The sequence below is a fragment of the Globicephala melas genome, chromosome 13, assembly GCF_963455315.2.
Source record: "Globicephala melas chromosome 13, mGloMel1.2, whole genome shotgun sequence".
Lineage (NCBI taxonomy): Eukaryota > Metazoa > Chordata > Mammalia > Artiodactyla > Delphinidae > Globicephala > Globicephala melas.
In genome coordinates this window covers 42,570,797-42,642,885 of record NC_083326.1, presented here as the reverse complement: position 1 = coordinate 42,642,885, position 72,089 = coordinate 42,570,797, and the positions used below count along the sequence as shown (strand labels likewise).

The 72,089-nt window shown below is 40.8% G+C and overlaps 1 protein-coding gene across 1 annotated transcript; it reads left to right on the top strand.

Annotated features, from left to right (window-relative positions):
* The first annotated feature begins 30,563 nt into the window (after positions 1 to 30,563).
* RNF125 (ring finger protein 125) lies at positions 30,564 to 71,413 on the top strand. Its single transcript, XM_030876490.2, has 6 exons — positions 30,564 to 30,877; positions 50,181 to 50,334; positions 54,250 to 54,344; positions 56,714 to 56,804; positions 64,154 to 64,261; positions 66,998 to 71,413. The coding sequence occupies exons 1-6, from the start codon at positions 30,714 to 30,716 to the stop codon at positions 67,082 to 67,084; spliced, it is 699 nt and encodes a 232-aa protein (XP_030732350.1). The 5' UTR covers positions 30,564 to 30,713; the 3' UTR covers positions 67,085 to 71,413.
* Positions 71,414 to 72,089: the final 676 nt, after the last annotated feature.

Below are 72,089 nucleotides of genomic sequence, written 5' to 3'. Positions count from 1 at the left end.
TTCAATGAATTAAGCAAGGTGTACAATGTTGTATACAATACGCTTTTATTTGTGTAAAAAAGGGGGGTTATATATTTATATGGTTGGTATGTATAGAGTATCTCTGGAGGATAAACTGACCACAGTGGTGTGTCATTTGCTGGGGTTACTGTAGGAAGGACTTTTTTTTTTCACTGCATTTCCTTTTATATTGTTTTAATATGTATTACTTTTGCAAAAATATAATATATTATTAGGTGGATAAATAAGCATATTTCATGAGAGCTGGGAAAATCTGAAAAATGAAAGGACTTCCAGTATTTGCTTTTGTAAGTCACTGCTAGCAATGATATCTCTGAGAAATAAAAGGAAAGCTCTAGGTCCAAGTCTTGAAGACGTATGTATGTACTATAGTGACTGTTAGACATTCTGCTTCATTCACTGTACTCTTGACCTTATTAATAAGAACAATCTCTGTTTAGGGTGTGTGTTCTTTATTCCAGCTTTTCCCCAATATACAGAGATTTTTAAATACAGGAAAAGGGGTCCAAATATGTTTTCTCAGGATGGTGCAGGTTCTTCTGCTTTACTTGAAGAGGGGTAGAAGCACCAGAGGCAGAGGAAAAAAAAGAAGAAACTGAACAAGAGGAATATCCTGGGAGGGGCAGGTCTCCAAGAGGAGAAAGCTAAAGGGAGCTACCAGTACTTTGGGTAATTCAAGAGGGATAGCAGCAGTGGTTTTCAAACTTTAACATCCACAAAAATCACTAAGGATGCTCATTAAAAATTTAGTCTCCTGGAACTTCCCTGGTGGTCCAGTGGTTAAGAATCCGCCTTCCAATGCAAGGGACGTGGGTTAGATCCCTGGTCGGGGAACTAAGATCCCACATGCCTTGGGGCAGCTAAGCCCGCACCGCAACTACTGAGCCCACGCACCGCAACGAAAGATCCTGCATGCCACAACTAAGACCCAACGCAGCCAAAAAAAAAAATTTATCCTCCTGAGTCCCGCTCCCAGAGATTCTGGTACAGGGGTGGTCTTAGGAGTCTGGGAATGGATAAATTCCCTTTTCTGAAGCTTCTGTGATAAGACTTACATAAAGTGAAATGTGAAAATCCTGTGAGAAAGAAACACAGGCACGTAAAACAAGACAAAACAAAAATCAGAGATCATTTATGCTATGTATATCACCGACACAAGGACTGCTTATATAAGAAAAATATCTGTTTTTAACCTCTAAAGCAGATTTTCTTAAGATAGGCATATGTACATGTAAAGAACAATGCCTGACACTGGATATGAGTTTAAGGTATAAGCTATTATTATGATCTTTTTTAAGGATATGTAAAAGATCATATGTACAGTTATGTAGATGAACCAACTCTATAGGTGATGCAGGGATGGGTTGAGAGATCTCATATTATGAGAAATATTTCTCTATAACTTAGAGTTCTGGGTCTGAGAATGTTAGTTTTCCAGACAATGAGTCACGTAAATGCTTGAGGGTCTATACAGTATCCAAACAGTGTTTGAAAGTAATGATGGAGTCTGTCCAATTGGTTTAAAATTTGTATATAAATTGTCATCAATGGCACATTGCAAGCAACAACATTATTAAAAGTACAACGTCACAAACATGTAAATATACCTTTGAGTCTTTTCCTTACTTCATCTCACCAGATTGTTTTCAATTTTATTTTGTTTTCCTTTGCAAAGTTGGTGAATACCCAAGCACTGGTCCCAGTGTGGGTTTAAACTTTGTTCTAAATGCTTGAATAATGTCCCAGATTCTGTCTCCTTTTTTAAAGCAACAGCCTTTCAGCCTAACGTGAGTCACTCCTCCAGATGTGAGTTTTCCTGTTAGCAGAAGCCGTTAACCTGATCTGCAATCCGAGTGTTAACTCCTCCTTGGAAGTTTCCAAACCTGGGTAATCACGTAGATAACATCATGTCTTATCAAGTTCCCTCCACTCCCAAGAGAACGGGGTTCATTCAATAAATATTCCATACTTGGTATCTTAGAGGCCAGCAAAAAAGAAGACCTTTAAAACATTCAGTGCCATTCAACTGGCCCAGCATCTTTCAAGGGTCCCTCCTTTTCTTGAATCTGGGCCATAGATGCCTTGTGAAAACATATAGACATCTTTATCTTTACAGCACCACTTTCTAGAGGTTGTCTAGCTTTGGCTTTGTTTAAGGCTTGTAAAGAACTCACCATCTGTCAAGGCAGCCCATTCTATTTTTAAGAAACTTGATAATTAGAAGGCCTTTGCTTCTGTTCCTTCTAAATATGCCCAGTGGTGTTTACCCAAATTCATGTGCCCTTTGAAAGAAAGTGGAATGACTTCATCTCTCATGCAAGTGGCGGCTTTTCGGCTTTATCAAAACATCTGTGATAGTCTCTCCTGCTCTCTTTTTCTTTTGTCTGGCTCCTGAAAGAGGTGGGAGGGAATTATGCATTTGGATTTACTATAAATGCGAATCTAGTTGTATTTAAGCTTACTTTATACATAGAGACTCAACAACCAAAAAAATCTCTAGAAGACATAGGGATTAGAATGCACTTGAAACCTAGCAGGAGATTCTCCCTGAAAGACGCATGTATAGTTTATTCTTTTTCAGTAGGTATGCTTGGGTGGTGGATCATCTTTAGTGTGATTCTTTTGCTTTTCTAACAATGTGTGTGTATATAAGTTATATAACTTTGAAATGAAATAAAAACATGTAGGGGCTAAAATTTTGACTGCGCGGGAGCTGATAACACGTTCTGTGAATAGGGAATATGGAATTCTTTCCCGAGTTTCCTGAAGGCCAGGACTCTCTTGCTCTTCTTGATATCACCAGTGCCTAGTGTAATAGCACGCACAAAGTTGACCTCAATAAATACTTGTTGAATTGCATTTACCTGAATTTCCAGAAGTGGAGAGATCACCAAAGAGAGATACAGACCAGTAAAAGGGGACTGAAATTACTTCAAGGAAGATTTTTTTAACTGGACTTTTATAATCTTGTCCTTTTACTCCCAAAAACACCCTCAAGGAGATAAAATTATACTGATAACTCTTTGGCAAATTGTGTGTAGAGACGCCCTCCCCACCTTAAAAGCTTTGTCTTTTGAAGCATCAGTATGCTTTTTTATTTTTTATTATTTATTAATTTATTTATTTTGGCTGCACCAGGTCTTCGTTGCGGCACGCGGGATCTTCGCTGCGGCATGTGGGATCTTTTAGTTGCGGCAGGTGGACTTCTTAGTTGCGACATGCGAACTCCTAGTTGCAGCATGCATGTGGGATCTAGTTCCCTGACCAGGGATCGAACACCCTGCATTGGGAGCACAGAGTCTTACCCACTGCACCACCAGGGAAGTCCCCTCTCTTTTTTTATTTTTATTTTTATTGGAGTATAGTTACTTTACAATGCTGTGTTCATTTCTGCTGTACAGCAAAGTGAATCAGATATACCTATACATGTATCCACTCTTTTTTAGATTTCCTTCCCGTTTAGGTCACCACAGAGCATTGAGTAGAGTTCCCTGTGCTATACAGTAAGTTCTCATTAATTATCTATTTTATACATAGTAGTGTATATCTGTCAATCCCAATCTCCCAGTTCATCCCACCCCCTCCCCTTGGTAACCATAAGTTTGTTCTCTACATCTGTGACTCTGTTTCTGCTTTGCAAATAAGTTCATCTGTACCATTTTTCTAGATTCCACATATAAGCAATATTATATGATATTTGTTTTTCTCTTTCTGACTTACTTCACTCTGCATGACAATCTCTAGGTCCATCCACGTCTCTGCAAATGGCACAATTTTGTTCCTTTCTTTGGCTGAGTAATATTCCATTGTATATATGTACCACATCTTCTTTATCCATTCCTCTGTCGATGGACATTTAGGTTGCTTCCATGTCCTGGCTATTGTAAATAGAGCTGCAATGAACATCGGGGTGCATGCATTATTTCGAATTCTGGTTTCCTCCAGATATATGCCTAGGAGTAGAATTCCTGGGTCATATGGTAGCTCTGTTTTTAGTTTTTTAAGGAACCTCCATTCTGTTCTCCATAGTGGCTGTACCAGTTTACATTCCCACCAACAGTGTAGGAGGGTTCCCTTTTCTCCACACCCTCTCCAGCATTTATTGTTTGTAGATATTTTGATGAAGGCCATTCTATCCACCGTGAGGTGATACCTTATTGTAGTTTTGATTTACATTTCTCTAATAATTAGTGATGTTGAGCATCTTTTCATGTGTTTGTTGGCCATCTGTATGTTGAAATATCAGTATTCTAATAACCCCAAAGCAATGTGTCATATTTGGCATTCTTTCCCCTCAAGTCAATGTGCATTTTTAACATGGCTTTCCAAGGAAAATGCTTCTGATTAAAGGAGAAATTAAAGTGATAGACAGAGGTGTCTTAGGAAGTATTTTAGTGTCAAGTGGTACCTAAAACTACGAGTCAGAGAAACCCAAGTCTGTGACTTGGCAGAGAGAAGGAGAGACCCCCAGGAGAAAAGCTGGGGTGGAGGGAATCTGCTTGGGAGTCACAGCCAAGGTGACACTGTGGTCTGCTGGAACTCCCCAAAGCATTCTGACCCAATGACCTACTTTAGGAGGGCTGGGAGTGCTGTAGATTCCAGCACAAGTGGAATTGGCAGCGGCCTGTCAGTGCAAAGCTCCCTGTCCCTTATTTGAGGACAGTTTGTACTTTAACCAGATAACTGGATTAACAGCAACACTTGCCCAATCACAGGAAGCACAGCTCTTTTCTCACAGTGAAACAGGCATTAATCTTGGGACTTGGCCAAACTCACTCCCCTAGGAAGAGGGTGGGAGGGTCTGACTCAGCTAACAACAGTATTCCAGCCAGGAGGGCAAAGGACAGTGTCCTCAGGTTAAGGCAATCCGTGTCTGGGAGATCTGTTGCTGGGTTTCAGGGACAGGCTCTTGGTCCTCAAGGAGAGGACAGGGAAATGCAAGGTAGAGATCCGGTACCAGGAGAAGTATGGGTAACTGGCCTGGACAGTGCTGAGTGATGCCTGTTGTCTTGACATAAGTATAAATAGCATCCCCTTGCATCCTCGGCAAGGTCCTGCTTAGGACTCATGATCATGTCATTCTTGGTATGGGATGCTTGGAATACCAGGAAAGCAACTTTTGAACTAGGAATCAAGGCAGAAGCCGTCTTTATAAATGAGGGCAACAGGGGCTTGAAATAGGAACTGTGACCCAGGACCACTTGCGGGAGGAGGACGGTAAGCAAGCTGCCCCTGCAGTTACTGGGAATCTCAGAGTGAGCACAGCCACATCCACATCAGAATGTCAAGAAAGGTCTGTGCCTTAGTCACAATGACTCCTGCAATCCTTCCAGATGCAGGAGGATATAGTCTTCTTCTGTCCCGTTTCTGTTGTCAGCTTCCTGTTGAGAATGACTGCTATTTACTGAGCATACTAAAGTGGTGTGAAGTATGCCTGAAGAAGAGAAGGTTCTGTACTGGGTATTCTTTCCAAGTACTTGGGAAAGACACTGTGCTGTATAATGCAGAGACTGCAAGTTGCTTATAATCTAATTGGAAAGTTAAATAGTTGTGAGTTTTAAATAGTAATCCAAGACAGCACCAGAAGAGTTATCACAACATAGGCCTGGTTAATCGTGAAACCAGTTGTGTTAGCTGTGATTTTTATGACAGTTCAGAGAAAGAGTAACCAGGTTAGGTTGGGAAGAGGAAAGAAAATTCATGAAGTTCTGGTCCTGAAGGATTTCACATTTATTAAGTACGTGTTACTTGTCAGGCATTTGCACATGCAGATTCTGATCTCTCAGAATAAACCTATGAAATAATTATTAGTATCCATGGTCCTCTAAGGAGCAGACAGGGGTTCAGAAGGTTTTAGCAACTTGTTTTAAGTCACTCAACCAGGAAATAGCAAAAGGGCTTAAACCGAAATGGTTCTGTAAAGGAAAAAACATACTCCCTTTTTGCGTCTCCCCTCCTCTCAATACTCTATGACAATACTACCTCATTTCTGACACCAGATGGGCGGGTTTTCTGCACACCAATGGATTCTGAGACACCCGCTGGGTGTCCTACAGTTTAACCCAATTCTGACACTATGTACCTGGAGATAGCACCAGATCCCACAAGTTAAGCGCTGTCAAATGACGAAACAATTTAGTAACGAGGAGGATGTCCTTTATTCAAGGGAAAACAATTCATGGATGAGAGTACACTGCCTCACAAGCAGTGGAACACTCTTCCCGAGGGGTTTATGGGCAAGAGCGAGCTTTATAGAATGTTAGAAGAGGCAACATGGAAACAGGGCATGATTGGCTAGGAACTTGGGGATTTCCTTTTAAGGCTAGCAGGTCAATCAGGGAATAAGGAAAAAGTATTTGGCTTAAACTGATTGGCTGAGATTGCATATCTGACTTTATTTAGAACAATGAAATCATTACGGATTCTTGGCAGTTGGAGATTGGCTGGCTGGATATACTGCAATCCTGATCAAGCGGAACATTTACAGGGACACGAAAGTTATCTAACTTCTGCTGATGTGGTACCTTGGGCAGGAGCGGCTCCATCTTGGTCCTAGAAATTTATTTCAACAGGGCTCAGTCCCACAAGACTGCCCCACCGCTGCATGCACCAATGGGGAGTCCAGGTTGTCATCTGTGTTGCTAACTGACCGGCTGTAAATTGGAGGTTCCCACAACCCTCTCCTCAGGTTTGATTAATTTGCCAGAGTGGCTCATAGAACTCAGGAAAACCCTTTACCCATTAAACTACCAGTTTATCATAAAAGGATATAACTCAGGAACAGCCAGATGGAAGAGATGCATGAGGCAAGGTATGTGGGAAGGGGCTCCATGTTTCCATGCCCATTTTGGGTGTGTCACTCTCCCAGCAACTCCACATGTTGACTAACCCGGAAGCTTTCTGAACCCCATCATCTTGGGGTTTTGTGGAGACTTCATTACGTAGGCACGGTTGATTAAATCATTTCCAGTTGGTGATTGACCCAGCCTCCAGCCCCTCTCCCCTTCCTAAAGGTTGGGGGAATGAGACTGTAAGTTCCAACCCTCTAATCATGGTCGGTTCCCCTGGCAACCAGCCCTCATCCTGAGAGGCTTTCCGAAAGTAATAAATTCAGGTGTGGTTGAAAGGGACTAGTTATGAATAATAAGACACTCCTTTCACCTTTATGGCTCTGGAGCTATTTCAGGAACCAAAGATAAAAGACCAGATTCTATAACAGAAGATGCTGCTAGTGTTCTTATCACTTAGGAAATTCCGAGAGTTTTTGGAGCTCTGTGAAACAGAAACAGGGATAAAGTCCAAATATATATTTCTTATTATAAATCACAGTGTTTTACTTCAAAGTTTCTATTTTTTCCACCAGGAGAGTCACGAAATCCAATCAGAGGCCTCCAGTCAGTTTGAACAGCACGAACAAGTGCAGGGAAATCTAATAATGGAAGGTCTGTTTAGAGTTCTGCAAGCAGCTGGATTTGACAGGAGTGGAGATTTCAGGAAGTGGAAGGGTGCCATTCTACCAAAGAAGTAAGGAGTAAAGTAAGGCTTTTTAAAGACCTTTTAAAAGTAAGGACTTTGTAAAAAGGCCTTAAGTCAAAGTCCAAAGAGCAGTGGGGAACTATTTAATTTTGGGCCTGACCCTCCATGCCTGGAAGCCAAGATGGGGCACGGCACTCGGGGCCCTGGATTGTCCACGCAGGCTGCAAGGGCCAGGGCAAGGTATCTGCTCTCAAAAGAGAAAACGCTCTAAAACTAGAAGGGACAGATAAGCTGCAAGCTAGAAAAGCAAACAAGTGACACATCATGTAGTGTAAAGCACAAGGGCTTTGGCATCAGCTGAGTTTAAATCTCGGCTCTCCAGATGCAAAACACCACATAATACATGATTCCACTTATATGAAATTTTCAGAAATTGTAAGCTTGTAGAGACCAAAAGCAAATCAGTGGTTGCCTAGGACTGGAGGTGGGAGTGAGGATTGACTGCATGTGAACTCAAGGGAACTTTTCGCAGTGATGGAAATGTAACGGTTGCACAACTGTATAAATTTGCTAAAAAACCCATTGTACTGTATACTTTATTTTTTTATAGATTGTCTTTTTTCTTTAATTAATTAATAAATGTATTTATTTATTTAGGCTGCGTCCGGTCTTAGTTGCAGCACGTGGGGCATGTGACTTAGTTGAGGCATGAGGGATCTTTTCGTTGCGGCTCGGGCTCTTCGTTGTGGCGCTTGGGCTTCTCTCTAGTTGTGGCACATGGGCTCCAGGGCATGTGGGCTCTGTAGTTTGCGGCACATGTGGCGCAGGGTCCAGAGCCCGTGGGCTCTGTAGTTTGCGGCACGAGGCCTCTCTCTTTGAGACCCTCAAGCTTAGTAGTTGCGGCGAGGCTTAGTTGCCCCATGGCATGTGGTATCTTAGTCCCCCAACCAGGGATCGAACCCTCATCCCCTGCATTGGAAGGTGGATTCTTTACCACTGGACCACCAGGGAAGTCCCTGAACTGTATACTTTAAAATGGTGAATTCTATGGTATGTAAATTATACCTACAAATAGCTGTTTGAATCTTGGCTCTCCCACTCATTATGTGCATGACCTTGGCTGCTCACTTAACATCTTTCAGATAGTCTTCTGATTTGTGAAATGTACCTACTTAACCATAGGCTCTGTGGTTGACTCCTCCACATTCTTTTCACCTCAGCTGATCCATCTAAGCTAATCACGAGAATCTCATTCTCAATGCAAATGATTGCACCAGGATGGCTAAGGAGATATGAAGAAGGACACTGTGGACTGAATTGCGTTCCCACAAAATTCATATGTTGAAGCCCTCAATGCTATGGTGTTTGTATTTGTATTTGGAGGTGGGGCCTTTGGAAGGTAATTAGGGTTAGATGAGGTCCATGAGGGTTGGACTTCAAGATGGAATTAGTGCTTTTATTAGAAGAAACACCAGACAGCTAGCACTCTTGCACACTCTCTCTCTCTCTGTCATTTTCTCTCTCTTTCAGTGCCATGTGAGGGCACAGAGAGAAGCTAGCAGTCTATAAGCCAGAAAGAAAGTACTCACCAGAACCTGACTGTGGTGGCCCTCTGATCTTAGACTTCCAGCCTCCAGACTGTAAGAAAATAAATTTCTTTTCTTTAAGCTACTCAGTCTATGATATTTAGTTATGGGAGCCCACTCTGACTAATACAAAGGAATTAATGGAGGCTTCTGGGAAAGGTTTTCCTTGCTCTGCTAGTGGAAGAACAGGAAATCTCTTTCTCATTCCATACATCAAAAAGGACACAAGTAGCCCCAAATGCTACCAGCACCCATTCCACACCACCAGGGAAATCAGCTTCAGAACACAGCTGACATATAGAATTGAACAGAATTGTAAGAAAATAGAGCCAGAATCCTGGAGAAACCTTGCCTGAAGCCAACACTATGTTTGCTCTTCCTGTTCTGTAAGCCAGTACAAGTTCTTACTGTTTAAGCAGTCTTGAGTCCAGTTTCTGTTCCCTGCAGATTGCAGCAACCTAGGGTTGTTGGAGGATAAAATCAAATAATGAAAGTAATGACCTTACTCCAGTCTGTGGTACATATAAACGATAGCTATTATTATTTCAGGCAGGCAACTGATTTGTAAGTCACTCAATACAGTGGTCATGACTGGGTGATCTATCTGGATATAGAGAGATTTCCTGTCAGTGAGTAAGGGTTATGATGAGCAGAACCAGTCTCTGAGAAAGAAAGACTCGAATAAGATGTACAGAATTGACCTGGGATTTGCCCCTGGCAAACCAGCTTTATATTCTGGTTGACAGTGAAGAAACCAGCAGAAGAAATAAAACAGAACTGATCTAAATGTTGAGAACTGCAGTCTCCTTCCTAATTTCCATTTTTCAGCTAGGAATTTTCCTATGGTCCTAGCTTATCAGCCAGCCAGCTCTGCTTTAGAGACTTCCTTAAGTCCTTTCCTTGCCCTCATTTGAGCTCCCATTATTAATTTCTCTGGAATGTGCTCTTACATAAGCTCTACTTCTGCTGTTTAAATGCTTATACTACTTAAACAGGTAAAAAATCGTAAAATTAAACGAGCTCATTTAGTTCTCATTTTGCTGGACTCTTCTTTGGATTCAAATAACTTAATTACATATTTAAAGAAAAACAATAAAAATGTCTGCAAAATTATTCCAAAACCACATGTTTACTTGATGGTGAGCAGTTTCTAAACAAAACCAACATAGCCAGGAAGATAGTTGTTCTAGGCCAGTGAACAGCTCTTCCTTGAATTGTTGTAGCTGATAATTAAGCTGGTATACATGGTATAATTGTTAGAGTTTTCTATTTTTATCAGTTGCTCTTCTAAATCCTGCAAACTCTTCAGTTCTTGAACTACTTATGAAATCATTTCCTTGCTTTTAAGAAGCATGTAAAACATCAAATTAGCTATTATGATCCTAAAGCAAAGATTAAGGAAATGTGCGAGTTTTGACTGCAAGGATGTTCACTGCAGCATTATTTATAATAGTAAAAAACAAAATAACCAAATGTCCAATAATTGGGGATTGGTTAAATCAATTATGGTACAGTGCATAAAATGCCATTAAAATATACGGTAAATTATATAAATTCTGATGTGTACAAATAAATAACAATATGAGTCAACAAAAATACTTCATATAATTATATTTATTAATATGGAAAGGTACTCCTATCAGTGGTAGTAACCAACAGAGACAGTGGTGCCTATCAAAATTGTAGGGGGAGCAGGCAAAGAGCCCTGTGTTAGGCAGAGAAGCAGGGCAGCCCTGCAAGGGTCTGCAGCAGCACCCAGCAAAGGGTGACGGAATCTGATGAAGGAGTTACCATAGAGCAGTGACAACACCCAATGGGAAAGGACTCTTTTGCAAGCATATGTGAGATACCTCTTGATAAGCCCCAGAAATACTTGTGGTCAAACTGAAAAAAAGTAGATGTCCTGCTTCAGTGATTGTGGGGCTGAGAATCACTGACATTTAAATGATGATTGTTAATATACTTCCATGTGTTCTACAAACGGATAAAGCCTTGGTAAACTGGCTAATTTTTTTCCCATAAAGAATAGTTTTCACTACATATACATAAATGACATATTTATACACCTTAAGCAAATAGTTTTCAACTACTTTCAAATAATTTAGAAGACTTGGTTTGCTTATAAAGTTACGTTCCTGTTAACATTAACAATTCAATTTTTCAGGAACTCCCTATATTCTTATATTTTATGCTAAGCATGTAGATAGATGATAGAAGTAAAAGTTTCATTCCCGGAAGAGCTCATTTTAAAATTATCAGTAAATGTGGAGTGACTGTGAGTGGCTAGTTACAAGGAATTTCACTTGGCATTTAACAAACTTTCATCAAGTTCCCACCATGTTTAAGACCTTATGCTAGATATTAGGTCCATAAGGTTGAATGAGATCCCTATCTGGGGAGGCAGACAAAACAACTGATTACTGCATTTTTAGATAACCCTTGACAATAATTTCAAAGCCAGAACATCTAATGTAAAATGAACAATGAGTCACCATCATAATAGCAATACAAGTAAGGTCAAATAAATTAAGTTGCTCATTGTTCTTCTCTGTTGCTGACATAATCCCCTGTTGAGTTTTGTTTTTTGTTTTGCTTTGTTTTTGACAGCCATGTTATTTTAATGAAAGACAGAAGGATGCATACCACCGAATCAGGGAATAAATAACCAAAGCAGAGCAAACTGCACGACCTGCCAAAAGGAGTTTGGTCATGGTGGAGACGAGGACACAAAAAGTACACCTGGAGACTGGATCACAAACATCTGGGATGAGACAGGCAAGTACTTCTAAATCCATCCAACGTTTTTTTGTTTCCCCAAAGACACCAATACTCAGTCAAAAATAGTGGCTGCTGAATTATCTTGAGTAGACCATGCAAAAAAGCTCATAATATTGTTTGCTTCTTTTGATTTCTCTATGAAATTGAGTAAAGTAGTAAGATTATATATTCTGATTAAGAAGATGTGACTGAAATGACCTGCGGTCAAGGTGTGGACACCTTCACACACTCCACGAAGCCAGCCGTTCTCTCCTCACCATCCCCCAAACCTTCTAAGGATGTAGCGCAAAACTGTGAGCACGAAATATGTATATCCCAAGGGACTCACATCTGGACAAGCGTCCCATTAGAGCCAAATAATCCTAGTTAATTTAGTATTTCTCTTCCTGCTGACAAACTCTGTAACGGGAATAACATAAACTTGAACTTCAGTAAACGATTTTAAATGTTATTCCTTCCAAGGTAGTCTCCCAACCAGGTGTTACTGCCTGAAAAGTTGTCGCCAAGGAATGGTACAGAAGGTGTCCCACACGGTGTTGACGATGAGCGGGAGTTGGTCTAGCTTATCACTGTCCCTTAGTTCGCTCGCCAGCTGAAACTGTGCACCTCTGATGGACTTGAACCCAGGTGCCGGGACTCAAACCCAGCCAAAGCCCAGTTTGGGACTTGAACCCGTGGTCTTTTAACTGAGATCACAAACCTGGCCTTGGCCTCAGGACTTAATGAAGCTCAGGTTCTTGATGTCTCACAGCAGAAAAAATTCAGTGAGAGACAAAGTGATAGTTAAGAAGTGGATTTATTCAGAGAAACACACTCCACAGAGTGTGGGCCATCTCAGAAGGTGAGAGGCCCTCTGTTAAGTTTTTACCTCAATTATTTTCTAGAATAGATCATCTTTCTTAGGCAATTCATTAGGCTGAAAGTGTAGTTTGGGATTCTTGAGTGTGACTGGAGAAGATTAGCTTGCAAAATTATCAGTTTTCATTAGTGATCTATATATCCTGCCTACTCAACCAGTCGATCCAGTTGAATTACTGACTGACAGGGCAATATATAGATCACTTCCCATCATCAATTACTTCACTTCCCATTGTGTAGCCTCCAAAGGGTTGAGAAACTGATGACAGCTATAGGGGTATTCCCCAACCTGATAAAATCACCCCCTTCCCCAATTATTACTGTAGGATCCCAGGCCTAAGTTATTGAAACCATTCTTATTTTGAGAATGATTATGACTTAATTCAGGCCAATAAGGGAAGTTTCTTAAGGCCTTTCTGGAAATGCCCTCACTTTGAACATCTGATGACCATTCAATCCCTACATAATCCCCATGAGCTGGAAAGCCTACCATCAGGAAATAGGTTGCGTAGGACTTCCCTGGTGGTACAGTGGTTAAGAATCTGCCTGCCAATGCAGGGGACACGGATTTGAGTCCTGGTCCAGGAGATCCCACAAACTGCATAGCAGCTAAGCCCGTGCACCACAACTCCTGAAGCCCACGCACCTAGAGCCCGTGCCCTGCAACAAGAGAAGCCACTGCAATGAGAAGCCCGCTCACTGCAACGAAGAGTAGCCCCCGCTCACTGCAACTAGAGAAAGCCTGTTTGCAGCAACGAAGACCCAACACAGCCAAAATTAATTAATTAATTAATTAAAAATAAAAGGAAATAGGTTGCGTAATAGATGTAACCCTTAGGCGAGGATTCTGTGCTGATGCTCACCCCAGATATGGCCAAAGAGGACACTGGATAAAAGACATCATCCCAGAGGACAGAACTAGGGCTCAGTAAGGGCAAGAGAAAGGGTGATCCTCTCAGGGACACAACTCTGACTACCAGTGTGGTTAACCAAAGACCTCATGGCTCTGCATGGCATAGAGGACTCACTATTCCTGTCTTACAGGATATATGTGTTTGGAGCTGTATGTTGTTGCCCAGCCTCCCATTTTCCAGCTCTTTAATCAGTTATCTTGTTCTTTGATTACTGGGATATTGGAGGTTATTTGTTATTCAGATATAGGCCCCCTGAGGAGCTATGGCTAGAATTGGTAAAGATGATGACATAACACCCAGATTGCTGAGGTGCTAAGACCACAGTTGGATGTCTTTGGGTTGACTCCTGAGTGAATGCATCTCATGGAAGTGGGTGCAGGAAGGTGTAGGTACTGGATGTCACAATGCACCACCCAGACCCCCCCTCCATGACCAAGCCACTCTTCCCCCACCAGCTTCCGTGAGTGATGTCTGCTAATGCCTCACCACCAAGTCCCACCCTAGAAATTGTCCTATCTCTGAATTAGACCTATCCTCAGGGGAAGCCTGCATCCAATGTTACTCACAGCGGGGCAGGGGTGTGGAATGAGGAGTGGAACAAAGGCCTCAATGAAGGACAGCTCCCTGCCCACCTCGCCCCACAGGCTCTGTTACAACAGCATCCCAAGTCAAGTTCTCCCTCTGCCCAATCCTAACCTCACTCACAGTGGTTGATCTCAAGAGTACTATCCAATAACTTTCCTACACCAAAATTCCTATCTCAGAGTCTATTTCCTGGAAATTCAAACTAAGATAATAAATGATAATGATAATAACTTTGGGGAATACTTAACGAGGACTTATCATGTACCAGCCACTCTTCAAAGTGTTTCACATGTATCAACTCACTAAATTCTCACAAGCCCGTGTCATAGGTGCTATTACTAACCTTGTTTTATCGATGAAGCAAAATGAAGCACAGAGAGGTTAAGCAAGCTCTCCAAGGTCACATGGCCAGCTGTTAAGTGCCAAAGCTGGGATCTAAGCCTAGGCATTCTTTTTTTTTTTTTTAATACATATGTATTTTTAAAATTTATTTATTTATGTATTTATTTTTGGCTGCGTTAGGTCTTCGTTGCTTTCTCTATTAATGAAGCCTGGGTTGCACGGGCTTTCTCTAGTTGCGGCAAGCAGGGGCTACTCTTCGTTGCGGTGTGTGGGCTTCTCATTGCGGTGGCTTCTCTTGTCGCAGAGCATGGGCTCTAGGTGTGCAGACTTCAGTAGTTATGGCACGTGGGCTCAGTACTTGTGGCACACGGGCTTAGTTGCTCTGCGGCATGTGAGATCTTCACAAACCAGGGATCGAAACCACGTCCCCTGTGTTAGCAGTAGGACCACTGCGCCACTAGGGAGGTCCCAGCCTAGGCACTCTGTTTTGAGATTTCTGTGCTCTTAACTGTGCTGCCTCTTAAACAATTGGGATAGTACTTACTATGTGCTGACCACTTCCACATCCAGTACCACTGCTGAGACATTCAGGGCCAAGAAAAATATCACATTGCCACAAGAAGCAGCCACAGTCCAGATAAAGTTTGGTGGTGAGCTTACCCACTCTCAGAGATCCCTGGACCATCCCTGGCCTCCCAGGCTGTCTCAGAAGGAGCAGTCATCAGCCATACTGAGGGCACCAGAGAGCAAAGGCTCCTCAGTGCAGATTAAAGACTCTAGTGCCTTCTTTAAGCAAAGAATATGACAGGGCCAGTGGCCGCTGAGGACAAGAAGAAGACTCAGAGGGAAGCCAAGATTCTGAAAAATCTCAGGCAGTCTGTATCCACAGCCAGTGCTGTTCATACTATACCCATTGTTTCTCAGCAAGGAGGAAGAAGGGGCACCTGTAAGGATGCTAGCGAGCCCAAAGGGGGGCTAGAGTGGACTCCAATATCTGTTCTACCCCCGCCCTACAGTAGCAACCATATTCTTTTTTTTAATTTTTATTTTATATTGGAGTATAGTTGATTAACAATGATGTGTTAGTTACAGGTGTACAGCAAAGTGATTCAGTTATACCCATACAAGTATCCATTCTTTTTCAAATTCTTCTCCCATTTAGGTTATTACAGAATATTGGGCCTAGTTCTCACTGCTATACTGTAGGTCCTTGTTGGTTATCTATTTTAAATATAGTAGTGGGTACATGTCAATCCCAAACTCCCAGTCTATCCCTCCCCACCCCACCCTTTCCCCCTGGTAACCATAAATTCATTCTCTGAGTCTGTGTTTCTGTTTTGAAAATAAGTTCATTTGTATCATTTTTTAGATTCCACATATAAGCCATATCACATGATATTTGTCTTTCTCTGTCTGACTTACTTCACTTAGTGTGATAATCTCCAGGTCCATCCACATTGCTGCAACTGGCATTATTTCATTCTTTTTCATGGCTGGGTAATATTCCACTGTATATATGTACCACATCTTCTGTATCCATTCATCTGTTGATGGACATTTAGGTTGCTTCCATGTCCTGGCTATTGTAAACGGCCCTGCAATGAACATGGGGGTGCACGTATCTTTTCGAACCATGGTTTTCTCCAGATATATGCCCAGGAGTGGGATTGCAGGATCATATACAACCATGTTCTTCAGGAAGATAACCTTGTTAAATCTCCATCCTGCTTTCCAGACGTTAGTTCAGGAACTTGGGCCTCACCTTAGCACATGACATTGCCCTGGCCACAAGGATTGTAGCAAGAATTAATGTGAAATGTGTTAGGGACATTAGGAAAGTTTCCTTGAACTCATAGTTGGTTATCTCACCACTTGCCTGAGAAGGATGTGGGCATGGAGGTGACAAGATAAACAGAAATGGTGCTGGGCTTCCCTGGTGGCGCAGTGGTTGAGAGTCTGCCTGCCGATGCAGGGGACACGGGTTCGTGCCCCGGTCCGGGAAGATCCCACATGCCGCGGAGCGGCTGGGCCCGTGAGCCACGGCCGCTGAGCCTGTGCGTCCGGGGCCTGTGCTCCGCAACGGGAGAGGCCGCAACAGTGAGAGGCCCGCGTACCGCAAAAAAAAAAAAAAAAAAAAAAAAGAAATGGTGCTGATGTCCCCAGGTTAAGTCAGCCCAGAAGCTTGCGTTTCCTCCGCACTTGTAGCTGCAGAAGCCAGTAAGTCTTCCTTGCTGGTTAAGTCGGTGTGAGTTGGACTGTCTTTGCCTGCAGGTGATATGATAGAAGGGGCATCTCCAGACTTCACTCACACCACCGCTCCTCCAGACCTTTCGATGTTCTTATGAGACAGACAATTGGGAAACTGCTTAATGCATTTATTTTTTTTTAATAGAGTATTAGTTCAGAACTCTTTTGGTTGCAAGTGACAAGAGTGGATTTTAGCTATCTTACACAAAAGAAAGAACTTTCTGGAAAATCAGGACACATCACAGAATCCAAGGACTGAGCCCCCACTGGGCATCAGGAATAAACTAAAGCCTGAAGCACTGTAGAGAATCCAAGGTCTTCCTCATTCTCCATGTCTCTCCAGTGCTTCTGCATTTTTCTTACTGCGAAAGGCTTTCTCTATTCTGCATTCCACGATGAAGAACATAATGACACAAAGCTTCAGAATTTTACAAGTTACAGCCAATGCAGAGAGGAACTGATTCATTTTCTCTCCCTTCCACCCTCCCTCCCTCCCTCCCTTCTCTATATTTTGAAATCTCTCTGCCCGAATTTCGAAATGCCTATGGAACAGAATTCTCAGCCAAGCTTCGGTCAGGTAGCCATCCCTGAACTAATAAACAGTGGCGGGGGACTTCCCTGGTGGCGCAGTGGTTAAGAATCCACCTGCCAATGCTGGGGACACGGGTTCGAGCCCTGGTCCGGGAAGATCCCACATGCTGCGGAGCAACGAAGTCCGTGCGCCACAGCTACTGAGCCTGCTCTCTAGAGCCCGTGAGCCACAACTACTGAGCCCACGCGCCACAACTACTGAAGCCCTTGCACCTAGAGCCGGTGCTCTGCAACAAGAGAAGGCACCGCAATGAGAAGCCCGCGCATCACAACAAAGGGTAGCCCCCGCTTGCCACAATTAGAGAAAGCCCACACACAGCAACGAAGACTCAACGCAGCCAAATAAATAAAAAAATACAAATAAAGTAAAAAACAAAACAAAAACAGTGGAGGGTGGCTGGGGGCGGGGTGTTGGGTGCAAGGTCATTTCTAGGAAAGTGGTTACTCTTGCTAAACCGAAAGGATATAGTAGGTGGAGACAACAATAAACGGAAAAGAAGTTGCCATTGATATTCCTATGAATAATGAAAGGGAATGCAAGAAAATGAAAGCAGTTTTACCAGGGCTATGGGATTATTTATGAAGTTATTCTCTTAAATTCTGTACTTTAGAACAGAAAACATAGAACAGCAATTAAACTGAAACTTCATTGTCATACAGACCCGTGTCTACCTTCCAGCTCCACAACTTAACAAGCTGCATGGTCTTATGCCAGTTATTTAAGTTCACATTGAGGTAGTAATACCGGTTTTAAGAGTGAAGGATGAAATGAGCTAAACTATGTAATGTACTTCGCACTTTAACGGCACATGGTAAGTGCCTCATAAGTAGTAGCTAACGTTATTGATGAATTTTCTTTTTTTTGGGGGGGGGGGGTACGCGGGCCTCTCATTGTTGTGGCCTCTCCCGTTGCGGAGCACATGCTCCAGACGCGCAGGCTCAGCGGCCATGGCTCACGGGCCCAGCCGCTCCGCGGCATGTGGGATCTTCCCGGACCGGGGCACGAACCCGTGTCCCCTGCATCGGCAGGCGGACTCTCAACCACTGTGCCACCAGGGATGAATTTTCTTTAACTGATTAAAATACCACTTCAACACAAATCAAAAGTGGAAAAGGGAGGAAATTTCTGCTGTTTTGTCTGAAAACCAAGTCATAACTCATTGGTACTGGGAAAAACAGTCTTTGCTAGGGCCTGTGGGTGAGACCGCGCTGGTGGCTTCCTCTACCTTGGAGGTCAGTGGTTCACGAGATATGAAGTCTGCAGCCCCGCCCTGCTGTATCGGAATTTTTCCACAGGGGATTTGACAATAACAGAACCATTAGCAAAATCTCCTTGAGAGCCATCTGGCATTGATTTTTCCACTGTTGCCTGAAGGAGTACTCTCCAGAGCCTGAAAGTGAAGGAAACACTGATCCTTCTCTTACCTCTGCAACTGCCGACCTAGAATCCCCTGATTTTTCTGTATTCTCTTTGACACAGAGACAAGCTAGGAGGCCACCGCTATGCCATAGAAAAGGCCATTATTTCTGAGTTAGGCCAGGGGCACAGTGGTTCAGTTTACAATTCGTGGTTAGTTTTTATTCTTGTAAGTTTTATGTTTAGGATAGGATTAACTCATAATTAATGTTAATTTTATATTATTCTAACATAAAAATTTTCCATTTAAATTTTGCTTGTCCTTTGCATTACTGCTACTCTACCATCACTATTGATAACTTCAGTTTTTGACCAACCTTTTGGCTACTCATTCTTATCTGGCAATGGAGTTCCAGATGATTCTCTGAAGCAAATCTAGTAAAGCAGTATTTCCATTAAATCTTTTGAGTGTGTTAGTTTATGTATTGCAGTTACCAGTTGTAAATACAAAGGTTAAATATAAGGCGAATATAGAGCTGCTTATTTCTCTTTTTTTGAGTGGACTCATGTTTGATTAGACTCATGTAAATTTTAAATTTTATTTAAAAAATTGAGAAGCTATTGGTGTGTTTCTTTTTTTAATTAATTTTTATTGGAGTATAGTTGATTTACAATGTTGTGTTAGTTTCTGCTGTACAGCAAAGTGAATCAGTGACACATATACATATATCCACTCTTTTTTAGATTCTATTCCCATATAGGTCATTACAGAGTACTGAGTAGAGTTCCCTGTGCTGTACAGTAGGTCCTTATTATCTTTTTTTTTTTCCAGTACACGGGCCTCTCACTGTTGTGGCCTCTCCCTTTGCGGAGCACAGGCTGCGCAGGCTCAGCGGCCATGGCTCACGGGCCCAGCCGCTCCACGGCTTGTGGGATCTTCCCGGACCGGGGCACGAACCCGTGTCCCCTGCATCGGCAGGCGGACTCTCAACCACTGCACCACCAAGGAAGCCCATTATTATCTATTTTATATATAGTAGTGTGTATGTGTCAATCCCAGTCCCCCAATTTATCTCTCCTTCCCCATTACCCTCCATAAGCTTGTTTTCTACATCTGTGACTCTATTTCTGTTTTGTAAATAGGTTCACTTGTACCGTTTTTTAAGAGTCCACATATAAGCGATATCATATGATTGATATGTTTCTGATCACTAAAACAAAAAAAGAAAATGCTCACTAGACCCTCATTGGCATTTTAATAGTGACTGGTTTTACATACTGGAAGGGAAGCCAGTTTTATACTGGGACCAATAAAAGAAGAAAATAGGCCAATACAATTCATTAGAGGTATATACATACACTACAAAACAATTGTGGCACATTCTTAACATGCTGGATCGAATTGCCTGGTGCTCTGAAGAAGGACTTATGGATTTAAGTTAATTCTCTTTGCATGATCTTTTATATAAATCTTGGATATTGTGCTTTTAATAAATTTCCATTTACAGTGATGATACGTTATTTTGGTGTACTCCAACTGCAGTTGGAGAACTGCTACACTTTTAATAATCCCAGTTGAAGTCTTAAAATTAATAAACTTACTCCAGTGTCCATTGGTCCACAACACCTCTTCTTTCAACATATGCTGTTAACTGTAAAGGGACACAAAGTGACCCCACCCAGCCAGCACCTCAGCACCTAACCTGTCCGGGCACCATCTGGAAAAAGGCTCTGTGTATCTAGTACGGCACCTGGAGAGTTGCTTCACAGCATGTCCTTATCCTGGCCCAGTGGTATGCACCTAATTCCCAGGTGGACTGTGTCTTTCCACCCTGTCCCACTATTCCTATTGCTTGTGCAAAAGATCAGAAGACCAAATACAAACAGAGGAGGGAAAAGAGGAACACAAGCACTGCATAAAACGTATTTATTCTAGCACTTTCTTATAGACAATAGTTGTTTACTTCAACATCTGAGGACACCACTGGTCTTTCACATGGTGCAACTGATATGGATTTGGATATAATGTCAAAAAAATGACACCCACAACCTTTACTGCTATGCTATTTTTTAAGAGGAGAAGTTGTTCTTCAGTTTGAGGCACAGAAAAAGAGCTCTTACCATTAATTTTCCCAGAAATTTCTTCATAAAATTCATACAGTAGCTGTTGTTGCCACTCCAGATCATTGGAGTTTAACCTCTCCTGTAATTTCTGTGTCTCTTTTTCAACTGACGTACCTTTCAAATTGTGAGGGCATAGGCTAGAAATAAATGGTGTGTTAGGCCTATTTGTATGCTTGAGTTGTCCATTTGTAAAGTGGGAATAACAAAGTTTACACCTGCTTTATGCTAGGGACATCTTTAATACTGTAAGATATTTTCAGTTACCTATGTTATGCCTTAAAAAAAAATCAAGTCTGTTTTCACCATATCCTGTATTATTTTCTGGATTTGGGAACTCAGAGTGTCAACCTAAGGAAACAAACAGCATAAATAAAACAGACTCGGTCCTACCTGTATATCTGACGCTATAATGGGAAAAACCTGACACCTGTAGCCTTGTGTAGTAACCACAAACATAGACTTAGGAGGCTGAGCTATGTGGTGCCAAACTCTGGCTCTGCCACATGGCAATTGTTCGACTTTGGACAAGTTACTCTCTTAGCCTAAATTTTGAAAAGGGAATCAGAAAGAAATGTGTCATTGAAACATTCAACTATACACACACATATGTGTATAAACACACATGTATGTATATGAATGTATACATGGCTTAATTGTTATAATACTGACATATACATACATACATATATGTACTTGGCATTAAACATTGTGCATGATTTGTAGTAATCAGTCAAATAGTATCTGTTGTTATCTTTACTGTCTTCTAGCTTAAAGAAGACTTCCATAATGGGAGCATATTTATATACACTCATGTGTACCAATAAAGTATATTTTTGCCTTCCCCAGGTGAAAAGACACCTTTCTGCTTTTATCACAGAAAGCAATCACATTTTTTTGGAATTAAAGCCTGAAGCATTGACATTATTCTGTGATAAAAGATGGATAGTTGTGTTCGTAATAGAAGAATATTCAATGGCAAATTGTTGCTGTTGTGCAAAATCACAAAGAGATCTTATATTTGTAAGCAATTAATCATGGACGACTTAGTTAATATTGCTTCTAATGTTGTCTTAAACTACTATTTAAATCATTTATTGTTACTTATCTTTTCATCATTGTGACCTTGCCTCCCCAAATAGACTATGTCGCTCATAAATGTGCCAATGCTTTCCGAGTACTTAATGCCTTAATTTTTCTATCAAATGTGTCCATTTGAAATGTTGAAGGATGCAGTGTAACTGCTTTCACTTCACTGGAAATCAGTTTACTGATCTGCAAAATGAGAGAACTGGGTCAGAAACCCTCTATGGTCCTTTCCCATTCTAGGCATGCCACGATTTCATGTTCATTGAAGTCCACCCCAAACGTGGATTTGGTTCAAACATTACTCAGTTGTGCTGTCCACTGAAAGTTACAGAAATATTTCACCAAGTTATTCCTGGAGTCAGACAGCATGTTTTGAGAATATGCTGTAATGTGACTGTCCATGGTTGCAGAAAATGGCAATGGTCAGAAAGGCACGGGGACAGCTACCCCTAACACGCTACCTGGGAAACCTAGCAACAAACAGCAGTGAGATTGCTTAGCAGGAACACTGAGGACAATATTCAAGTATGAAAAACCAATTATGCTGAAACCAGAGACGAAGATTTAGGACCTTACCTGGGGGGGAACTCATAGGTCTTTCATTCAGCAAAACTTCATTTGTGATGGTGTTCTTCTCCCTTTAAGAGAATCGTGCCTCATTGTACCATCAAATGACACTTCAGATTGTGGAGGTGTGCTAACACCATTCAGATTCACATGTCGGATGCCCGTATTTCTGATGAACACTATGAATCTTTATTACTCTCGATAGGTTTATAGGTAGGAATTTTTAAATTGTCTTTGTAAATACAGAGATATGTATGTTTCGGTGCCATGGTATTTACCAGTGTAATCTCATCCAGTATTGAGGAGGCAGGGTCAAGGTGGTGGACAGATTACATTAGCAATGCATGTAAGTAACTCTCTCCTGGAAACTGACATCTCTGCTGTGGTCAAAGTAACCCAAAGGATCTGCTGCTTGCCCATGATGTGGAACCACATTTCTCAAGGAATGGTCCATTGACCCGCTGCATCAGAACCAGCTGGGGGACTGTTAAAAATGCAGCTTCCATAGCTCACTCCTGGCTCCCTGAATTGAAATACCTTGGAGTGAGGCCATTTTAATAAACTCCTCAGGTGATTCTGATGCTACATAATGTTCGAGAACCCTTGACATGAACAGAGTGACTTGTCAAAATCGCAGTATGGCCATTTCACTCTTCTACCTAACCTCCTAACTGGCTCCGCTAAGCCACAGAAGCAAGTTGAAATTTTTTCACCTGTCAAATACAGCTTTCGTGATATAACCTCTGCCTAGGTCTCTGGTTTTTTTCTCTCCTTACCGCCTGCTGTGTGCTTAAAATTGCAGCAACAGAACTGCTTGTAGACTTGAACAGAGCATGCTGCTGCTTGCCTCCTTATCTGTGCTCACCAGGTCCTCTCTCTGGAATGCTCTGCCCTTCTGTCTTTTATTCCAGATTCCCTCTATTTGGAATGCTCTTTCTTTCTCCTCCCCTTCATTACATTCCACCTGGGCTAAGTCAGCACCAATAATGATCTTTCTCTGTATAGATTGGTTTTATCATCTTGAGTAACAAAAGTAATGCTATTTTTCTGTCCATCTTACCTACTTGGCCATGAAAGGCCTTGAGAACGCAGAATAAATATGTAAGTGAGTTTGGTGGCAAGCAACAGAACTCAACTCAATAAATTAATCAAGAAAAAAGAGGAAGCACTGGTAAGATACTGCATAGCTAGGAGATAAATAGGAAGTGTGTCAACTGTACTTAGGAAGGACAGACACCAGGGAAGCTGCAGATCCCAGCAACAGGAACTCCTACTCAGGACAGGGGAGGGCAATGAGGGCTACAAAGCAGACACATGATTGGTGGCCCCACTGAGGTCACGTGAGATGAAAAGTCAATTCCTCCAAAGGAAGAGGATGTGGTGCTGTTACTGAAAAAGGTTAGGAGATACTGGGCAGACAAAAACAACAGCTTCCACTCCATTGAGTCTTTTTTTTTAATACATAAATCTATTTATTTATGGCTGTGTTGGATCTTTGTTGCTGCGTGTGGGCTTTCTCTAGTTGAGGCGAGCGGGGGCTACTCTTCGTTGCGGTGCGCAGGCTTCTCATTGCGGTGGCTTCTCTTGTTGCAGAGCACAGGCTCTAGGCGCGTGGGCTTCAGTAGTTGTGGCACACGGGCTCAGTAGTTGTGGCTCGTGGGCTCTAGAGCACAGGCTTAGTAGTTGTGACGCACGGGCTTAGTTGCTCCACGGTATGTGGGATCTTCCTGGACCAGGGATTGAACCCATGTCCCCTGCATTGGCAGGCAGATTCTTAACCACTGCACCACCTGGGAAGTCCTTCCATTGAGTCTTGCTCCTGCTTGTGTCCCCAGAGTCTAGTGAGGAGTGTGACACCCGGTAGGCTCTCCTTGGATGTTTGCTGAATAAACAAAGCCAGAGATAACTAACATTTATTTAATACTACCTGCCAGGCAATGAGCAAGGGTTTCAACATTATTGCATTTGACCTCTCACAACAGTTCTACAAGTAAACATTATCTGTGTTTTGAAAATGAGGAAACGAAATCAAAGAAGTAACTTGCCAAGATCACTCAGCAAGAGAAAGAGCTAGGACCTTGAACATGTACTGCACTGCCTTCCCCCAGTGAGAAATATATAATGCTTTTTCTTCATAAGAAGTATAACATTTCTTTTTTCAACAATATCCCTGTTTAGTTAACAGTGTCTTAGAGATACCTCCCATGTTATCCCAGGGAAGGCCAGTATTGCATAGTGGTTAAATTCGTAGGTACTGAGAGAGATTTCCTGGATTGGACTCCCAGCTCTGCTTTTTACCATGAATGTGATCTGAGGCAAGTTTTTAACCTATCTGCACCTCTGTTTCTCTGGAAAATCAGGAGGACAAAATTAGTTACCTATGTCATAGGGTTACCTCAAGGATCAAATTAGTTACTATATATAAAGCATTTAGCTTAATACCTGATATATAGTTAAGTGCTATAAAATTTTGCTTGTTCTTTTTATTACTGCATTGCCTTCCACAGAATGTGTGTACCATAATATATTTAATCATTCCCCATGGAAATTTTGTTAGCTGCATATTTTTGATATTATAGACAATGCTTCAAAGAACATTTCTGTTTGTATCTCCTTGTTATATGTTTGTCTACACATTAGCTCAACGATTAGAATTATTGAGTTAAAGGGTGTATGTATGTTAAAATTAATTTTTATCTATTACAGTGCATATACAGCACAAATATCAAAATATGCAAAAGATCATGCAATAAAATTACTTCTTCCCATTCTTGCTCCCCAGCAACCAATTAGTTCCCCTCCCTTAAGGCAATCACACTTATTCATTCCTTGTGTATAGTTTTAAGGATATTAATATGCATATGCCAGTACACATATGTGTGTGTGTATGTATGTGTGGATGCATGCATATGGGCTTTAAAAAATATAAATGATAGTATTCAATACATACAGTTGTGCTCCTAAAGCCTTTTTCACAACAATATATGTTGGAGAGCTTCCTTTGAGGAGAGTTACAGAGTTGCTCTTCTTTTTTAAAGACTGCATAGTATTCCATTGTAAAGATGTACCATAGTGTATTTAATCACTCTTGTATTGGTAGACATTCAAAGTATTTCTAATATTTTGCTATTACAAACAGTACTATAATAAACATCCCTGTCTTTTCACCCACATGCATTTTTAAAATGAAACACTACAAACGGGCCTAAAAATGGCAAGCTGCACGTTTTTTGGGGGTGGGGAGATGGCTGTGTTGGGTCTTTGTTGCTGTGTGCGGGCTTTCTCCAGTTGCGGCGAGCAGAGGACTACTCTTCCTTGCAGTGCGCGAGCTTCTCATTGCGGTGGCTTCTCTTGTTGCGGAGCACGGGCCCCAGGCATGTGCGGGCTTCAGTAGTTGTGGCTCGAGGGCTCTAGAGCGCAGGCTAGTTGCTCCGTGGCATGTGGGATCTTCCAGGACTAGGGTTCGAGCCCCTGTCCCCTGCACTGGCAGGTGGATTCTTAACCACTGCACCACCAGGGAAGTCCAAGCTGCACATTTTTAAATGGCGATTTATCTGTTTGTTAAGTAAATTTACCATACTTTACAAAAATGTTTTCCTATTATGGACATTTAGATTTCCTCTAAGTTTCCGGTATGAACAATAAACTTCAAAGAATATAGAGACGTCTTTCTCATATCTTCAGCACTACTTAAAATTGTAAATTCATTTCTTTTCATTACTCCTGGAAGGAACTAAGTAAGGAAAGTATGTATTTTTTCTGGCAATTTTATTCTCCTTTTAATTTAGTGAGAGATTCATCAGCCTTCTTGATACCAGAGATGTTGATTATAGGGCTTTCAAATTTCTTTTGTACTAACCTATACTTTTGATGCCTTTCAGGGCCTAGAGTCTGGATTGTAAATTCATTCTCTGGCTGATTCCTCCATCATCATCATCATCATTACTGTCAATTTTATAAGTCTATTAAGAGCCTTATAAATAATATCAGATGTTTAATTTTCATCTATCCTCCCAGGTCCCAGTTTCCTGCCTTAATTTATCTAATTTTTGTCTTATTCTTTTCTAAGATTCTTAGTACTTCTCATCTCTACACAAGTGCCTTAGTGAAAAACACACGGATTTTTAAAAAAAAGATCTGGTTTTAAAGTATGGGTCTGCCACATATTTGCTATGTGACCTTTGCTAAGTTACATTCTCTGAGCCTATAAAATGGGAACATATAATATCTATCTTGTGAAATTAGTATTGAATCACATATATAAAGATAAATACATGTATCAGCTCCTACACGCAAGGCTCCTCCTACACTTCACATTCATTATGTCTACTCTTAGAGTAGCCGCCACAGGAGAAATAGGAAGGCCAATACCGCAGACTATGAGAAAATCAAGGAGATGATAGTATGAGATGGATGTGGTGTAGAAAGTCACCAAACTAAGACCTGAGATTTGAATTAGAGGAGCTGAGAGTTGTGGGTGTTGGTAGGAAGTGTTCAGACAGAGCAAAAAAGCACGTATAAAGGCGCTGAGGTCAGAAAGAGCTTGGTACAGTCAAGAAATTATAAGAAGTAGAGACATTTAGGACCATACAGAATAAGGGAGAGAATGAGAGCAGATGGGGCCCACAATGGTATTTTGGGAGGCCCTATTGTTGGCCTGTCCAATTTCCTTATCTTCTTCTTTCCCAGTAAAGAACCCCTAATTGTATTGGTCAGACAACTGAAGAGCCAAGCCCGGTGGAGTATATTATGAGTTTAAGCCAGTTAGAGTACCCTCATTATCCTCTGCTGGTGACTGGTTTAAGAACCATAATGGGGCCCAGTTTAGACAAATAGGATATAAGGGGAAGTCTGCAGAAGAAGGCCCCTAGGAAGTGTTTTCCTCCCACTTTAAAAGGAGAAGGAGCTAATAGAAGGAAACTCTATCTTTCCTTTCTGTTTTTGGAGATGGTTGTGTGTAGATGTGATTATTGGAGCACTTCCTGCCATCCTTCTGCCATGAGGAAGACACTACTGATACACTGGGGATGGCAAAGGGCTGAGACCTTAAGGACATCTTTAACTGCTGAGCCAACTCTGGAACTGCTTCGCTCTGGACTAATTTACATATTAGATAATAAATACCCTTATTGATTAAGGCGCATTCAGTTGAATTTCTATTCCCTGCTGCTGAAGGTATTCTACTGATTATAGTTGTGGAAGGAGTAAGATCATGGAGAGCTTCGTAGATCATGCTAAGTATTTGAAATGTAATCCTAAGGGTTATGGAGAACCATTTAAGTCTTTTGAGCATGGAGTGACACAAGATAGGATATCTTTTCAAAAGGTCACTTTAGTTGCGATGTGGATAATAGATTGGACAGTGGCAATTGTGGATGCAGGTGGAGCAGATAGGAACTATTGCAACAGGTCACACAAGAGAACACAGTGGTTTAAAGTAAGTGGTGGCTGGCCATGGGAATAGAGAAAAATGAAACAATTCAAGAACTGTTGAGAGATATATTGGAGGCAGAACTGTGATTGGGATTGATTCAATGTGAGTGAAGACGAGGAAGAAATCAAAGATGGCTCCCAGGTGTCTGGACTGAGCTACTAGGTAGATTATGATGCCATTTACTAAGAGAGGAATAAACAACTGGAGGTAGAACAGGTGGGAAGTCACAATAATGAGTTCATTGTTGGCGGTGTTGAGTTGAAGGTGCCAGAAGCAACCAGGTGATTATATCAAGCAAGCAGGTGGGCATTTGAGTGCCTAGAGGAAAGATAAAGAGTTTGGAATCTAGATGGTAACAGAATCTATGTGATTTTTGAGATTCTTAGGTAGGGAATGAGTGATCAGAAGGGAAAAGATCCCAAGACAGAATCCTACGATCCCTAGCACTTAGCTTTTCCATGGAGCAGGGGAGTCCAGTGAAGGAGACTGAGAAAGAAGGGCCAGAAAGAAAGAAGGGAGGCCAAAGCATGTTTCTACAAGGAGGGAGCAGTCAGCACTGACAAATGCAGTTGAGAGGTGAAGCAAGAAAAGGACTGAAAGGAGTCTATTCGATTTATCCACATAAAAGCCACCCACCACTGACACTGATGACGAAGCAGTTTTTGGACAGATAAAGTGGTCAGCTCAGAACCCAGGTTAGATGGCATAATGATGGAGTAATTAAGAAATGAAGACCTAAAAAGTAGAGAATCAGGTCAAGAAATTTGGCCTTAAAGAAGACATAGTGTAGGAGCTGAGGGAAATGTGGGACCAAGGGAAGGTTTTTGTTTATCTTTTACAGGTAGCAATAGCTATCTTTCCTTCACTCCTATACCCAAGCCCATTTAGGTTTTTGTCTAAAATATATCACAAACCTGTCCATCTCTCACCTACTACCCAGATGACTCCCTGGTTTGGGTCATTATTAGCCTCACTTGGATTCATTCAGTAGCCTCCTAACTGGTTTCTCTGCTTCCATTCTTATTTTGTTCCTGTCTTTTCCAAACCACACAGCAGTGGAATTAAATCAAACATGGCACCTGAAAAAAAAAAAACAAAAAACATGGCACCTGGAATAAAACCCAAGCTCTTGGTCTTGCCCTGTAAGACTGGGTATGATCAGGACCGTCTCCTACCTCATCTCATGCCATTTACACCCCTGGTCCCTCATGCTCCAGCCCCACACCCTGGTTTTTGTTGTTGTTCTTGCCTTGCTCACTGTTCCCAGAGCTTAGCAAGCTTCTTCCTAAATCTCTGAGTGGCTGACTCCTTTTCATTATTCATGACTCTACTCAAATGTCACCGCATCCAAGAAATCTTCCCTGACCTTCTTACCCTCCCCGCCCCCATCCTCACTCCCTGTTTTATCTTCTTTTTGGCTCTTATCAGCTGAAATGAACTTGTTCATTTATTTATTTATTGTTGATTACTTATGTCTTCTCATTAAAAGTAAAGTCTGGGGAAAACTGGGTGAAGTTTATAGGCTTATTATGTATCATTGTTTGTGTGTATTGCATATGCATATTATATATTACCATGGATTTTTTTAAATAAAAAGAGCGTGGGGCTTCCCTGCTGGCGCAGTGGTTGAGAGTCCGCCTGCCGATGCAGGGGACACGGGTTCGTGCCCCAGTCCGGGAGGATCCCACATGCCGCGGAGCGGCTGGGCCCGTGAGCCATGGCCGCTGAGCCTGCGCGTCCAGAGCCTGTGCTCCGCAACGGGAGAGGCCACGACAGTGAGAGGCCCGCGTACAGCAAAATAAATAAATAAATAAAAATAAAAGAGCATGAATTTATATCTCCCAGAAAAAAATGTTTTTAAAGTAAGTTCTGTGAGAACTGAGATTTTGTTTGCTTGTTGGGAACTGTGTCCCCATCACCAGAAAGGAGTCTGGCATGCAGTGGGCATTAAAGCCTTATTAAATGCGTGAATTAATAAATGCTATATTTGGTCATAAATATTCAAAAGAGGATGGAGAGGGGAATACAAACAACAGCAGGAGATTCTAAGGCGACGAAACTGGACGGGGTGGGGGTCGGGAGGGTCCTAGGATTTTAGCACTAGAATCCCTGTCCTAGCGGTAGGATTCGAATCCAGGTCCCAGAACTCTTTCCACTACTGCATGCTACCTCTCCATTTATGCAGTGTTGATTACATGACGGAAGTGGTGATTAGCACTTTCTTAGGAGACGCTCGTAGATCATCTTTGTGGCCTATTATGATTACAACAGTGCAGGACCCATAGGACAACCACCTTACAAATGGGTGTTCTCTGACTGCCTTCAAACGGGACCACGCCCGCACTTTCATTCACTTGCTACAGTGGTTGGCAAGGAGGAGGCGGGCGATTGCTTGGAAGACTCACTGCCCGCCCAGGTCCTCAGCTCTGCAGTTGAGGTGTCAGGTTTCAATCCTCCCAGGACCACTGGACGTCGCGGCGTGCCCGGTGCGGCGGCCGCCTCCGCCCCCAAGCCTAGACTTAGGCAGCGAGCGAAGGCTCACTTCAGACGCGCGGCCGCGCACTCGGCCTGCCGCAGACCGAGGCTGGGCCCCGCGGCGGAGGCTGCTTCGGGGCTGCGCTGGCTGCGCGCTCTGGGCGGCGGCGATCGCGGCTGGGCCGGGACTTACTTCCTCTACCGCAGGACAACAAAACAAGCCGGCTGCAGGCACCGGGCTCTTGGCAACGGTCTGGGCCGTAGGCGCAGCGATGGGCTCCGTGCTGAGCAGCGATAGCGGAAAATCCGCGCCCGCCTCGGCCACCCCGCGGGCCCTGGAGCGCAGGGGGGACCCCGAGCTGCCCGTTACGTCCTTCGACTGCTCCGTCTGCCTCGAGGTGTTGCACCACCCCGTCCGGACCCGCTGTGGCCACGTGTAAGTGCCAGGGGAGCTGGGTTTGCGCGCCCACCCCCTGGGGAGGGCGATGTTAGCGGAGCCGTTGGGGATCGGGGGGTTCAGAAGCCGGCGCTTGAAGGAAACTGCTGCAGGGAGAGACCTGGACCCGTCGAGTGCGGACCACGGGGAAAGTGCCCTGCCGGAAGGTGACACAGGATTTCAGGAGGAGAAAACAGCAACAAGCGGGCCCTGCAGCCGCCGTAGAGCCGCCTCCTCCAGCAGCCCAAGTGCGGAGTCCCTGGGACGGGAATTCCGGGCGCGAGAGCCGCGGGGAGCAAGGGCTTGCCGGCTGAGGAGAGTGCGCTTGGCTGGAGAAGCAGCAGCCGCCTGGGCCCAAGGCAGGGGCTCCCGCCGAGCGCAGTTCCCGCTCCACTCGGTTAATCGGGCGGTGCTTCCTTCTCCGCCCGGAACCGGGGTCGGTTTTGTTTTGCTGGCTCTGTGCACGTGTTCTAGAACGCCCGCGAGGCTGGGCTCTTGAGCAAACAAGGATCTGTGCAAACTGTCCTTCCATCCCCACCTCCCTTTCCCAACACAGACGCCCAAACCCCTCAAAGATTAATCAAACGTCCAAGTGACTTGCTGTAGTCGTTAGAGTTGAACAAGCCGCCAGGGCTGGGTCTGCGGCTTGAACGTTACCCCCAAGCCCGTAAATGCAGCAGTTAAAAACACAGCCAACCGAGTGAAGGAGGTTGCAGACTACCTGCCTTACGCACAGCCTCCCCATCGCGGTAGGAAGTAGAGATAAAAATAACTGTCTTAGAAACCACGTACACACCAACTAAAACTCGCTGTTAGCGCACATCCGTGGTAGTTTCTAGGAAGAGTTTAAAAACAAAATCCCTTTATAAAATTGGCACGTCCTTAACGTGTGCCTGAGTAGTAGTAGGGGTTGGATCTGTGAGTTTGTGTTCTATTTGCTTAAAAGCTTTCTTCCCGTGGATGCGTGGGTGTGTGACTGTGTGGGTGAGATTGGTGGGGGGCGGGCGGGGGAGGGGATTGCATAGAGCATGAGTGGAAACCCACTTAATGTCTTCTCTGGACCGCCGACTAACTAGTTTGATGAAGCCCCGAGGCAGTAAGTGCTTTCTGGCTTACCAGGAAAAAAGTATCATAAATCATGAATGCAAGTGCGCAAACCGTCTTTAAAAGGACTTAGGTGGTCCTTGACACCTATAGCCTAGTATCTGAGAAGCAGTTTTCAATACTGAAAAGCCCCCCAGAGAGCCAGGGAGAAAAATCTGCAGCCCACACAATGTTTAAAGAAAAAGTGTCCCTGGGCATTCTTTTGTGGCCATATTTTCAGGGCCTGTTGTTTCAGCTCTGTACTTTAAACTCAAGGCTAATTTAGCTCCTGTCTGATTACTGAGGTTGTTTCCCAGCTGTCCAGATGTAGCTCATTGACGTAATTCCTCAAGGCCAAGATGGAAGCTAAGATGTTATTGCGTTATATGAAATACATTGATTAGTTCAGAGCAGTAATAACCTCAGGATACCTAGCCTACATTTAAATTTAGTCTGTATTAGTATTAAAACTTTTAGGTTGCACCAAAGACACACAGTGGGCCTCAAGTCTTGGAAGATTTTCTTTTGTAGAACTGAACTGGGCAGCTTTGCTATTGGAGATTGTTATCTGATTGTTTTCCCTGGTTTGGATTTTGAATGCTATAACTTTGTGCAGTGTTTTGCTTCTGCTAAAGAGAAATATAAATTTGCAAAATGTTGAATCCTTTGTTTAATCTTTTTCTTTGTTAGAGTGAATAGGAAATCAGCAACTGGAAAAATAGTCGTGAAGTAGCACAATAAGGGCTGGACAAATTGCCTTCCCTCACTTTACTGTTCTTTGTTTTGACAAATCTATGTCCATTGTTCTGGCCGGGGGCAGAATTTCCATATTCCTACTTTTGGCAGATTTACTTGGGCCTCTTCCACTTTGTAAATGTTAACTGGAGTCCCTTCTGCTTTTGGGGATGGTGAGCCTTCCTAACACCATTTGTACTTCCTAAATGAATTACTCTCTTCCATTGAACTTAAATTGGAAAATGAGGAAATGCAAATGAAACCTCTATATTATCCCATACTTGAGCTTATTTCCAAACTTGCTGAACTAGGTTGTTTATGCCAATTTCTGTTTATAAACTAGTTTCAAGTCAAGCAAGTATAATATGGCAACATACCTTGAATGAATATGTATATATGTATTGTGATGCAGTAAAACTGTGAGAGCTTCATAGCCACTAACCAGCTGTGTAATCACCACTTTGGTTAATCTTTTTTAATCTCAGTTTCTTCATTTGTAAAATAAGGTGAGTAATGGAATTTTTATGAGTATTTAAAGTGTAAAAGTAGCCCATAATATAGGCTCAAAACATTTCTTTTTTTGTTGTTGTTTAACTTTTATTGGAGTATAGTTGATTTACAATGTTGTGTTAGTTTCAGGTGTCAAAACATAGTTTCTATTTCCATCGAAGTCATTCTGTAAAGCAAGCAAAAACCCATGAACAGGTTTTATTTCTTTTAAAAAATAATTAATTAATTTACTTTTGGCTGTGCTGGGTCTTCGTTGCTGTGCGCGGGCTTTCCCTAGTTGCGGCGAGCGGGGGCTACTCTTTGTTGTGGTGCACGGGCTTCTCATTCTGTTTTCATTGCGGAGCACAGGCTCTAGGTGCTCGGAGTTAGGGAGTTGTGGCTCTCGGGCGCTAGAGCGTAGGCTCAGTAGTTGTGGTGCATGGGCTTAGCTGCTCCGCGGCATGAGGGATCTTCCTGGACCAGGGCTCGAACCCGTGTCCCTTGAGTTGGCAGATGGATTCTTAACCACTGTGCCACCAGGGAAGCCCCCAGGTTTTATTTCTTATCTCTATGCTTCTTTTGGAATAAAACTGGGCCACAAAAGATAAGTCTATGACATTTCCAAGATGTCCCAGATAGCCTTACTTTTAGCTTAGTTCTTTTTTCATTTGGTGGACTTTAATTTAAGAAGTTCCATTTTAACGTCTGTTATTTCAAACTGACGTTATTCATATCTCAGTATCAGTTGTAAAAGTAGATTTGGGGGAAAAGACTTCCTACCTCTGCCTTTTTTCTATTAACAGTGAGCTGGGAAAAGAGGGAGTAGATGAGTTGAAACTGCATAAGGGAAACTAAAACGGAATCTGATTTACATTTAAAAGAAATATTCAAGAAATTTGGTATGGTATATATCGAGGGAGACAAAAGTCGAAGACAGAGATACAGGGGGACAGAGTTTAGCTCAGGAGGAAGTTAATGAACTCACAATTAAGCCTGTTGAATGTGCACTAGTCTGATAGGGAGACATCTAAATGGAAATGTCCCAGAGGCACTGGGAAAGTGGGTTTAGGGACACAGCTCAAGGCTGGAGCTAAGGGAGTTACCAGAAAGGGTCAGGAGGTTGAGAATGGGCCTAAGAGAGCTAAATACAAACCAGAGCAGACCATACAGTACAAAGAGCCACATCGCCATAGACCTGAGTTGGGTTGAGTTGCTCCAAGTCACAGAATTTGCCATTTTTTTAAATGAAACTGTTGAAGATAATTCTGAAGTGCTTTCTGGTAAATGGATTAAAACGTTCCATTTGTGGTAAAGTATGAGCATCAAATTCATGGTTCTCTAAGTAGAGTCTGAGGGTTTCCTGATGTGTTTTAAACTGACCCAGAAATAGACATCAGTGCTTTCATTCTTTTTTTTTAATTTTAGTATATTTTATTTTATATTAAAAATTTTATTGAGGTAAAATTGACATATAACATTATATTAGTTTCAGGTGTATGGCGTAATGATTCAATTTTTGTAAATATTGCAAAACCACCAAAAGTCTAGTTAACATCTGTCAGAATACATGGTTATAAAATTTTTCTTTCTTGTGATGATAACTTTTAAGATCTACTCTCTTTTTTTCCTAATTAATTAATTTATTTATTTTTGGCTGCGTTGGGTCTTCGTTGCTGCACGCGGGCTTTCTGTAGTTGCGGTGAGCGGGGGCTACTCCTCGTTGCAGTGCGCAGGCTTCTCATTGCAGTGGCTTCTCTTGTTGCAGAGCACGGGCTCTAGGCACGCGGGCTTCAGTAGTTGTGGCACACGGGCTCAGTAGTTGTGGTGCATGGGCTTAGTTGCTGCGTGGCATGTGGGATCTTCCCAGACCAGGGATGGAACCGGTGTCCCCTGCATTGACAGGCGGATTCTTAACCACTGTGCCACCAGGGAAGTCCCAAGATCTACTCTCTTAGCATCTTTCAAATAAGCAAAACAGTATTATTAACTATAGTCACCATGCTGTATATTACATCCCATGACTTACTTATTTTATAACTCAAAGTTTGTACCTTTTGACTCCCTTTACCCTTTTCACTTACAAAGCCCACAGTGCTTTCATTCTTACAGGAGGTATGCAATCCCAAGGACTTCTTTTTAACCTAAGATTAAAGCTACTTATCCTATTATTTATTATAGATATTTATACATATTTTCTATCAGTGAGGATTCTCCAGAGAAACAACCAATAGGTTATATATAAATATATGGAGAGAGAGAGAAAGAGAGATTGATTTTAAGGAATTGATTTACATTATTGAGGATAATCACTCGACTTGAAGTCAACTGATTATAGATGTTAACCATATCTACAAAATACCTTCACAGCAACATTTGCTTAAGTGTTGAATTAAACTGAGTACTGTAGGCTGGCTAAGTTGATACATAAGACTTAACTGTCACATCTTTTCAACAGGCTTTTAAGGGTTATTAAAATCTGGTGATAAAACCAAAAATTAGATCATTATCAGGCTTCACTAGAAGACACTTCAGAATTCTCTTAAGAAGCCTGACTATCAGGCAGCCATGCACACACCTACATGTTGCTCAAGCAAACAGTAGGAATCCACAGTTTTCTTAAAATTAAAATCATTGTTCATTTAGCTTTATCATTTTAGTTTGCTGTGGGTTGTTTGGTTAGACCTACTATTGCATGGAGTGCATTCGTTTTTTGATCCAGCCAACGTGGCCTGCTCTGTGCTGAGCACACAGACACAAAGGCTTATCCTTTTGGAGTTTGCATTCTTATGAGGAAGATGGACAATAAACAAGATACAGGTGTTAAGTATGTAGTTTGTTATATAGTGTTAAGGATTAAACAAAATAAGACAAAGAAGTGAGATAGGAAGTATATGGGAGTTGCAATATTCAGATATTTAGAGAAGTGCATCTTAAATTATCTGTTGTAAAGAACCTCTGAAGTGTTTTGTTTTAATTTCCAGCCCCCCACAGACCAATAATTTTATAAAATAAAAAATGTATTGTGGAAAAATGAAATTTAAAAATACCAAAGATAGGGAGTTCCCTGGCAGTCCAGTGGTTAGGGCTCGGTGCTTTCAGTGCCGTGGCCTGGGTTCCGTCCCTGGTTGGGGTACTAAGATCCCACAAGCCATGAAGTATGGCAAATAAATAAATAAATAAATATGTATATATAAAATACAAGCCATCATTTGAAAAATTGTTATTAGATTCAACAGCATAATATTACTCTGTCAGATTCCTATACAGTTTTCTAAATATTACTTCTCTCAATTTCTATTCTTAGTTAAGCATGGACTCTTAATAAACAGGGCCTGATTTTGTACAGTGTTGGTCCAGAGGAAAGCAGGAGGTGAGGAAGCTAGTTTGACTGGTGTGGGGACATTTATAAGAAGTTTGCCTTTTCCTCTGAGTGAGGATTTTGAGCAGATTCATGGCTTGAGCTGATTTAAAAGCATCTGTCGGGCTGCTGAGAATAGTCTGTAGCGGGAGGAGCAAGCTGAGGAGATTGAGTTCAGAGGCCACCGTGGTGATCCAGGTGGGAAAGGACAGGACTAGCATGGGGACCGTGGAGGTGGTGAGAATAGTAGGACTATAGACATATCTTTGAAGGTGCCGGTAACACGATGGATTTGTTGCGGAGTGTGGAAGAAAGTGAAGAATCAAGGATGGCTGCAAAGTGCTTGGCCTTAGCGAAGGCTGGAGCCGCTCTGAGATGGGAGAGACTAAGAGGACGGGATGAAGATCATGTTTAAGTCAAGAGTTCAGTTACTGACAAGCCAAGTTTCAGACAACCGAGTGGAGCTGTTGAGTGGACAATTGGATATGTGAGCTTGGAGTTCAGAGGAGCTGGGCTGTAGGTAATAAACTTGGGAATCATAAATATATACTCGATATAAATCCATGGGACTGGATGAGCTCATCAAGAAGTTAAGTATAGTTAGAAAAGAATAGAGGTCCAAGGACTGAGCAGCGGTGCCCACCGATATTTAGAAGCTGGGACATGGGGACTTCCCCAGTGGCGCAGTGGTTGACTCCACACTCCCAATGCAGGGGGCCCGGGTTCGATCCCTGGTCAGGGAACTAGATCCCACATGCATGCCGCAACTAAGAGTTCGCAGGCTGCAACTAAGAGTTTGCAGGCCGCAACTAAGGAACTCGCCTGCCGCAACTAAGACCCGCAACCAAATTAATTAATTAATTATTTTAAAAAGAAGAAGAAGAAGAAGCTGGGACATGGAAGCCAGAATAGCAGCAGCCAAAGGAGAGGAAGGAAACCCCCAGGTGTCCTCGAGGCTGAGTGAGTGCAAGAAGTATTTTCCGGGGAAGAGCGACCCGCTGAATCCAGTGCTGCTTTAAAGGTCAAGTACGTGATAGAGATGGAGAGTAGAGAAAGCCCTTTCATGAAGTTTAGAGGCAAAGGGAAGAGAGAAATTGGGCAATAGCTGGAAAAAGAAGTGGGATCAAGAGAATTTTCTTTTAAAAGAAGAATGGAATCTTTTGTATGCTGATGGAAATAAACCAATAGTGAGGGAAATTTTGATGCACAGGAGAGAAGAGAAAATTGCGGGGCTAGGATTTACAGTGGGGGGCTTGGCCTTAGGCAGGAGAATGAACAGTTCATCCATTTAAGAGAATGTAGAATATTTAAATGGGCACAGATGCAAGTAGTTGAATTGAAGTAGTGGGAGCTCGTGGCAGGTTCCCATCTGATTGCAACTTATGTTGACATAATATTTGACCTGTGATTTGATTTTTTTTGAAGTATAGTTGCTGTACAATATTATATGTTACAGGTATATAATATAGTAATTCATAATTATTAAAGGTTATACTCCATTTAGTTATAAAATATTGGCTATATTCCCCATTTTGTACAATATATCCTTGTAACTTATTTTATACCTAATAGTTTGTACCTCTTAATCCCCTACCTCTAAAGTGCCCCTCCCCCTTCCCTCTCCCCACTGACAACCACTAGTTTGTTCTCTATGAGTCTGTTTCTTTTTTGTTATATTCTCTAGTTTGTTGTATTTTTTTAGATTCCACGTGTGATATCATACAGTATCTGTCTTTTTCTGTCTGACTTATTTCACTTAGCATAATGCTCTCCAAGTCCATCCATGTTGCTACAAATGGCAAAATTCTGTTCCTTTTCTATGGCTCAGTAGTAGTCCATTCCTTTTCTTCATCCATTCATCTGTTGATGGACACTTAGGTTGCTTCCGTATCTTAGCTATTGTAAATAATGCTGTTATGAATGTTGGGGTGTGTGTATCTTTTCAAATTAGTGTTTTCATTTTTTTCAGATATATACCCAGGGGTGGAATTGCTGAGTCATAGGGTAGTTCTATTTTTAGTTTTTTGAGAAACTTTCATACCGTTTTCTTACAGTGGCTGCACCAATCTACATTCTCACCAACAGTGTACGAGGGTTCCCTTTTCTCCACATCCTCTCCAACATTTGTTATTTGTGTTCTTTTTGATGATAGCCATTCTGACAGGTGTGAGGTGATATCTCATTGTGGTTTTGATTTGCATTTCCCTCATGATTAGCAATCTTGAGCATCCTTTCATGTGCCTGTTGACCTGTGATTTGATTTTAAGATGAAATCATCCAGGCCCCTGATGCTAAAACAAATGTATATAGAATGCTTCCTCCTTCTAATGTACTTGGATAAGCATCACTTAAAATAGGATGATTGGAGTCTTTTGTACCATCAAGACCCAAAACTCTTGAGAGCCGTTGCTCTAATAAAGGAATGCTACTTTCCACCTTGCCACTCCTTTAAGGTCTGGCGCTTAGTAGGTGTTAAGTATTTTGAATTAATGAATGACTCTAAGACAAAATTTGTGGGACTCCCCTGGTGGTCCAGTGGTTAAGAATCCACCTTCCAATGCACGGGACGCGGGTTTGATCCCTGGTCGGGGAACTAAGATCCCACATGCGTACCGCAACTACAGAAGCCGTGTGCTCTGGAGCCCAGGTGCCACTACTGGAGGGAAGCCCAAGTGCTGCAACCAAGAGCCTGTGCATTGCAATGAAAGATTCGTGCCTCAACTAAGACCCGATGCGGCCAAAAATAAATTAATTAATTAATTTTAAAATAATAATAATAAGACAAAATTTGGGGCTTCCCTGGTGGTGCCCCAGTGGTTAAGAATCTGCCTGCCAATGCAGGGGACACGAACGGGTTCAAGCCCTGGTCTGGGAAGATCCCACATGCCGTGCAGCAACTAAGCCCGTGCACCACAACTACTGAGCCTGCGCTCTAGAGCCCACAAGCCACAACTACTGAGCCTGCATGCCACAACTACTGAAGCCCGTGTGCCTAGAACCCGTGCTCCACAACAAGAGAAGCCACTGCAATGAGAAACCCACGCACCAAAACAAAGAGCAGCCCCTGCTCGCCACAACTAGAGAAAGCCCACGTGCAGCAACGAAGACCCAACGCAGCCAAAAATAAATAAAAAATAAATTTATTTTAAAAAAAAGACAAAATTTGGATACTTTGGTGAGCACAACTTTGGACAACCATTTCATAGTGCCAGCCAGCTGGTGCTATGGAGTTTGAGTCATAGATAGGAGTCCATGATAGTTTTTGAACTCCCTTTTATAGGGTTACTCATCTGTGCCCGTATTACCGAGAATTTTAGAAAGATGTAATAAGCTGGCCTGAAATTTGCCTCATCTGGTGGTTGGACTGCTCTGTGTTACTTAGCAACATTAGTGTTGTCGTAGGCACATTAAATATTAGTGATCTATTAAATTACGTATTCTCCAACAAACAGAACCTAAATAATGTTGCAGACTGAGTTTTACACCAGGATTCTCTTTAGCACCTGACTACTGGTCCTAGGACCAGCAGCATTGCAGAATCTCAGCCCCCAACTCAAATCTGCTGAATCGCAATCTGCATTTTTACAAGATGCCCATGTGATTTATATGCATTTTAAGATTTGAGAAGTACAGCCTCAGATAACCCTATGTAATTGACAGTAAGATACTGCAAGTTGAGGACAGTGTTTGACGGTTATAGAGAGGCACCCCTCTAAGACTGTAGATTAAAGGAAATAAAATTTTCCTTAGGGGGCTAAATATAAAAATCAACATGTAAAGGAGTGTAGAGATATGCAGAGTCAATTTTTGGAGGCTGAATGATTCCCAGGATGGACTTTGAGCATGACCTAATTGAATACATAAACACCTCCAAGGAAATCTTGAGGGACAGTGGCTAAAGGCCTGTGCTCTAAGAATAGCTGCGCTTGGGACTGTCCAGGCTGATCGATCCATCATTGGATCACTGAAGAGGGAGACTGGTTATGTGTGTATGTGTGTGTGTGTATTGTCCTATACTGGAGTATTTTAGCCCGAGACTCTCATCCTCCCTTTGAATAACAGTTGCAACTCCCCTTATTCTATTTATATGTTCCAACTCCCCAAAGGAGCCCAAGATTTTCATTCACCTTCATATTGGCCTGCCCACAGTGAGGCAGCCCAGTGTTGAGAACATAACGAAAATGTTAGACCGACCACACGTTGCCAAGGGCTTCTTCCAGAACCACATTTAGGGACCACCTCTGGCTACTTATTTTGCCTGTCTAGCCCTAGGCCCCATGGAGTCCCTAATACAGCCCTTTCCTCTTTAATTCTCCTATACTTAGGGTGCAGTTTTCCCCCTTAAGATTGTGTGCATAACTTTACCCAGTGTCCTCAGCAACCCTTTCCCCATTTTCCTCCAATACCTTGCCGCCCTTTCCTTATATGAGTTTTATTGCTAACCACTTAATTAGAGAAACAGAAAGGCGTTAATAAAATAAACAATGGGGGTGGGATAATTAAGTTCCCAGCTGGTTTTAAAGTTCTTAGAGTCATTATCTGGTTCCTGATTGATGTCATCAGAAGCTGCAAACTCAGCAGGGGGGAGGCAAGGGGTGTGAGTGAGCGAGGAGGATGGGTATCTACCGGAAGGGGCACCGACCCATGTGGCCACGTGGGAAATGAGTCCAGAGTTGCAGGAGACTTAGCTTTTCAAGAGAAGCCAGAAATTTGAATTTGTGTGTGAAATCTGATTTTAAAGCTATGACCACTTGTGCTTCCACTGCAGGGGGCACGGGTTCTATCCCTGGTCAGGGAACTAAGATCCCGCATGCCACAAGGCATGGCCAAAAAAAAAAAAAAAAAAAAAAGGCAACAACAACTCATTCAGAATTTTTGAAAACATTAAATCGGTCTTTTAAAAAAATGCAGTTGACTTCTATCTTTTCCCTACATTCTCCTAATTCTGATCATGTCTGTTGGATTCGTCATTCTCAGCCACCTTATGGAGGGGGAGAGGGGGACAGACAAATAGGAATTTCTTAGCTCTGGGGTTTATGTTCATTTTTACCCCTTGGGTTCTTCCAGAAGGATACAACACTTATTTATTAATGGGAACATTGGGCCCTGCCCAGAAAATTCCCCTTTGGCCCATTCCTCATAACTGATTTAGTTATTTCAATCTACTAATCATTTACTGAGTAGCTACTCTGTACCTGGGGCTGTGTGGGAGGGACCCCTACAGGATTCTGAACGGTTCTGTGCTGTGTGTATTTCTGTGATGCTCATGCAGTGTTGTTACTGACCTGTCGTCACTGGGGCATTTTTTGTTTAGCTGGGTTGCGTTTTTCTGCTTTATTGAGGTGATACAGTACATAATTGTATACAATCATATAACCACCACCACAAACAAGATCTAGAACAGTTAGTTCCATTACCCTAAGAAGTTCCCTCGAATCCTTTACAGTCAATCCACTCCCCAAACTCCTGGGCCCCAGGCAACCCCATCAGCTTTCTGTCACTGAGCTTTGGAGTCATACAGTAAATAGTCTTGTATTTGACTTCTTTCACGTGGCATAATGGGGCATATATTTGTTGTCATTTGGTATATTGTAAGCCCTTTTGCCTCTGCTTCCTAAATCAATCGTAAATCTGACTGTCCACTTATACCGTCTGCTGCTCCTTTGCTGGGCTAAGCCACCATCCTCTCTTGAACCAACGCTTACAATGGAATTAACACTGGTCTCTGAGCCGTGACTCTCGTACCTCTGTAATCCACTCTTCACAGAGGAGCCAGTGATCTATATAATGTAAATCAAGTCGTATCACTCTCCCACTTAAGACCCTCCAGTGCCTTCCCATCACACTTAGCTCTGGCTTTGTGGTTGCTCTCCTACCTACCTTACTGTCCCACATATTGCCAGTTACCCTCCCCTGGGCGCCCTGCATTTCAACCACGCTGGCTTTCTGTACCTCAGCAAAATGGTCCCTGTTTTCAGCTGAGAAAACCATTCCCAGATCTTCCCAAGACTGATGCTTTCAATTGTCATCTGAGGAACCACCCATCTTACTGCTCCCTCTGCCCCACCCACTCAGTTTTTGTTGTCAACTGTTTTATTCTTCTCAGAGCATTTATCGTTTGCCAGTCTTTTTGTTTACCTTCTCATTTCCTCTCTCCTCCTTCTAGAACTCTTGAGAGCAGGGACCTCGGGCACTGCCATGGTTTCATCTCTGGCATGTCAAACATTGGCAATCATAAGCTATTAGTGAAAATTTCTTTAGTGAATGCATGCTTGTATGGTTGGGTGTGGGGAGACTTGTGCATGTTTTATAAATCTTCATTATAACCATGCAATAACTGTTCTTGCTAAAAGCCACACGAATTCATTTTTTTACAGTTTTGTTTTCTCTCCCTTCAGCCTTATATTATCTTTCAAATTGTTCTGTGCTCTTTAAATTTATTTAAATAATCATAAATGCAAAGTAATCTTTTCCTCACACTGAATTTGGATGCTCTTAAAAATATCATTTTAAAAAATGTTTTTCTCTTCAGATCACATTCTATTAAATATTTCAGGTCTCTCATCCTCCAAGCATTTCCCTTCCCGGTTTTCCAACTAAATTTTTCTGAAAAGTAAAGAAAATTTAAGTCATAGTAAGGTGGTTAATTTTCCCTAACATTTTATTATGAAAAATGTCAGACACACAGCTAAGTTGAAAGAACTGTACAGTGAACAACCATATATCCATACGTATTTCTACAATTGTTAATTTTACCGTATTTGCTTTTACCTCTCACTTTATCACATACCTATCCATCCATCAGTCCATCTTATTTTTTTTGATGCATTTTAGAGTAGGTTACAAACATCAGCACACTCTACCCCTTCTCATATCAGCATGCATAATATTAACCAGAGTTCACAATTTGTTTATGGGATTTGCTAAAGGTAAATTACACATAGAGTGAAATGCATACATCCTAGGTATAACATTTGCAGAGCTTTGACCAATGTTTAGCCCAAACCCCTAACAAGATATAGAATAGTCTCATTACCCCCCATATGGTTCCCTTATGCCCCTTCCCAGCCATCCCCGTCCGTGTACCCCCATAGGCAATCACTGTTGTGTTATTTTTTTTCCCTATCATAGATCAGTTTTACCTATTCAAAAATTTCAAATAAGTGGAATTACACAAGATGTACTTTCTTGTGTCTGGCTTCTTTTTTTAAATTTTATTTTATTGAAGTATAGTTGATTTACAATGTTGTGTTAGTTTCTGGTGTATGGCAAAGTGATTGTTACATATATTTATATATATTCTTTTTCATATTCTTTTCCATTATGGTTTATTACAGGATATTGAATACAGTTCCCTGTGCTATACAGTAGGACCTTGTTGCTTATCCATTCTATATATAATAGTTCGCATCTGCTAATCCCAAACTCCCAATCCATCCATCCCCCACATCCCATCCCCCTTGGCAACCACAAGTCTGTTCTCTATGTCTGTGAGTCTGTTTCTGTTTCGTAGATAAGTTCATGTGTCTGGCTTCTTAGTATGTCTCTGAGAGTCATCCATGTTATGGTGTGTGTCAGTAATTTGTTCTTTTTTATTGCTGTGTAGTGTTCCATTGTAGGAATGTGCCATGGGTTGTTTATTCATTTTCTTGTTGATAAATATCTGGGTTATTTCCAGGTTGGGTCTACTGTGAAAACATTCCTTCTGAATACAGATGGACATATTTTTTAACTTCTCGAGTAAAACGTGGGCTTGGTACTGCAGGGTCAAGGGGTGCCTGTAATTTTGTTTTATCAGACACTGCCAGACCAGTTATCCCAAGTGGTTGTAGGTAATTAACTTTTTAAAAGAATTGTTTATTGTGTAGGTAATAAGGTTATATGGTTCACACTTAAAATTCGACAGTGAAAATACCCTTCTTCTACCATATACCCCTTTCTCTCCCATTCCCATTTCTCCAACAGGTAGGTAAATGTTCTTATTCTCTTTACCCTAGATGTTTTTACACATCTGCAAACCTGTAAGAAGCTCACACTCTATACACACTTCTACACTTTGCTTTCTAAGAGGTTTTAGTTTAGAGTTATCTTGTCCCTGTGCCCTGTTGTATAATATATATTAACTAAAGCTGAGTAGCCCTGTGAGGATTCTGATTAGACAATTCAGAAAATGATCACTTGTATACTTTTCATGCCAAGGTGCTAGGGTAAGGATGGTAGATGCTTCAGCTCTCATGACTTGAATTTGATAACTGTACCTTTAAGGAGAGAATGTTCCCCTCAGATCTTTTGAACTAAGCAGTTCTGCAGTCTTGCTTCTGCACCCCAGAAAGTGAGACTTGAGGTGCAGCAGCATCCAGTATCTTTCCATGGTAACACTTCTAAAGCTGTGGTTTTTATATACTCATAATCAGTAAGTTCAATCTGTTCCAAAACACCTTGATCTTGATGTGTTTTCTCCAGTTCATAATCACTTCTATTAAAAGTACGGTTAAAAAAAAAAAAAAAAAAAGTACGGTTAATTGACTAATCTACCGGATTTGAAACTAATATTCTCACATAATGCAACGACATCTATATAATGCTCATTTGAGAGTTTCATGCCACAGATAACACCACTGTACAGACTTAGTCGGGGGGGGGGGTTATAGGGAGGGACTTGATTTTTAAAACGCCTCAATAAACTGATATAGCCACTATGGGGAACAGTATGGAGGTTCCTTAAAAAACTAAAAATAGAACTACCATATGACCCAGCAATCCCACTACTGGGCATATACCCAGAGAAAACCATAATTCAAAAAGATACATGTACCCCAGTGTTCATCGCAGCACTGTTTACAATAGCCAGGACATGGAAGCAACTGAAATGTCCATCAACAGAGGAATGGATGAAGAAGATGTGGTACATATATACAATGGATTATTACTCAGCCATAAAAACAAACAAAATTGTGCCATTTGCAGAGACTTGGATGGACCTAGAGACTGTCATACAGAGTGAAGTAAGTCAGAAACAGAAAAACAAATATCGTATATTAAGCCATATATGTGGAATCTAGAAAAACGGTATAGATGAACTTGTTTGCAAAGCAGAAATAGAGACACAGACGTAGAGAACAAACGTATGGATACCAAGGGGGTAAGTGTGGGGTGGGATGGATTGGGAGATTGGGACTGACATATATTCACTACTACGTATAAAATAGATACATAATGAGAACAGACTGTATAGCACAGAGAACTCTACTCAATGCTCTGTGGTGACCTAAATGGGAAGGAGTCCAAGGAAGAGGGGATATGTGTATACGTGTGACTGATACACTTTGCTGCACAGCAGAAACTAACACAACAGTGTAATGCAACTATACGCCAATAAAAAAATTTTTTTAATGCCTCAAGTATGCTACTTTTCATGAATACTAGGAACTTCCATTGTTGTGGTTATCAATCATAGTTACAAAAACATGTATGAAGTATTTATAAAATAACAGCAGAGGGGCTTCCCTGGTAGCGCAGTGGTTGAGAGTCCGCCTGCCGATGCAGGGGACATGGGTTCGTGCCCAGATCCAGGAAGATCCCACATGCCGCGGAGCAGCTGGGCCCGTGAGCCATGGCCGCTGAGCCTGCGTGCCCGGAGCCTGTGCTCCGCAACGGGAGAGGCCACAACAATGAGAGGCACGCATACCGCAATCAATCAATTAATCAATAAACTAACTAACAGAAATGTACCCTAGGTAAAGCCCACTGGCTTATACAGCTACATCAGTGATCTCAAACCTTTACTGCCTCTGCTTGTCACTGGGAGGAATTAAAGTGTGTTTAAGAAGACTACAGGGACTTCCCTGGTGATGCAGTGGTTAAGAATCCGCCTGCCAATGCAGGGGACACAGGTTCGAGCCCTGGTCCGGGAAGATCCTACATGCCGCAGAGCAACTAAGCCTGTGCGCCACAGCTACTGAGCCTGTGCTCTAGAGCCCGCGAGCCACAACTACTGAGCCCGCAAGTCACAACTACTGAAGCCCGTGCTCCACAGCAAGAGAAGCCACCGCAATGAGAAGCCCGAGCACCGCAACAAAGAGTAGCCCCCCGCTCGCCGCAACTAGAGAAAGCCTGCGCACAGCAACAAAGACCCAACACAGCCCCAAAATAAATAAATAAATAAATAAATAAATAAATAAATGTATTTAAAAAAAAAAAAGACTACAAATTTTGAGCCTCTCCCAAAACAGTTTGATGATAAAAATACTACTATCTTCTGGCTCTGTGACTTGGGCAAGTTTTTATACCTCTCTGAACTTCAGTTTGCTATCAGTCAGGATGAGGAGAAAGAGCAGCATTTAGGATTGCTGTGAGAGCGAAATGAGGTAAAATGAGCTGATGTGTATCAGTGCCTACCACGGGGCTTGGCACCAGTATATTTTGTTTGTGTGTCTTGCGTGTCCCCTGCATTGGCAGGCAGATTCTTAACCACTGTGCCACCAGGGAAGTCCCTTTGCACCAATATTCATCTTCTGTTTGTATTAGCATAAAACTCAAACAAACTGAGAAAGGGGGGAAGACTTAGCTGACAAGAAACACAGTGTTATCTGCTTGCTCCTAAATTATGTAAACAAAGAATTCCTGTCAGAACCACAGGTGTTGTATTAGAAATGTTAATTATGAGTTGAGCATTTGGACCATTTGTAATAAATACCCTTCAAAGCTTACACTTTGAGAACCAATTCTTAGGAACTAAAAGAAATGCAAGGACAAATGTGCCTTAGAACTTACAATTAATCACCTGAGGCAGATAGAAGTAAAATACAGCAGGGGAAGAACCTAGGGGTAAGACAGGAATAAAGACACAGACCTACTAGAGAACGGACTTGAGGATATGGGGAGGAGGAAGGGTGAGCTGTGACAAAGCGAGAGAGAGGCATGGACACATATACACTACCAAACGTAAGGTAGATAGCTAGTGGGAAGCAGCCGCATAGCACAGGGAGATCAGCTCGGTGCTTTGTGACCGCCTGGAGGGGTGGGATAGGGAGGGTGGGAGGGAGGGAGACGCAAAAGGGAAGAGATATGGGAACATATGTATATGTATAACTGATTCACTTTGTTATAAAGCGGAAACTAACACACCATTGTAAAGCAATTATACTTCAATAAAGATGTAAAAAAAAATACAGCAGGGGATTTAGGTCTTTTGATTCTGAAAGTATTGCTCTTTCCAACTGGGGTAGCTGCGGTTGTGGAAAGATAGGTCACTGAATTCTGAGTCAGGAAACCTCAGCTTAAGGTCAACAAAGTCCAGGCACTTTCTGTAGCTGTGACCTTGCTGATGTAACTTAACCTCCACGTACCTCAGTTTCCTCATCTATAAAGGAAATAATGATCTTTCTTAGGGGTTTATTAAGGTTAAATGAATTAAGGTATGTGGAAGTGTTTTAAAATTTTGTAAATTAAAAAAAGCAGTGTATCAAATTTGAAATTATATCAAAATATAAAGTTACCAAGCGACATTAATAACAAAAACACCCAGGAAGAAAAGGGTAGGAACCTAGGCAGGTCTAGGGTTCTAAATAAAGAGCAGGATAGTCCTATCAAGTTGTTGCTGAATCAGTCTTTATGTCACTCTGTTTAGTATTCATCTCCCAGAGAGAGGGTTTACTTAGTGTGGCCGACATTAGGCGCTCTGCCTTCAGCAGGGGATTATGGGCACCCGGATTGAGGTCCCACCAAATTGTATCTCATATAAGAGGTGTAGTTCTGCAGAGCAAAATCAGGATGCTGTGGCCAGAAAAAGGGGAAATGGGTGCTGGGCAGGCATCAACATCAAGCAGATGCCTCAAGAACAGTGCAGACGTAAGCATCCTCTGTGTGCGTATAAGAATTTTATAACAGAGGCAGAAGAGAATACTTTTAAGAATCAGTAATGGCTGGGCTTCCCTGGTGACGCAGTGGCTAAGAATCCACCTGCCAATGCAGGGGACACGGGTTCGAGCCCTGGTCCGGGAAGATCCCTCATGCCGTGGAGCAACTAAGCCCATGTGCCACAACTACTGAGCCTGTGCTCTAGAGCCCGCAAGCCACAACTACTGAGCCCGCGTGCCACAACTACTGAAGCCCGCGTGCCACAACTACTGAAGCCCGCGTGCTTAGAGCCCATGCTCTGCAACAAGAGAAGCCACCCAATGAGAAGCCCGTGCACCCCAACGAAGAGTAGCCCCTGCTCACCGCAACTAGAGAAAAGTCCGTGCGCAGCAACGAAGACCCAATGTAGCTAAAAATGAAAATAAATAAATTTTAAAAATAAAAAGAATCAGTAATGGCTAATATACTAGGAATTTTGTTTGTGAAACGTCATTCAGCTGTATGTATACCTATGATATATGAACTTTTCAGTATGTATAGTTTACTTAAACAGCTTAACTTTTGCCATGTATAAATATTCGCAAATATATATTACATGCTGAGTTAAGAGCTGTCAGCTCATGCTGATGTGTATAACCTATTGAAATGCTCACTTTTACTTCTGTGCACATGTAGCCTTCAGCAGCTCCCATAAATAGGTCAAGATTTTCTGTGAATTCTGTTGACTGTGTTAAGATTTTATCATGATCATCTTTAAGTAAACAGAGAATATATTTCTTGACGTGGAGGACATTCCTAAAGTGGTAGTTTTGATTAGATAATTTCCTGCATCTGAGGATGAGTTTTAAATTATTTTATGAAGACTTTGTGTTTCGTATTTTTACCTCCTCAACTTGCTGCTATTTTCTTATCTAACACACAGAATCTCACAGAGCAAAGACCTATTCCCCCCAGCCCCACAGATTTTAAGGTAAAATAGGATTAAAGAAAAGAAAGAACACATTAGATATCCTTTGAGTTATAGGGGGGTTTTTTGAAGTATAGTTGATATGCAATGTTTTGTTAGTTTCAGGTATCCAGGAAAGTGATTCATTTATACACACACATAAATATAGATATAGATATATTCTTTTTCAGATTCTTTTCCATTATAGGTTATTAAGATATTGAATATAGTTCCCTGTGTTATACAGTTGGCCCTTGTTGTTTATGTATTTTACATATAGTAGTATGTATCTGCTAATCCCAAACTCCTAATTTGTCCCTCCCTCCCCCTTTCCCTTTTGGTAATGATAAGTTTATTTTCTATGTCTGTGAGTCTGTTTCTGTTTTGTAAATAATTTATTTGTATCATTTTTTTAGATTCTACATATAAGTGATACCATGTGATATTTGTCTTTCTCTGACTTACTTTGCTTAGTATGATCATCTCTAGGTCCATCCATGTTGCTGAAATGGCATTATTTCATTCTTTTTTATGGCTAGCAATATTTGAGTTATAGTTTTCATTCTGTTTGTAGGAAGGCTGTTTCACCACTTTGTCACCTTCTGTTTAAATGCGTGCAGCACACGTGGTGAGAACGTGTGGCCCCAGGGAGGTCTTGCAGGGAAGGTAAGAGACTCCTCAGCAGCTGTAGGACGCAGATGGAGCTTTCGTTTGGCAGAACAGCTCTTAGTGTACGAGGTGTCATTAAAATACGGTTTCCATAAATGAACACCTAGTGGTGGCTCCTTTATCCTGTTAAGGAAAGTGATGTGTTCTTGGTTTGTGTCCTGTAGATTCTGCCGTTCTTGCATTGCTACCAGTCTCAAGAACAATAAGTGGACCTGTCCTTACTGCCGGGCATATCTTCCTTCTGAAGGAGTTCCAGCAACTGATGTAGCCAAGAAAATGAAATCCGAGTTCCAGAAGTGCACTGAGTGTGACACCCTGGTATGTGACCCTGCCTTTGCTCATAGTTACCGGCGTAGAACGCTGAGAAAACTGTTTTGCAGCCAGTCATTTCACCTACGCCTTTGACCTCATCCTTCCCCGGCTTTCCAAAGTTTATTGTCTCAGCCTCTCCTCTTCCTTTCCTCTGGTTCCCTATGTATGGGCTGCTGGACAGCAGTCACCTGATGCCCACCATCACCTAATTTTTCAAACCAAGGCTTTCATTGACCACCTCCATTTCCTCTCTTCCCATTACTCCCATGACCCCCTATTATGTGGCCTCCATTCCTGCTATCTGCTGTTGCAGCCCACCCAATGAATAGCTTTATTTTCAATTCCAGTGGCACAATTCCACCTCTACTGTTCTGGGCTTTGCAGTATTTATCTCTGTTGACCACTTCCTCCTTGTTGCAGTTTTCCTCCGTTGTTATTATGCTAGCCTGGTTAGATCATGTGAGGTCTTAGAAGCTGTGACAAAGATTCTAGATTTTATCTTAAACGCAATAGTGAGTCACAGAAAAAGTATAAGCTTTTGATCAGGTTTATATTTTTAAGATGTCACTCTAGCATGTGAGTGGAAAATGGTTTGGAGGAAGCAAAAGCAGGATTGGTGAAGCCAATTCAGTGGATTTTAGGATAGGTGTTAAGGAAGCTGGGTTAGGGTAATAGCATTAGGTATGGAATAAGAAGTTGTTTCAAGGTGTATTCTGGAGAGGGATTGAAGGAAATTCATAATTAACTGGATGTGGAGGTGAGTGACAGTGAGGTATCAAAATACTCCCCAAGTTTCTGAGACGAGTAGGTGAAGGTGCTAATATGGCGAGCAAATTTAGAGAAGAATCCACAAAGTTAAGTCTTAGATACATTAAATTTGAACTGCTAACAGAAGGATATTTAGGTATTACCAGTCTAGAGATCAAAAGAGAGATCGTGTACTGAAGATCTAAATTTCTCTAGAGAACCTTTCTTGATTGTTCATCTAAAATATAGCCTGTTACACTTTCTCTTAGCAGTCTGTGCTTTCTCTTCATAGCACTTATCACCATTTGTAATTATGCTTTTGTTAATTTTGAAATTTAATGTCCATTATCCATTATCTCCACAAGATTCCCTGAGGGTAAGGACCATGACTATTTTATTGACAGCTGTAAACCCAGCACTTTGAAGAGTGACTGGCACATAATAAATGCTCAATGCATTTTTGAATATTTTTGTAAGACTCAAAAATCTATTCATGGCTGCCTGATTCTGGAATCCATGCATGGTCTTTGGAGTCAGACATCCTGGGATTAAACACTAATTCTCTCCCTTACTCTTTGTGATTTGGGGCAAGTTATTAATCTAAGTTTTTGTTTGACTCTTTTAAATTGAGGGAAAAGGTAATGCTCGTGTCACAGAGTGGTTGTAAAGGTAAACAACAAAATGTAAGTGGCTTTTAGCACTGAGGAACATAGTGAATGCTCAAAATCAATAGCTTTTCACATTCTTAATATCATTCCTGATTATTTTTACTTTGATATTTTGCCATCATTTAAAATTCAACATGCACAAAATCAAACTCAGCATATTATTTTGTCTTCCAGTTCTTTATCCCATCTTTGGTACCTGTCAGAAATAAGAGTATTCTCTCAGTTATCCTGGGTGGAGATCCCCTTCGTTTTTCACCCCCCTGCATTTCTGATTATTCACAAGTATTTTGATCTTTCCTTTGAGGTATTTCTTGTATCTGTCTCTTCCTCTTGTCAGGAATACTGCCGCTCCTTCTGTAGCCATTTTCAACTCTTCTTACTGTTCAGAGTCCTCCTTACCTCCCTTCCAAGAGCCTGGCTTTAGTATTCCAGTCCCCAGTATCAAACGGTTTCCTCTCTGCTTATCTTCACATCTTTTGTTTGTTTGTTTTTCCTCCATTAGAGGATAAGTACCTTTAGCGCAAGCTCAGTGGCTTCTGCTCCTTCTGCCACCTCTGACAGTGGCTTTCACAGTTTTGTGTCTGGGGTAGACGCTCTATGCATTTATCAATTCATCTGTCAGGACATAGTCCCCAGATTGCTAATTTATATGAGGAATGTGTCTCTTTGTTGATCAAGGAATATAAAGAAGAAGAAAGAAACTTTTAAGAAAAGTCATAAGGAGATGAGAGAGCACTGATGTGCAAAGTTGGATGTTAAAAGTTGTAAAACAGTCTGTTGTTTTTTTGTTTTTTTTTTAAAATTATTTTATTTATTTATTTTTGGCTGCGTTGGGTCTTCGTTGCTGCACGCGGGCTTTCTCTAGTTGCGGCGAACGGGGGCTACTCTTAGTTGCGGTGCGTGGGCTTCTCGTTGCGGTGGCTTCTCTTGTTGTGGGACAAGGGCTCTAGGCACGCAGGCTTCAGTAGTTGTGGCACGTGGGCTCTAGGGTGCAAGCTCAGCAGTTGTGGCGCATGGGCTTAGATGCTCCGTGGCACACGGGATCTTCCCAGACCCGTGTCCCCTGCATTGACAGGCGCATTCTTAACCACTGCACCACCAGGGAAGTCCCAAACAGTCTGTTTTAAGACAGATGCCTAGATCGGTCCTAGCTTTTACGTCTTTTTAGATGGATAGTTATAAAGCAAGGATTTGTTCTTACTTTTCCATTTGCTTTTTTTTTTTTTTTTAATTTATTTATTTGTGGCTGCGTTGGGTCTTCATTGCTGTGTGCGGGCTTTCTCTAGTTGCGGCAAGCAGAGGCTACTCTTTGTTGTGGCTCACAGGCTCTAGAGTGCAGGCTCAGTAGTTGTGGCGCATGGGCTTGGTTGCTCCACGGCATGTGGGATCTTCCCGGACCAGGGATTGAAACCGTGTCCCCTGAATTGGCAGGTGGATTCTTAACCACTGTGCCACCAGGGAAGCCCCCCATTTGCTTTTATTTTTGTCTTTTGTGACAGTTATAACTGTTTTCTTGACATGGTAGATTTCATGTCTGAGGTTTAACTTCCGTAGCTTGGGCAAAATGAAGCAGGGTGGGTTGGCCACCTTACAGCTGTACAGAGCTTCCTTTAGCACAAGATCTTATCAGAGTTTCTAATGACACATTTAGTAGAGTATGTGTTATTTAGCAACAGATCCCTCATGGTTAGGAAATCTGAATGTATATCTGGAAGGACAAGGGCTCTTTATTCTGCCTTGATAAAAATGGACTGCAGTAGCTGTCCTTTATGTTTGCTCTTAATGGGGCCATTAAGTATACTGTATATTGTGAATTCATGTAATACTACTGGATGTATTATAAAGCCATGGTATTTATATCTTTCCCTGAAGCACAGGGTTTCTTTTTACTTAACTCTGGACATCTCTAAAATCCATCTATTTATTCTTTTTACCTCTCTTTGTTTTTCTTTCTCTCTTTTTACTTTTTTTCCTTCCCTTCCTTTTGCTCCTTTTCCCCTCCCCTTTTTCTTCCTTACTTCCCTCTTTCCATCACCGATTTAGGTAACAGTATCCAAAAAAAGTAAATTTGATTTAATATACATCTTTGCCCTTTAAAAAACTTATACTTTGTAGAAGAACCAAATTCAAGAACTCAGCTTTTGGGTCTTCTAGTTGTAAAAAAATTTTAAAATAGTGTTTTCCTTGGGACTTCCCTGCCAGTCCAGTGGTTAAGACTCCGCGCTCCCAATGCAGGGAGTGGGAGTTCAATCCCTGGTCGGGGAACAAAGATCCCACATGCCACGTGACGCGGCCAAAAAAAAAAAACTATTTAAGATAGTGTTATTCTTGATAATGCCTTAAATTGGTTGTACTATTATCATAACTGCATCCTTTTAATCAACTGACCCCACACTATGACCTTATTTGAAATAAGGAAAGCAATACAGCTGGGTCACAAAAGACTTCATTGACTGAAATGAGCCCCTTTTCAACAGTGAGCTTATTTTAATCTGCTTCTATATAGGTTTGCCTCAGTGAAATGAGGGCACACATAAGAACATGTCAGAAGTACATAGATAAGTATGGACCACTACAAGAACTTGGAGAGACAGCAACAAGGTTTGTTTCAGTACAATTTAGTTTAATGCTAAATTTGATATGCTTATAAAGAACTTAATGAGCCAGAAAGCTTAACATTTTTGTCCTGAAAATATGTATGTAGTTATGTTTTGGCTTCTAACCATAATACCTATTATTGGTAATCATTTGTTAATGGGAATAATTACAAAAGAATTTTGTTCTCTCTGCTTTAAAAACTTTGTATGGGGAGAGCCAACTGAACACTGGAGAGATTGTGGAAACTTCCTCAGACAAGTTTATATGGAGGAAGATACAAAAATAGAAAACAGAACTGTTCAATTTCTGCTAGGCTTTATTTTGTGACTAATAGAGTCCTGAATTAGATGATGGTTTAGAGGTTGTTGTCTTTACTTTTCCATCACCTCCTCTCAGTTCCCCCAGCTCATTCTCTCTCATTTTGCTGGTTTCTCTTTAGAAGGGACGAAGTGACATCTCAGTATGTATTCTAACAAGAAAGAACAGGCGTGGGGCAGGCATTCTGAATCCTATACCTGTTTTCTGGGTAATCTTATATGGGGCTGGAGGAAGGATGGAGGTGGCTAGTAGGTGTAATGGAGGATATTGATCATTAATTATTTTTTCTTAAAAAAAAGAAAGAAAGAAAACTGGGTTATTACTCTCCTGATGGGCAGAGGAATTAAAAAGTTTGGCATCTGCCTCTGCTAAAGAAATAAAGAAATGGTTTGTGTTCTCCTGCATAGGGATGATGGTTTTGAAACCATTAAATCTTATGAACGCAACAATCCAAAGAGGTATTCAGTATAATTTCTTCTTTTCTCCTGAAGATAAATGTTAGTTCTGCTTATTTTAAAAAAACACATGTATAGCCCAGGGATAGATACCCAATATTTTGTAATAACCTATAAGGGAAAAGAATCTGAAAAAGAATATATATGTATGAGATATATATAACTGAATCACTGTGCTGTGCACCTGAAACTAACACAACATTGTAAATCAACTGTACTTAAATAAAAATGTTTAAAAAAAGAAAATATGCTACTCAAAATGTAACTTAAATTTCCTAACCCAAAAGTCTAAATGATCACCCCATTCCTCTCGTTTTACTAGAGATTACTTTGCAAATGTACCTTTTATTATAGGATTATACCATTCTGTTAAATTGTAAGTGAGTATTTTAGCTCTAGGCAGAGTATGAATTCTGTATGGTTTGATTGTAAGGTTGATAGGCTTTATGAAAATTTTAAAATATACAAAACCTAATTTAAATACTAATTTCTCCTGCTAGTTAGAATGAAATAATAAAGAATTGAAATAACAGAAAATGAGAAGGGTTGTTGATTAATCAGTATTACAGGATAGATTAATATTTGCATTTAAGATAGAAATCTTTGCTTTATGGAAGAACTTACTATATAATTCAAATTTTAAAAATTCTTATGCAGGGAGCTTGTCCAGAATACAACTCTTGGGGAACAGGAAGTTATATCTACAATGGAAAGTGAGCAAAAAATTCCAAGCCTCCCTATTGTCCCTAAGAATTTAAGGCAGCACTGTGCAATGGAAACATAATGCAGAGCACATATGTAGTTTTAAATTCTCTAATAGCCATACTCAAAAAAGTAAAAAGAAACAAGTGAAATTAATTTGTAATATATTTTATTTAACTGAATATAGCCAAAGTCTTATCCTTTGAACATGTAATCAATATATAAATTATTGAGATATTTAACTTTTTTATGTATATATAAAGCCCTCAAAATTGAGTGTGTGTTTTATACTTCCAGCATTTCTCAGTTTGGACTAACCCAGTAGACACATACCGAATGTCTAGTCCGTTGGACAGCACAGATGTGAGGGACAGATACCCCTAGGTGTGCATAAGGATGTAACAAGGTAGTTGCAGGCCATTTTCCATTCTTCACTGGATGCTAATACTGTGAGTTGACACCTTTAGTTATATATGCCAGTGTTGTTAGATATGCTAGTAGGAGAACAAAATAACACTCCATTCAGATGTTACCTGATTTAGGAAAGGGAGGAAGTAAAAGGGACAGAAGAAGTAACCTAGGCACAGCTGGGTGGTTTGTTCCTCTGTTTCTCAGTTAATGGGGTGCTCAGATTGTACTTCTCTTCCAAAGAAAATAAAGTGCTTCAAGTGCACTATAACTGATTCTCTATCCTGCCCCTGTGAGGTTACAAATTTACATTTCTCATGAGAAAAACTTTAGGCACCAAGATTATTATCAGGATTGGAAAAAGAACATCAACTCAGAAAGAATGAGGACTAGAAACTAACTTACATTCTATTTTTTAACCTCTAGTTAAGTGACTACTGTCTAATTATCAACAATTTCAGTAATGTTTGTATTCTATGTAATTTCCAGGTGTGTATGTCCATTTTGTCAGAAGGAATTGGATGAAGACAGCTTGCTGGATCATTGCATTACTCATCACAGATCAGAAAGGAGACCTGTGGTGAGGATTTGTGTTACTATACATTGCTGCAGTGTCTAAATTTGATACACATTAGAAAACGTGGAGTCCTAACCACTGAACCGCCAGGGAGTTCCCCTTTTAATTTTCATTTTTGTATAGTTGAGAGGTAAGGCAGGGTGATGATGGATACGTCATCGTTTACTTAGCCATTCTGCTATTTTAGAACATTTGGATTGGTGACAATTTTTAGGATTTACATTCACATTCTTGTACGTTTAAACTTTTCCTTCTAAAGTACTTTTTTCCTAAGAGGAAATTCCTTAAATTGATATTTCTGGGACCAAGAGTGCAAGTTTTTATTAACTCTTGCAATGTGTTCTAAATAGTTTGAGTCAATTTATACTTGTGTCAGCAATTTATGAGTAAACCACTTTCACCTTAACCTGGCCAAGATTGTGTACATTTATTTATTTATTTAAAAAAACTTTTTTTGATTTAGGAGAGTGTCTTGAATTACCCAATAAGAGAGTTTTTTACACAGTAATATCCTGTAGCATATTTCTAACTCAGAGAAAAAGGACAAAATATGATCAACAAAATCAGAGTAGAGGCTGTTCTTATATGGAAAGAAATTATAAAATGATGGTATGAACACAAATGTATGGACTTTTGAGTGTTGTACTTATAAGGGATAAATTATGCATACACTTATTTTTAACTTATCCAGGCTTAACAGATGTAAAATGATACCTTGAAGTTTTTTGAATTTTATTTTAGTTTTATGTTGTATATGTGTACATGTGTATATATGTGTATGTGTGTTTTTCATATATATGAGTTTGGGGTTTTTTTAATTTGTTTTAAGGTTTGTTTGTTTTTTTTCCATAAAATCCTTTCGGAAAGTGGATGAAGTTGAAATGTAAGTATACTAGATAGGTGATTGATGGAGAGATAGCTAGATAGCCCTTACGACAATCCTATGAGATAGATATGATTCTTATCCCCATTTTACAAGTGATAAACTGAGGCTCAGAGAGGTTAAGTCTTACGAGCTAAGTCTCATAGCTGGTAAATAAGCAGAGCTACAGTTTGAACCCAGTAGTCTAGCCTCCAGGGCATAGACACTATGCTCCACTAGCAAGTTCAAGACAAAAGTCCTCCCACAGCACAGTCAAAGGAATTTGTTATTTATCCTAATGGCCCAGAGGTTTGGTTCTTGGAATGGCTAGCTAAGAGCTTGATATGTGTTGGGGCAGCAGAGGAGGTTGTCATGGGCTTTTCCTGCTCAAGTTGCTCTGTGGGAGGAACTGGGCTAAGGAGGTGTTTTATGATAGGTCCCTGGGGAACCGTCCTAGAGGAAGCTTGAAGAAAGCATTAGGATAGCATAATAGTGACTACCATTTACTGAGTTCTGGGTGCCTCTTTGCCTTCTAGCAACCCTATGAAGGAGATATTATCGACAAAGTCTGAGCCCTGACCAGTAGTGCCCGGGGTGCTGCTCTGGCTGGAGGAACACTAGGCACTCTGGACCATGGGCCGCATTACAGCATCCCTCCAGGGAGGGCCCCATATTTGTCCATCCATTGGTACTGTGTACCTGCTCCACAGAAGTCCAGTCCACATGCCGCTCAGTTTGGCCATCAGATTGAAGGTGGCCCATGGAAACTGGGTCTTCTATGATTTAGAGGTCATAGAGGTCACTGAAGAAAGCCGACATAAGGACAGAGATAAACCAGGAATCGTGGAATTTAGTAGTTAAAATGCCTAGGCTTCGCTGGGGCAAAGTGAGAGTAGCATGGACATATATACACTACCGAATGTAAAATAGTTGGCTGGTGGGAAGCAGCAGCATAGCACAAGGAGATCGGCTCGGTGCTTTGCCATGACCTAGAGGGGTGGGATGGGGGGGTGGAGGGAGGCTCAAGAGGGAGGGGATATGGGGACACGTGTATGCATATGGCTGATTCACTTTGTTGTGCAACAGAAACTAACACGGTATTGTGAAGCGATTATACTTCAATAAAGTTCTATTAAAATAATAATAATAATTTGTATATCTGGAGTTATATACAACATATTATTAAAATTAATCCCACCTGTTTCCTTTTAGTTTTTGTAATGTGGCTACTCAAACAATAAAATTATGTGTGTGGCTTCTGTTACATTTCTGTTGAACAGCAATGCCCTGGGGCGGGGGGAGGAAAGCCTAGGCTTTGGAGGAGATAAGCTTTGGTGCAAATCGCAGAAAATCCCATTAACCTCTTTGCCTCTGTTTCATCATTTGTAAAATGGAGATGATGATATGATGATGCCTCTTTCACAGGGTAGTAGCAAATGAGTCGGGTGGTGATGCCGGGTTACTACCATTTTTGCAGCTATATCAAATCAAGGCTAGAGCAGATTTCTCAGAGGAAGCCATGTACTCTCACAGTTGGGGAACCCAACCTGGGAGAGCTGGAGGAGGTGAAGTAAATTTTACCACAAGACCAGGATGCTATCAAGGCCTTCAGGCAGGAACCGATTGCTCAGAAAAGCCATGGTTCTGTAATACACCAGGGCTGTGTAAAAGTGGTCTCTGGAACAGAAAACCTTCAGGTTTCCTGTGTTAGTGTTTCGTGCTTAAGTGTAGAAGCTTAAGACACATGCACTCTGAAGCATCTAGTGCCACTAGAAGTCCGGAAAAACCCTGTGGTTAGAAAAAGGCTGGATGCAGATACTGTGGCAGGGCTGGGGTCACGTGCTTAGGGATCCTCTGGGGGCACGTAGGTGAAAACACCTGGTGGAATCCTTGGACGAGGAGGGCTGAGTCCAAGGCTGCTTCTGGATTGGTGTGGAAGTTAACAAGGAATTATTGCTCTAAAGGACTGAATTGCTGGGTTTGCCTTCAGATAAGATCAGTGACATCATCTGACTTACCAGATGTAAGAAGTTTCAGGGCGGTTAGAGATTTGGGCAAATGATTCTGCCTTCCAGATAGAATTAGATAATTCAGAGATCAAACCACAAGCAACTAATCTTTTCTTTCTGAGTTGCTGAAGCAAACAGGGGTAAGTAAGTTATGAACCTCAAGGAATTTTGACTGTTCTCATGTGCAACCTTCAGAACAGCTCCTTTTTGTCACACAGTAATTATATTCTGCCATGTTTTTTTCTTTTTGAAAAATTATGTCTATGGAATATTGGACTCAAAAAACGCAAATGACACACACAGCATGCTTCAGATCGAATTATGAGACCACTCTTGAGAGAAATTTAATATTTTATCTTATAAAGGGAAGACGTTTCAGCAAGAACCACACTTTCTGGCTCTTCTCACTTTCCAGTGTTTTCTTTCACTGGTTGGTTCTTTTTTTCGTGTGCTTCCTGCCCCACCCCCAACCCCCCACCCCCACCGCCCCACCCCCGCTCTGCCCGGCATGTGAGATCTTAGTTCCCCAGCCAGGGATTGAACCTGCGCCCCCTGCAGTGGAAGCGTGGAGTCTTAACCACTGGACCACTAAGGAAGTCCCCACTGGTTGGTTCTTATTTATCCTTTAGAACTCAACTTAAATTGCACTTCTCTGACACCCAAATTAATTTCAGCTCTTGCTTTTCTCCCCTCTTTTTTCTCACTTATCACAATTCGTTAATTGTGTATTTGTGTCTGTCTCTCCCTCCAAATTATTAGGTTCATGAAGCCATAGAACTTAATTTCTTTGTTCAGCACTGCATGCCCAGCTCTTGGCAGAGAACCTAGCACATAGTAGGATGTAGTGATATGAAAAATAGGATATTCTAAAAATCATATTTCCATTCACACAGGTTCAAAGGTAGCCTTACTTTCTGCCTTGATCCTGAGGTTCATTCCTTATGGGAAGGGACAGGACTTCAGTTGGTTTGGAATTAAAAGCTGTAGTGACAAGAGCCTGAGCCCTCATTCCCACAGCAGTTTATTTCCGTGGGTATTCAGAATATCTGTGGCTGGACTGGGCAGTGGGAGCGTATATGCATAAACGTGTTAGAAGGAGAAAATCTTCATTAGATATGCTTCCAAACTCGTATTAAATTAGATGTGTCATCTGGTACCTTAAGTTTGGTTGCATATTTGTCTATAATTATTTTCAGTGCATGTCTCTTTTGGCATTGGATTCCGTTATCTTTAATTTCTTCCCCAAATGGTATTTACCATTATATAGAAAGTGTCCTGTAATTGGCTGAGTTGCTGTGGGAGTTAATCGAAACCACGGATAGAGCTGGGTGTCCATTGTAATAGATGCTCCAAAGGATTGAGGTTAGTGGTAGCTTCTAATATGGTGGCTGTTATTTGCCCATTGTGTTCACTGTCATATAAAGTCCATGCCGAGGTGAGGCCAACATCCTTTTTTTTTTTCAATTGAAGTACAGATGATGTACAATATTATATAAGTTACCGGTGTAGGTATACAATATAGTGAGTCACAATTTTTAAAGGTTATACTCCATTTATAATTATTATAAAATATTGGCCATAATCCCAATATGTGGGATATATGTTGTAAAATATATCCTTGTAGCTTATTTTATATATAATAGTTTGTACCCCTTAATCCCCTACCTCTTAATCCTCTACCTCTATGTTACCCCTCCCCTTCCCCTACTGGTCACCACTAGTTTGTTCTCTATATCTGTGAGTCTGCTTCTTTTTTGTTATATTCACTAGTTTGTTGTCATTTTTTTAGATTCCACATATAAGTGGTATCATACAGAATTTGCCTTTCTCTGACTGACCTATTTCCCTTAGCATAGTACCCTCCAAGTCCATCCATGTTGCTGCAAATGACAAGATTTCCTTTTTTATGACTGAATAGTATTCCACTGTGTGTGTGTGTGTGTGTGTGTGTGTGTGTGTGTGTGTGTGTACACATATCTTCTTTATCCATTCATCTGTTGATGGACACTTAGGTTGTTTCTATTATTAAAATGTTTCTTGGTCTCAGCTCTGTTCTCCCTATGTAGGGGTCTCAGGGTAGATGGAGTGCTATTTTGGGATAGCCATGTTGTCAATTAACAAAGATAGCTAGAACGTAAGGAAATCATTAATTATTATAAAGCAATAATAATTTAGATGATGTAATTTTATTTAAAATAAGACATTAAGATTAATTGAGTAGAGCAGAATTTTTAAATGGCCTTATTTATAGAAGTTGAGCATATTGAAACTGGGACTCCCCCCTCCCCAATAAAATAATAAGACAGAAAAGAATTATGTAAAGATCTCATTTAAATTTAGAGAAAAACATCATCCAAGCTGATAAATTAGCCACTGTTATAATATGAAAAGGACATTGGATTGTCTAGTAGAGGCCTAGATTCGAGCTCTGATACTTGAAGTGGTGTAGATTTAAGCTAATTTTTTTCCTCTCTGAAATTGGGTTCATCAACAAAATAAAGATGATAATTCACTGGGTTTCTGTGAGAATCAAGTGAGAATACCACCTCATTTATTGCCTAACATATACTTGGAACTCAGTAATGATTCTGCATCTCATTTTTCAAAATGAATACACGAAGAAATACAATTTTTTAAAAAAAACCTATGTTAAGACATAATAAAGTGGTATATATTAAAAGAAAGAGTCATTTATATTAGCCATTTGAGAATTACAAATTAAAACCATGATGAGATACCACTACATGCCTATGAAAACAACTAAAATAGAAAAATGTTGACAGTAACTAATGCTGATGAGAATAAGGAAAAACTAGATAATTCACTCATTGCTTGTGGGAATGTAAAATGGTCCAGCCATTTACAAACAAAATAGTTTAGCAGTTTTTTACAAAGTTAACTGTAACACTAACCCAGCACTCACACTCCTAGAAATTAATCCTAGAAAAATGAAAATATGTTTACACAAAACATCTATGCGCACATGTTCATTGCAGCTCTATTTGTAGCAGCCCAAAACAACAAATGTCCTTCAAAGGTAAATGGATAACTGTGGTACATCCATACCATGGAATACTACTCAGCAGTAAAAAGGAAGGAACTATATTGATGCACTCAACAATTTGGATGAATACCAAGGCCATTATGCTTAGTGAAAAAAAGCCAGTCTCAAAAGTTCTGGAGAAGAGATCGGTGGTTGCCAGGGTTTGGGAGAGAAGAGGAAGTTAAGGAGCAGAACAAGGGAGTTCTTTGTAGTGAGAGAACAGTTTTGTATCTTGATTGTGTCGGTAGTTACATGCATTTCTATATGTGTGATAAAATTTCATAGAACTATACATACATACCCAAAAAAATGAGTTCATGCAAAAAATGGTGAAATCTAAGTCAGATGTTGTCTAGTTAATTGCCGATTTCCTGGTTTTGGTAATGTACCACAGTTATGTAAGAAATTACCATTAAGGGAAGCTGGGTTATTGTGACATGGTACCTCTCTGCGTTATTTTTGCAATTTCTTGTGAGCTTATAAATATTTCAAAATGCAAAAGTTTATTAGAGAGCCATTAATGGCTATTAAATTAGGAAAATATGTATAAATACTAACACCTGATGCTGGTATTATTATTTGATGCTGGTGTATTATAATCTGTATTGCTGGTGGCAGTATAAAACTATAGAGTAATATATGTTATGAACTGTGAAGTTCGTAACTTTGACCCTCTAATCTCCATTTATGGTCATGTATCCTAAGAAAATAATGCCCCCAAAAGTAAACAATATAGATACTATAATTTGTAATAATAGAATATCCACATACCAAGAAAATGTCAGTATTCCAAGAGGTAGGTAACTAATTAAATTATGGCACACCTACTGACTGTAATATTGTTTAAATGATAAAGTGATAGGGACTTCTCTGGTGGTACAGTGGTTAAGAATCTGACTGCCAATGCAGGGGACATGTGTTCGAGCCCTGGTCTGGGAAGATCCCACATGCTGCATAGCAACTAAGCCCGTGTGCCACAACTGCTGAGCCTACGCTCTAGAGCCTGTGAGCCACAACTACTGAGCCCTCGTGCCACAACTACTGAAGCCCATGTGCCTAGAGCCCGTGCTCTGCAACAAGAGAAGCCACCGCAATGAGAAGCCCGCGCATTGCAACAGAGTAACCCCCGCTCGCCACAACTAGAGAAAGCCCTGTGCACAGCGACAAAGACCCAATGCAGCCAAAAATACATAAATTAATTTTTTTTAAATGATAAACATATACTTTTATATACAAGAAATGCATGTGAAGAAATAAGTGCAATTTTATTTCTTTATGTTGCTTTAATATTTATACAATTCTAAAACAATACCAAGGTATGGCCAATAGATTCATAAAATTAAAATTCATTTTGTTGAATGTTTATTTAATTTTTTAATTCTGACAATAATGATTATTCAAAATTCTTTCTTGAACTCTTGATCTTGTTTATTTCCAGTTCTGTCCACTTTGCCGTTTAGTACCTAATGAGAATCCAGGCAGCTTCAATGGCAGCTTAATAAGACATTTGCAAGTCAGTCACACTTTGTTTTATGATGATTTCATAGTAAGTATATTTTCTTACTTTTACATTATGTTTTTATGCTGTGTTTAGCTTACCTTTCTTAATCCAAGTGAGTAAGATTGTAGAGGAAAAAATGTATGTGTAGCTAAAATGTTAAGTATTAGCATTAAGTAGGAAATCATAAAAACATGCTGTTTTATAAACTGTTAATAGTGAAGTAGTTACCTGCCTTAGACAAAATCATTTTCTTTGTAATGTAAATAATTAGCCATCGTGTAAAGACCTAGATTTCACTTTCACATTATTTTAATTTCTACTCTAGTGCCTCCCAATATGTTAATAGTTATAATTTTTATGAAGTTAAAAACTTATATAGCTGAGAGGAAATCATATCGGTAAGGAAATGGCTCAGAGAATTTGCGTTCATTTTATAATATACTGAATGGCTAGTAACAGACATGACATTATCAGTGTAGCGAGACACACGGGCTCTATTTTTAATTTAAATTCTATAAAACACAACTCTCGGGCTTCCCTGGTGGCGCAGTGCTTGAGAGTCCGCCTGCCGATGCAGGGGACATGGGTTCGTGCCCCAGTCCGGGAAGATCCCACATGCCGCGGAGCGGCTGGGCCCGTGAGCCATGGCCGCTGAGCCTGCGCGTCCGGAGCCTGTGCTCCGCAACGGGAGAGGCCACAACAGTGAGAGGCCTGCGTACCGCAAAAAAAACCAAAAAACAAAAAACACAACTCTCATGTTTATTGGACTTTTTTAAACGTTAGAAAAATTTATTATGAAAAAATTTTAAACATATACAGAAGTAGGATAATATAATGAACCCCTGTATACCCATCAGCTACCCATCAATAACTACCAACTCATGGCCAATCTCATTATATTAAGGATTTTTTTAAGATGAAAGAAAAATGTGGTATAGTATGAATAGTTCTAATACTTACGACCGTAGTTTCTGTTATCAGATATGGTAATAACAAGCAAAAGGTTGACATAGCCTTTTTTCTACGCATTGTCATGTGAGAGTAATGCTTTGTCCCGAGTCCCTTTCAGCAAAGGGGTATTGCCTATCATGAGCGGAAAAATCACTCATAGCCATGTTCTGAAATAGTACATTTTATTGTTACGTTATCTAAATACATGAAATGTTAAGGGTTAAATTTGAATTTGCATATAATTTTCACATGATTTTGACTATTTTTATGCAGTTTCAAGATGGAATTTAATAATTGTTGAAGATTGTCATTGGAAATTTTTCTCCATGCATTCTGATCTGCCCACTATGATTATCCAGATTATCCAGGGAACCTGGGTTCTGACCTGGGTTTCAGTAACAGCCCTGTCACAGCTGTGTGACCTTAGGCAAGGCATTTAACATTGGAGCCTCTGTTTGTTCATTTGTTAAGTGAGGAGAGCAAAGTACATACTGCTTCCAGAAGCTGTTGTGGGAATTAAATGAGATAATGCATGTAGAGTGATTTGCAGTTAGGGCACAGATGTTAGGCAAACTGGAGATGGGGAGAGAGTAAATGGGAATATCAGGACCACTTGAAGAATCAAACAAACCACACTACAGAGGCTTCATATTCTTTCCTCCGTCTCTCAAATAATGTCTTTTCTGGCCACCAAGGCACACAAGCCCTCAACAGAGCCATGTGTTCTCATTTTTCATAACACGTAGGGGTTCCTCTTTATCTTAGCTCCATAAGACGTTCTAAAAGCCAGGTTGATTCCATGCCTGTCTTGGCTGTTCATGTTCAGTCCATTCTTCTCAAGATCATTCAAAGTATGACCCAGGGCTGGTCAGGAAGAAGCCACTTTGATGAGAATACTTTACACCCACTCAAAACCATATTCTTGGATGTGGAAGTGAGGTTGAAACAGTGTTCTTTGTTTTGATTTTTTGTTTCCTAAACTACCAAGTACTATGCTAAGCATTTAATGCAAATTATCTCATTTTATTCCTTGCAGCAACTTCTGTGAAGTGAGTACTATATCATTATCCTTACTTAGCTATGAAATATCTGATGCTCAAAGGTTAATAAATTGCCTCAGGACAACCTGGCATTGAGTCCAAATCTTGTGCTCTGCTGTGCTTTATAGCTTTCCTTTGGATTTCATTTATTTGCTTTTATGTCTTAGAGTGGACTTCCAATAAAGATTTTATTTTATTTTTTTAGTTTATTGGCGAAGAGGAGATGGATTGCAGAGGATGCGGCTCTTAATACTTTTTGCTCTATTTATAGAATGTGCTGACCTAAAGTTTTGAATTCCGTTTTGACCATAGGGAAGCAAGGAGAAAGAGCATTTTGTTTTCAACCTTTTTTTTTTCAAAACTAGATATTCAGTAGTACTGCTGGGATTGATGAGTCCTATGGGAATGTCTTAACTTTACGTGTCTTAACTATTACATGTCTTATCTATGGGAATGTCTTAACTATTACATGTTTATGTGGAGCATAGCACTCTGACAGGATTCGTACTGTTGACTAAAAACTACTAGTTAGATCAGATAAAAACTTTAAATTCCGGATCAAAACTATTTTACTATGACTGTAGCTAGTTAATTGATAGGCAGTAAAAATGAAATAGAAAATGCACAGGCCCCAAAGCAAAAGTCCTGGGTTCTATGAGTTTTTGTGGAAACTTGGACTAAATTCAGGGCTTCACTTTGCAAAATGAGGCATTGTCTTAACTCTCATCCTCCAATTTCTGAAAACTGTCATCTCTGACTGTATGTTTCTAATTATTTTTCTTTATTGTAGGATTTTAATATAATTGAGGAAGCTCTTATTCAAAGGGTTTTAGACCGGTCACTTCTGGAATATGTGAATCACTCGAACACCACATAATTGTATTAAAAGAAAAGGGAAGGAGATCGTACAATTGCACCATTTTTTTCAAGATGCTGCTTGAAGAATTGGAGGGAAACTGTCAATGTTTGATGGGCAAAAAAGTGTACAACACAGTTATATGTTTGTCCATGTTTATTGTTATACTGCATTTTAAAACTGCTTTCATTTTGGTGGTTTAGGTCTGTTTTACATTCTTGAGTTTCTCAGACACTTAACAGCAAAAAAAGTCTCCATCAGCCATTAATACATGGAAGAGAACATAAGGCTGAGTATGTGGGTGAAGGATCTATATTTGCAAATCGGATGACATTGTGTGTAATGCTACATATTGATAACTTCCCTCATGGTTGGTCAAATTAACTAACCTTTGTTCTATGGTGAGTGAAACAAAGTGTGGTCATTCAAGGAAATGTGAAATCTCTTCTAGAGTTCATGTTCTAACCGCTAATAGAATAAAAGGAATAACCTTGTATGGAGTAGGAAAGGAAAATTTTGGCAGTTGACAACATCCATTTAACCAAATTGTATAACATAATACTGTAATAAAATAAATTTCATGTTAGGAATGTATACTTAATGCTTTGATTTTTTATAACTATGCACACATAAGAATTTAATTTTATATTTTTCAAATATTTGTAGCTTATTATTTAGAAATATTTCTATAATACAGGCAACTTCTTAAGAACCGTCAGCTGATATTTACAGTAGAAGTGTTCACATCCATAATTTTTAGTGGAAAATCCTAAGGGCTTTGATTTTTTTTAATTTTATCTTTTAGGAAAATTATAAAATAAACAGAAATACTGAAAACCAAACAGAAAATATATAGCTTATTACATTCTCATAAGGAAACATTCTTTTAGAACTCTGCCAGTCACCTTCGATGTCTTCTCTGTGTCCTGTCACAGTTAACAAACCTCTTCCTCAACCCCACAAAAGTAAACACTACATTGATTTTAATAGTACTCACTTCCTTGCGTTTCTTTCTTAGTTTATCCCCCAAGTGTGTGTCTCTACACACTAGCTTTTAATCTTTCTGGGTTTCTCCTTCTTTCTTTTCCTTAAAATTTACCTACAGAAGAACCTGGTTTTATAAATTTCCCACTGTCTATATTTTGTTAATTGCATACTCATGGCACAATTCAGCATGTTCTTCTATCCTCTGGATATTGACACATGGATCCAGAGATCTGAGCAGACTCAGGTTCAACCTTTTGGCCAGACCATAGATCATGGTGTATTCTTTCAACAGAGGGCGCAGAATGTCTGGTTCCCTCTTGGGATGTCAGCTGAAATTGATACTCAGTGTCTAGATCCATTGATTTGTTGTGGGTTGGAGAATATTCTATCATTTCTTTTTCATTTATTAGTTGGAACAGTTTTATAAAGAGGTGTTTCCCCATATCTACTATTTGGTTAACCAGTGGTCAAGTTCATATAGGAAAGGGAAAATAAACTTGAATTTTCCCCTTTATTTACCAAATTTCAAGATAATAAACTTGTTTTCTATCATCCTCTGTAGATCACTTTTTTTAAGTGTTGTGAACTCATGGATTCAAACATATTTGATAGGCTTTAATCCATTTCACATATTGCCTTATTAAAGCCCAAATTGTCCTATCTTTGGTCATTGGGGGCCTTATCAAGTTGACTCTGAGTCCTTTTGATACTACTCTAGCAGTCTTTACTGGCTTCCTTGTAGTCTCGTATGACAGACTATTCCAGGCTCAACTTGGATGTTTCCTGCCCCAGACCTGGTATCAGCCATTTCTCTTAATGAGCCTGGTTACTTTCAGTGAGAAATAGTGCTTCAGAACTGTAATTGTGACTGTTAAGTTCACTGTGGCTATATTGGTCTTTGTTTCTAGGAGAGAGCTAGGAAATATCCTTTTTTTTAAGATAAAACACTTATTCATGAGTTTATTTTGATACTTGCAAATCAAATTAAGTACTACAGGGTTTTTGCCTAGTCTTTTCTATTACATTTGTGTCTCTTGTTTTTCTCTACTGAGAATCCTGGTTTTCAAGGACACAGGAATATCCCACAATTATTCGTTTCCTTCATCTACTTTATGCATGCAACAGTCTCAGAATAATAATACTAATAAACCATCACCAGTATGATAGCTGGTACAATTAAAAATGTTTTTCATTTGTTCTCCCTAATCTCCTATTTTTTTTTTCCTAATCTCCTATTTTTTAAAGTTGTACTATATCAACATTTTCAAGGAATTCCCTGGCGGTCCAGTGGTTAGGACTCTGTGTTCTCACTGCCCAGGGCCCGGGTCTGACCCCTGAACGGGGAGAACTAAGATCCTGCAAGCCGCATGGCGTGGCCAGAACAACAAAAAAAAATGTTCTTTTTGTTTTGTTTTGTTTTTTTGCGGTACACAGGCCTCTCACCGTTGTGGCCTCTCCCGTTGCAGAGCACAGGCTCCAGATGTGCAGGCTTAGTGGCCATGGCTCATGGGCCCAGCTGCTCCGCGGCACGTGGGAACTTCCCGGACCGGGACACGAACCCATGTCCCCTGCATCGGCAGGCGGACTCTCAACCACTGCGCCACCAGGGAAGACCAAAAAAAACGTTTTTTGAGAACCTATTGGTGTAACATACAATACTCTCTTCTATCCCCCATTTAGCTTAGTTCTTCAAGTACCTGTATGTTTAGTGCTTGCTACAACTCCTTATTTGATGGCTCCGTTTTTCATATTTGGCTCTCTAATGACAAATCCAGGACATAGAGTAATATTTCCATCTTGAAGGCAAGCAAAGAAGCTACGAAGATGCGTGATTTCAGCTCCTGAGGATAAAGTGTTACTTGGTTGTGGTTAGCTTCTTAACTGTAATCGTCTATAAACATCTTTGTTACTTACGCGTAAATGTAGTCATAGCCATGTTCCCCAAAATTTTCTATAGTAAATTATCCATTACTTCTTAAAAGCCTTGCTTACCATTCTGCCATCCACCGCAAGGTAATTAGAAAAACGTAAAGCTGGGTGAAACCTAGAGGGCCATATTTCCTCCCTTTTAGATACTAGTTTCAAGCTTGCTTTTCACAGCTGCTAACAAGTAACAACAGATTTTTAGTTTCACCACCTCTCTTCCTACAGTTTGGATGGCTCAACCAGTAAAGCAAAACCTATTGGACAACAAGGGCAAAAGGAGAGGAACTTTTAAGAGGTAATCATTAGATTGAAAATATAGTCCCGGAAGAATAAAAGAATGTATTTCTGAGTATTAGTACTCACTATCCAGAAAATAAATTTTTGTTAATTCCAAGCAATACAAAAGGCATCTTTAAATCTGTAAAACTTGAAAAAAACTTCAAAACTGTATTTTGAGTAAAGCTTTAAGTCACCTGCCACTGTTAAACCTCAGTGCAGCAATTCTACATCCTGTCCCTGGATATCCCTTATGATAATTTTGCCCCCTACGGGACAAACCAGGTGCTGGCCACCTGAATTATTTTGCCTTTTGAATTATTTTGAGTTCTAAAATAGTGAAGTGCAACTATTATTCATTGTTTCACTGTGCCTTTAACCTTTTATTAAAAGGAATTTATAATTCATTGTTTTAAAAAACGAAAACCAATATTTGAAGCTGTTGACTAAGCAAAAAATTTCACTCCTTTTTTTTAATAGCACCTCAAGGTGCCAATTTTTTAAGGCCTTATGAGGGAAAAACTGATTGACATATTATTCTTTAAAAACTAAATTCTTCTAATCCTACAAAAACCTATGGAGATTTTCCTTTTACTTTTTTTTTTTTTGCGCGGTACGCGGGCCTCTCACTGTTGTGGCCTCTCCTGTTGCAGAGCACAGGCTCTGGATGCGCAGGCTCAGCGGCCATGGCTCATGGGCGCAGCCGCTCCACGGCATGTGGGATCTTCCCGGACCGGGGCACGAACCCGTGTCCCCTGCATCGGCAGGCGGACTCTTGACCACTGCGCCACCAGGGAAGCCCTCCTTTTACATAATTTTTTCACCCAAGTTTCTAAAACGTATATTTAGAAATTGGATTGGGAATCTACGGTGAAGATAGTTCCAGGTCAGATCTAAAAGATCCTGGCTCTAATGATGTTACTTTATTACTTTTACTGGGTGCTAAGTGTCCTTTGTTTTCAAGCGAGCTTACAACAGTTACTGAACACATTTAACATATAATTAGTACCTTCAAGTAACATTGAAATTATTTTAAAAAGTCACTAAGAGATTCATCCTTTTATTATTCAACTGCAAAAAATAAATCTGTATAATGATCAGAAATTAAAATGTACAATTCCTTTTCTTCTGTAAATATGTGTTATTGTGAGAAATAAAGAATGGCAGAACCATTGCTTTCATTAAAATATCTACTGTGTCTGTTCTTAAACATGGTTCTTGATAATTTTTTACATCTAATACCCTTTTATGCTTTTAAACCTCATATGTTGTTTAAATTGTCATCATTCAGCAATATCTATCATGAAAATATACTTTCATTTAGGCCAGTAGTTCTCAAAAGGGAGCAATTTTGCCTCCTAGGGGACACTTGACAATGTCAAGACATTTGGGGTTGTCATAACTGTGATGTGCTATTGCCCAGGATGTGGATCAAAGCCAGGGATGCTACTCAACATTCTACAGTGCACAGGACAGCCCCTCACAGCAAAGGATTACCCTTCCTGTCAATAGTGATGAGGTTTAGAAACCCTGGTTTGAGTCAAGGTAAAGCTGAGCATCATGGAGTTATTATTGGCTCTGCTTCCAAGGGACTCCATTGAAATTTAAAAGGCAAGATGAAGATGAATTTTGTATCTCTTATCCCTGCTAAATACATACTAAGTTTGGGGTGGCTATAGCTGTCATATGTACCCCAGTTCAGAATATACTAAAACATAGGAAAGTTTTTTTGGATTTTTTCACAAGAAGAGGAACAGGCCAGATCACAGGTCTTAATAGCATGACCTCTGATGACTGTTTGCTGAGTGACATCCTAAAAGATACCGGGAACCCAGAA

What these genes read in the sequence shown, in the direction of transcription:
- RNF125 (XM_030876490.2), top strand. Translation starts at nt 30,714, where the DNA reads ATGGGCTCCGTGCTGAGCAGCGATAGCGGAAAATCCGCGCCCGCCTCG. An exon ending in GATCAGAAAGGAGACCTGTG is followed by an intron (nt 56,805 to 64,153) that starts GTGAGGATTTGT and finishes GTTTATTTCCAG; the next exon opens with TTCTGTCCACTTTGCCGTTT. An exon ending in TGTTTTATGATGATTTCATA is followed by an intron (nt 64,262 to 66,997) that starts GTAAGTATATTT and finishes TCTTTATTGTAG; the next exon opens with GATTTTAATATAATTGAGGA.